We start from the raw sequence: 72089 nt of genomic DNA, 5'->3' as shown, positions 1-72089 counted from the left end.
CTCAGCACTCACGCTCAATAGGTACCTTATCATAACTGTTGCGGTGTGCAGCCCGATCCATATATCGCAGCGGCGTGTAGCCTGATCCATACATATAGTCGACTGCGCTTACTGGGGGTGTGCAGACTCCGGAGGGGCTCCTACAGCCCAAGTGCTATATCACTGCGGCGTGCAGCCCGATCCAATATATCGCTGTAACATGCAGCCCGATGCATATATCGTTGCGGCGTGCAGCCCGATCCACACACACACACACACATACACATATATATATATATATATATATATATATATAGCTACGGCGTGTAGCCCGATCCATAAATATATAATCCTCACAACCAGGCTCTCGGCCTCTCTCAGTCATTAACCTCACAATTAGACCCTCGGTCTATCTCAGTCATCAACCTCACAATCAGGCCTTCGGTCGCTCTCAGTCATCAACCTCACAAGCCACTCGGACTATCAATAAAACAGGGCGTTCAGCTCAAAATATCATCTACAGTATTAAAATTTAGTAAATAAGGCTGAGTTAAGAAATCAATAAAATACAGCATGACTGAGTACAATTAGTAAGTCAAACAGTAAGGAACATTAGTTAAAAAAAACCATAAGGGTCCAAAACAGTTGGCACGAAACCCAAATATGGCATTCCACCCAAAACATAGCAATACTTTTCGAACACAATGATATCAAATAGTTTTCAATCAAATACGTGACTTAACAGTCGTACGGGACGGACCAAGTCACAATCCACAATGGTGCACGACTCCACGCTCGTCATCTAGTGTGTGACTCACCTCAAAGTAGCACAACGATGTGAAATCTTGGGTTTCATACCCTCAGGACAGCATTTACAATCATTACTTACCTCTATCCGATCCAAATTCTAGTTCGCGATGCCTTTACTTATCGTATTGGCCTCTGGATGCTCCAAATCCAACCAAAATCAGTACATAACCATCAAAATATGCTAAGGGAACAAAGCCCACTCGAAAGAAATCAAATTACAACACCAATCCTGAAATTGGCCACACCCGGCCCCTGGTCCCACATCTCGGAATCCAATAAAAATTACATCAATAGAATCCTCATCCTCCCACGAGTATATACATACCAAGAACATCAAAATCGGACCTCAAATGACCCCTCAAATCCCCAATTCAACTCTCCAATTTTTCTTCCAATTTTCATTCCAAATTCCTAAATTAAATGATAAAAATTAAGACAAAATCATGGTATTTAACCAAATTTGGGTGAAGACACTTACCCCAATCAATCCTCTGAAAATCCCCTCCAAAATTGTCTTCTCTCGAGCTCCATAGCTCCAAAAATGCAAAAATGACCGAAATCCTCGAAATAGAGTACTTTATAAAGCTGCCCAGGCTTCCTTTTTCGCGAACGCGGGACGACTATCGCGTTCACAATATAGAAAAATATCGGCTCCAAAAATGCTCTATGTTTTCGCGGCACAAGCCTCGCGAACGAGATACCTACTAGAGACATAACTACGGGAACGCGACATCCAAAGCACGAACGCGAAGAACACAACATCAATACATCACGAACGCGACACCCAAAGCACGAACGTGAATAATTGAATTCACCGCCTCAGAGAACACCCTTCACAAATGCAATTCCCTGACCGCGAACGCGAAGAACAAATTGTCTGCAACAAAAACCAGCAAAACTGTCAAGTGCAAAGTCCAAAAATTGATCCATTTACCATCCGAAACTCACCCGAGGCCCTCGCTGTTACACCCCATATTTTCGTACATCAAAATACGCCATAAATAAATTAATGAGAGCCCGAAAGTGAGGTGTCACATCCCACAGTATTATATTACGGTGATATCACGTTTTGCAGTGTTAAGTTACGATGATGTTGCACCCTAAAATATTGTTCGTTAAAATTTTATTTTCAGTTAATCGATGTAAGACTCGGGGATGAGATCATCTTGATGTTAACGTACTTGCGCTATTTATAGCAAGCAATAAATAAGTGTTATGAAGAATAAGGGGGTACACAGATTAAAGAAAATAAGTTTCGTTGAAAGTGGTCAATTTGGAATAGAATATGGGTCGAGCAATAATACACGATAATTATGAAATACTACCATGTAAGGTACCACATGACCATGATAGTAAAGTATATAAAGTGTATTAAAAGTGAGTAGTATTTTAACTAATTTGAGATAATTGGTTAATTATTCATTTAAGTGGGTAAGTGTAGGAATTGTCTTGTCCACGTGGGAAAATGACAACTAAACTAAACTATGACTAATATGTGTGCTACGTTGGTGTCATACTTTGGGAGCAAGAAGTCTTGCTAAACATTAATTATAAATGGGGCCTACCAACCAAGACACTTAAAGAATGCATTTTGAAACTAGAGAAATCATTTTTGAAACTCAAGCCTTTGGATTTAGGCTTGCTAAGAATGGTGGAACTCACCATTTTTCAAAGACCTCTTTATCTTAGAACTTTTTCATGCGAGATATCATATGACCACGGTAGTGTAATATATAAAGTATATATGAAGTATTTTAAAACAATAAATAGAATTTTAATTAATTTGTGATAATTTTTAAATTATACGGGTAATGGATTAATTACCGGGTAACAAAATATTACCCGGTTAACTAATAAGTGGATAAGATTAAATTCCTTCCCCTAAGAAAACGTGGCAGAAGGCCACTACTTAAGAAAATGACTCATATTGATTATGAGTAGGTGGCTGCCATACATCAATTAATTGTTAACAAGGCAAGACTTGGTAAATGTCTTGGTTCCATGTTCTTTTGGAGGAGTCAGAACGTTCTTTAAGTTCCAAATATACATCATATGTCAAAGTCTCCATTTTTCATTTTGAAAAAGGATTAACGTACTCATTCCTCAAAGAAAGGCAAGAAAATCAAGAAGCTTGAAGCTTGAAATTGGAGTTGCATTCTTTCGTTTAGTGCTTCAAGAATCCAGAAGCTTAGAAATTTTGTTCAAAAATATTCAAAGAGGCAGAAGCAGTTTCGTTCAAGAATTTTAAAAGCAGAAGCTTAATTAGATTTTTGGGTTCTAAATTCAATCCACGAAGGTTTCCAATGGGATAATTATACGGAGTTGTTCCTACTCCAGGTATGTTAAGGCTATCCCTTCTTTCTTTTGGCATGATCAATACGATATGAATGAAACGTGCAAATGCACAAATTCCATAAGTGAATCTACTCATAGAAGTAATAGAAATATCTATGTTCTTTAATTCCCATGTGTCATAATATTTTATCATCTGTTCATGGGTCTTAGAAAAATATGAAAGTTGAAAAGAGTTTACTTTATGATATTACTCAGAGGCAAAATGGTCTTATGACATTCCGAATAATTTTATTGACGTACTTTTTATGCACTGCATTCATGTGCACTAACTCATGACCAGATGGCGTTATATACGCATATATATGTAAATATATGTATATGGGATATGGGAAAAGGTTATGGCGTTATATACGCACCACCACCTGGTCAGCTGGTATATGATGATGTTGTTGCCCACAGTGGCTGAAATATGATTCAAACAGCGTTATATACGCATATATGGGTATGTATTCAAACAGCGTTATATACGCATATATGGGTATGTATTCAAATGGCGTTATATACGCATATATATGTATGTATTCAAATGGCGTTATATACGCGTATATATGTAGATATATATATATATATATATATATATATATATATATGGGATATGGGAAAGGTTATGGCGTTATATACGCACCACCACCTGATCAGCTGGTATACGATGATGATTTTGCCCACAGTGGCTGATATGATATGATGGGATGCCCTCAGAGGCTGATGATGTTATGAAACATATACTTATGCACGACATGACATTCATACGCATATGCATGACGCTGAAAGTAATTTATGATTTACAAAGTTATTCAGACGTACGGGTTGAGTCATGTACTCCATGTGTCTTACATGTCTCCTAGTATTTATTTATGTGTCTTACATACTCGGTACATTATTCGTACTGACGTCCCTTTTGCCTGGGGACACTGCGTTTCATGCCCGCAGGTCCTGATAGACAGATCGAAAGACTTCCAAGTAGGCTATCAGCTCAGCGGAAGATGTTGGTGCGCTCCATTTGCTTCGGAGCTGTGTATTTGGTTAGTATGATTTAGACGTCTATTGTTAGGTATGGCGGGACTCTGTTCCGATCTTTGTGACACTTATGTATTCTCAGAGGCTTGTAGACATATGTCTTATATGGAAAGGATTTTACGGCCTTGTCGGCCTATATTTTGAGTTTATAAATGATTATGTTGGCCTATTAGGACCGTATGTTACGTGTATATGATGATGTAATAAGAAAGATACGTTACATTGGTACTCGGTTGAGTAAGGTACCGGGTGCCCGTCGTGGCCCATCGGTTTGGGTTGTGACACTCGCGACCTCAACCAAACATGCTAACATATCCCATATAATCATTCAAACTTGGTCCAGCCTTCGGAACGCTCAAAAAAACATCAAAACATCAAATCATCATCTAATTCAAGCCTAAGAATTCCAAAAACTTCCAAATTTTGCTTTCGATCAAAAGTCTATCAAATCTCGTTCGAATGACCTGAAATTTTGCGCACACATCACAAATGACACAATGGACCTACTCCAACTTCCAGAATTCCATTCTGACCCCTATATCAAAATCTCATTTATCAACCGGAAAACGTCAAAATTCCAATTTCGCCAATTCAAGCCTAAACCTTCCATGGACATCCAAAATACTTTCCGAGCATGCTCCTAAGTCTCAAATCACCTAACGGAGCTAACCAAATCATAAAAATTCCAATCCGAGATCATATACTAACAAGTCAAAACTTGGTCAAACCTTTTAAATTTTAAGCTTCAAATTGAGAACTGTTCTTCCAAATTCGTTCCGATTACCTTGAAAACCAAAACCGACGATTTACATAAGTCATAATACATCACACGGGGATAGTTATGTCCGAGAACTAGCGAGCAAAGTGCAAAAGATCAAAACGATCGGTCGGATCGTTACATCCCCCACTTAAACATACGTTCGTCCTCGAACGTGCCCTGAGTTGTTCCGAAAGCCATCAATCACTGAGTAACCTTACCATGCACATACTTAGGGGTGATCCCACGTCACCCTATCTCATATAGGTCTGATAACACAATGTAACTGAAATTTCTCAATCCAACCTAGCCCATAAACCTTAGAACCACATTTCCACTTCTGAAATCATCTACAAGATTAGAACCTCACATCTATACTTTGAATAAGCCCGAACAAGCTATAACAAACCATACCTATAGTCTCAGATGCAATTACATGATATACCATATAGATCAAACTCCCATAGCGATAACTTCTGATCACAGCAGTTGCTAAGCACAACCGAATACTGATAATAAACCTCTTATCAAATAAAGCCCCATTACAACACTTTCGTATAATTCCAATTATAAATGAAACACGTAGAAAGTCATAACCATTCCTCAGATCAACCATTCGTAAAGTCACTTCTGCTTTGGCAAGGACCATAGCAAATTTCTAAGCCGAACCTCGACATTATCCTTCCAACATGTTGAAATTGAATCTGTTTGCATTCATTATAGATCCCAATAATCTCATCTAATCCAACACAACTACTCTGGTGACATGACACATCAATACAAGCTAAAGCCATAACTCATGCAATTCGCGCACCAATAAGCAACAATCCAAACATACTTGAATCATGAAAATGACTCAAATGAGAGAAATGTACCGCAAGCTCACCAGTACCACCAAAACACAATGCTGAGAACCCATCACACATCGTAGAACCAGAACACATGAATCTAACCTAAAGGATCATACCTCGACATAACTTCGCCGCAATGCGCGATCCTATCCAAAAATTGGTTCGCATTAGACGCCTCAAATCACCATGCTCAAAATCATCTACCAAATGTAATTTGATGCCTAGCACCCAAAAGTGAATCACTATAACCATGGAGAAGCAAATGACGTAATGTCATATCAGTCCGAAAGAACATACCCAATGCGCAACAAATCATGAAATGCCCAATTACCCGTCTCGCATTCTACTATAAAGCTCAAATGGAATTGCAACATATGCAAATATAACCAACAAATCACAACTCCACGTAACACAGAAGCATAACTCATAGATCACTCCAGAACACGGATAAGTTCAACAACAATCAAATGGCACATCTCTCAACAATAATAGTTCGGGGCCCGGTGCAGAACACACATCCATGTTGGGCCTACCAATGAACCACACATCAACTCTGGTCACCCACAACAGATAAATAACCCTCAGAAGGTTCACAATGACTGAATCATAGCACATACTATCATCTGACTAGCTTGTCCACATCTTTATAGTCCACAATCGTGAAATAACCTATTTATGAGGACTCCCAGTCTCCAAATCCATAAAGCACACGAATCACCATATTTGATCCCAACTTTACCACCCAAATATTTAACACATCCCTACTACTCGATCATCCCACGAGAGGTACTCCTATAATTCTTCTGTGCCATCAAGAAAACTCGAATATCAACAGTCGATCCAACAAGAGAGTGCTGCAATACTAATGAAGTATCAACAACTCAATTACATTGCCTTTTTCTGAAATGTATACCCTCATCAAGCCACACCAATTAGTGATCTCATCTACCTAGTCACCTGAAGCTGCCCATGCTGCCTTAGAATTTGTGACCTTCCATTCAAAATTGAACTGTGACCTTACACATGTAAATCTCAACCCCACACAACATACCGCGTATACCACACCATCCTACGATAAATGTGAGAACTTCATAATCCACTCCGATCTTCAAGCAACTATGTACTCAGCCAGCCAAGAACTTTTCCATTTGGTCCCATCTAGGAGAAAGTCATTGAACATACCATGCTCTTCATGCCAGTAGAAAATATACATCTCAAACCGTGGTAGAAACCATCAAGAACTCTCTGAATTCCATTTGCACAAGACCAAACTATTAGAACTAAATTTCTCTAACTCAATCCAGCTACGCAGGCCATCAAAACCTAAGAGCATTGCCACAAAACACCTGTAGAAACCCAATGCATCATAGGCACCCAAGAACCGATCATATCTGTTACCATGCTGATCCAACCTACTACCAAATTGTTCTAATTCTCTGAGTTCTTTCTGAATTACCTTCAAATTGATATATTTCCTTGCTAGTACACCACTATCCTTAACAAAAACTTTCCCCACGAACTTTAGCTAAAAATCACATTGCCTTGAGGCTCATAAACCCTCGCATTCCTCTGAAGCACCCCTAAACGTACCACAGTCGAGATACCCGCTGTGAAAAGACCTTCTGGAAATCTAAAGTCATTACCTTCAACTTTCTGATACTCATGTGTAGGATCCATAAATGGTATAGAAATACCACAAGTCTTGACACCCTCCAATGCAAACCTCAATTTCTAGCCAAATATACAACCTGAAAATCTCCAATTATTACATGAAAAATCGTGAACCCATTAGGGCCATTTTCGAGAATCATCCACTCTGCTTAAAACTCACTTAGATTGAACAAACAGACCGAATGACCTGTGCTCCATTAGCACTCCAATATCGTAGAATATAACCTCACATTAATGCAACCAAGCAACTTCTTGTCCCATGCACTGTACATCCTTTACCAATAACAACTTAAGTCATTCCATGATTCTCATACACATATAAAGCATAACCTAACCTTTAGTGAAATTTCCTTTACTCGAGCCATCCTTGGTCTCAACCTCCGCGAGCCATAACTGATTCACCAGTACGCCTCAAACTGGAACCAACATAGCATATAATCGTGCAATCAACTAATCAATAGCAGACTCCACCACTTGGCTAAAATTCATAGATTCAAACACGCAATAACTCATAATGCATATACTACATTACTGCCATAATACCATAGCGAGGTTAAACTCAATCCTTCATAAGCTCATGCAACACAAACCATTTAGTATTTCCAATCATCCGCAAATCTCGCATTCGCCCTCGTAATAGTTAAGACAACTCTTCCACATGATCCAAACTCAAACTGCAGCACGTATAATCCATTGGTAAAAGAGGACTTATGACAAACATCATCGGGACCACATAACTTCAAAACATTCCGCAGGAGATAACCCACCTGCTTCGCCTCAAACTAACATCTCTTTATAACCTTCTACTATTATAAGCTTCACGCACTCACTAAATCTTACTGAGTCTGAACTCATATCATAACAGGAAATCTACCTCACTTCCCAACTAGACAACATGAAAAGATCCTTCAACACACCCACAACTTGGGCTATACATCAAATCACATTGGAAATCAAGCACCAGATAATTCTTACTACCCCCCAAGCAGACCCTTCTCGCCTCATCAAATCATATGAACACATCTCGCAGTCACATCATACTCATCACATGGCTATCCAGCCATCCATTCCCCTACTAGGGACACTTATCGATCATATAAATCCAAAAACATGCATTCACAAATCAATAGCTCAGGGCTCAAGCTATAGGCAAAACTCAGCCTCAAATCCTCCAGACTAGCCCAACATTAACATACAAAAATCATATCTAGCCCCTTTATCGGGGAATCACAAGCCATTGATGCACATCTGATACTGAGCGCCCATGCGTGCATATGAACGCGTGGAAGGAATTTCAAGAGTTACATTTTAAGCTGAATCAACGACGCATGACAAGAATTCAAGAATGTGAAGTTTTTCCTAAAGGTTCTGCAGCCTCTTGAGGATAAGTACGGACGTCTTCGTACCGATCCGCGAGACTCTACTAAACATGTTCATGACTCGTGAGACCTATTGTTACAACCCATATCCACATGTGTTAGTTCATGCCATATATTAGTTAACATAAATCCAAGAAGGAATTATCTTTGAGATGATAAGAAGTCAATCCTATTGGTCTTAAGTGATACAAGAGTGTATAAGGGTGATTAACCAGTATTAGAAGTTAAACGAATCAAGGATGTTGTAACTCGTATTTTTAGGTAATCTAGCGGTGCTTAATACACTCAAGAGGTTATTTATTAAGGTATTTTAATCATATAATATCCGTATCATAAGTATTGAAGTCAAACGAGTTATGAAACAAAAGTCGACAAAAGTTGTCGCAACTTAGGTTCATAATTTTACTTAAACATTAGTTCAAATATTTCTAATATTTTCTAATGATTTACAAGGAATTATGGGGTGATCTACCCACCAAATTAAAGATCTATGAGTCTAGTTTCCAACGCATTAAACCGTTCATCGATACGATCTCGGAGTAGAGAGATATTCGCGTTTTCGCGAGACTGCGCCAAGCACCTCTCTATGGGGCCCACTAAGTCGGTTTAAGATATTTGGACCTATATAGGATGACTACAACCCGTTTTTAGTCATTTCTTTTCACTATTTTCAGACCTTAGAACCCTAGGAACATCCTCTCAAGGTTCTCTCAAGATTCAAGACCCAAAAAAAGGGCAAACAACACAAATCAAGTGTCGGGAATTCCGTGGCGCTAGTAAGTTTCTTGTTCTTCTTGTTGTTGCTCATTTTTGTGTCGTTCCAGCCCGTGTGGGAGGTTGTTTTAAAGGGTTTATGTTCTTTAAATACTCCCTCATGTTCTTAATATCAATCCTAGGTGATTTCAAGCCTTCTAAAGTGATTCTAGTGCCGAAAAACACTAATTGATCGCTAGTTTCGCTCTTTTGTTGTTGTGGCAGCATTGGAGGGATATTTCATGGAAATTTAAGGTCAAATTGGAGTTGTTCTTTCTGTATAAAGGTAAGGAACCTCTTACTCTATATGTATTTAAGATTATCCAAGTTGCGGCTAAGCCATTGAAGCTAGAACTTGTGAGATATATATCGAAAGGTTTGGTAGTAGTGTTATTGTTTTGTGGACTGTTTTGCGTTGTTGTTGGGCTGCGTATTTTACTACTATCTTGTGGAGTTTTGGAGGAGGAAGGGTGTGGAGAAACACCATATATATGTAGGGTTATGGGCTGATAGTTATTCGTAACATTTCCAGGTTGTTTGACACGACTACGGTGGTCGTCGTATGTATGGAGTGATTAGGCTGTGTGTGGACTATTTTGGGAGGCTCAATATGTTTATTATTGATGTTGTTTGGGCTGTTTGGTGACTGTTTTGAATAGTGTGAGGTCATATATATAGGGGAGGTGCTGTCCGTTTCATCGTAAAATAGGTTGTGGTCGATACATAATAGTTATGACGCTTAAATGATAACGATAGTATCGTTTCTCTTATTGTAGACTAAGGAGTTTTGACAATTGCATAGCTTGAGATTGGGGCAGTATATACAAGGTATGTGAGGCTATCCCTTTCCTTCTTTTGCATGACTCCGATTGTACATAATGTAATGAACGAGCTTCCAAGATACTCTACTCTTAGAAGCTAGCAGTACTTACATTGTTTTCCCTCTTATGGAACGATTGATGTTAATGTTACTTCTCTTATTCTTATGTTATCAATGTTGTTCGTACTTCCTAAATCTTATAAGGTTCATAGTGAAGAGTTAGTCCTAATAACGTGTATAGAGGATACCGACCTTACGTCACTCCGAAAGGTTTAGAATGTGATTCCATGAGTCGAGCATGCATTATATATATGTATCTATTTTACTCTACCGAGCCACGCTATAGTTGGCCGGGTACGGCACCTATTGTGCAACCACTGATCAGTTGGGTTTTACCGAGCTCCACGTGGCCGGGTACGATTCTACCGAGCCTATTATGGCCGGGTACGATATGATGATGATGATGCCCACAGAGGCGAATGCTTTAAAGGTTTATGTATTTATACATATGTATCATGCATTTCATGTAAGTAGCCCTCAGAGGTACTAAGATGTTACAGGTGGTATATTCTTTATCCTTGCTTACATTACTGATCGTATTTATGGTTCCTTGCCTTACATACTCAGTACTTTATTCGTACTGACGTCCTTTTATTTGTGGACGCTGCATGTCGTGCTGCAGGTCCTGATAGACAGACAGGTGCAGCTCCCCCACCACAGTAGACTGTCCAGTTCAGCGGTGATTGGCGAGATCCCTTCTCCGGACTTGCCTTGGTCTTGGTATGCAATTTTTGTTATAGACATTATGGGTATGTCGGGGCCCTGTTCCGGCTATGTTGCAACACTTATGTTCTTTTAGAGGCTCATAGACAGGTGTCGGCTCATGTATAGTTTGGTATGCCTTGTCGGCTAGTTTTTGTTGTATAGTCTTTCATAGTAGCGTGGTAGCTCATACCTTATATGTAGTTTCTTGATTGTCTGGTCATCCCCTGCTATGTATATTCATGCCATCATATTTTATTGCTGGTTGTCCATGATCTAGGTCTACCATTTATATTGATCTCGTCAGCCTTAAAAGATAATAATGAAGGTTAGATGAAATGTACGTTGGTGCTCGGCAAGTGTGGTCGGGTGCTAGTCATGGCCCTTCAGTTTGGGTCGTGACAAACTTGGTATCAGAGCAAGTCTGTCCTAGGGGTTGTCTATGAGCCGTGTCTAGTAGAGTCTTGATTATGGATGTGTAGCGCGCCACATTTATAATCAGGAGGCTACATGACATCTAGGGTTGTTACCTTCTTCCTGAATCTAGATCGTGCGTAGAGTTGAGTCGTAAGTGTTCGTCTCTAATATTCACCTTGTTTTTTTCAGTGATGCCTTCGACTAGGAAGCAAACGATTAGTAGACGGCTTGATACAGCAGCGGGAGAGGGTACCAGTCAGGTGCCCCAAGTCAGAGCAGGACAAAGTGAGGCTCAAAGTGAGATGCCCTCTCATACCTCATCTACTCCATCTCCTCCAGAGGATATTAGAAGGCACCCAGCGCCTCCAGTTCCTCCGTCTGACACTCCAGACCAGGATATGCGGAGTGCTTTGCAGTTATTGACTAGCTTGGTAGCTGCTCAGGCTCAGAGGCAGAATACAGGTGCTGCTGAGAAACCAGTTAGTACAAGAGTTCGTGATTTTATTAATTTAGACCCTCCAGTGTTTACCGGATCAGACCCCAAGGAGGACCCACAGACTTTTATTGACCAGGTTCATCGTACACTTCGGGTTATGCATGTTAGTGATACAGAGGCAGTAGAGTTGGCTTCTTATCGGCTACGGGATTTAGCGGTTCTCTGGTATGATAGTTGGGAGAGATCCAGGGGTCCGAACCCTCCTCCAGCTGTGTGGAAGGAATTTTCTGAGGCCTTTCTTCGTCACTACTTGCCAGTTGAGATACGACGAGCTAGAGCTGATAAGTTCTTGAACCTTAGACAAGGTAATATGAGTGTGCGAGAGTACAGTATGCAGTTTGATTCTTTGGCAAGGTATGCTCCCCATATGGTGGCCGAGATGAGTGATAGGGTGCATATGTTCGTGAATGGGTTGGGACCACATCTGATAAATGAGTGTACGACAGCCTCCTTGGTGGAGGGCATGGATATTTCCCGTATTCAAGCTTATGCCCAGACCCTAGAGGATCGTAAGCGCCAGCAGAGGGCAGTTAGGGAGCAGGATAGAGGCCAGCATAAGAGGGCGAGATTTGCAGGGTATTCTGATGACTTCAGAGGCCGCATCAGGCCACAGTTTTCGAGGAGTTCGGCGCCACCTGTAGCTAGTGCTCCTCCACAGTTTCAGAGGCCTCGATATGATCGATCCTATTCTGGTCCAGGTCAGAGTTCGCGGGCATCTGGCTCGCAACATCCCAGGGATACTAGTCAGATGAGACCCCCAACACCACATTGTGATCAGTGCGGCAAGGCCCACTTTGGACTGTGTCGTCGAGGTTCTGATGCATGCTATTCGTGCGGGCAGCCTGGCCATATGATGCGGGATTGTCCTAATAGAGGAGGTGATGGTATGGCTCAGCCGACTGGATCTGTGTCTGGTTCTTCCTCATCAGTTCGACCTCCAGCACGGGGTTTTCAGCAGTCGACAGGTCGTGGTAGGGGTAGAGGTGCAGTGCCGAGTTCGAGTGGTGCTCAAAATCGAACCTATGCTCTAGTAGGTCGACAGGATCTCGAGTCGTCTCCAGATGTTGTTACAGGTATTATATCTGTGTTTTCTTATGATGTATATGCGCTGATTGATCCGGGATCTACATTATCATATGTTACACCCTTTGTGGCTAATAAGTTTGGCATTGAACCTGAATTGATAAGTAAACCCCTCGCGGTATCTACTCCGATAGGAGATTCTGTGATTGCTAGAAGGGTATATAGAGGTTGCACTGTGATGATTTGTAGTCGTCAAACCTCGGCAAATTTATTTGAGTTAGAAATGGTTGATTTTGATGTGATAATGGGAATGGACTGGTTGGCCTCATGCTATGCAAATGTTGACTGTCGTACGAAGATGGTTAGGTTCCAATTTCCGGGTGAACCCGTCATTGAATGGAAAGGGAACATTGCTACACCGAAAGGTAGGTTTATTTCCTATCTTAAGGCAAGGAAAATGATCTCAAAAGGTTACATTTATCATCTCGTTCGCGTTAGGGATGCGGAGGCGAAACCGCCTACTTTACAATCAATCCCTGTGGTCAACGAATTCCCAGATGTTTTCCCAGATGAACTCCCAGGCCTTCCTCCTGAAAGGGAGATTGAGTTTAGCATTGATGTGTTGCCTGACACTCAACCGATCTCTATTCCTCCATACAGAATGGCCCCGGCAGAGTTGCGAGAGTTGAAGGTGCAGTTGAAGGACTTGCTGGATAAGGGCTTTATTAGGCCTAGCACTTCACCTTGGGGTGCACCAGTCCTATTCGTGCGGAAGAAAGACGGGTCGTTACGGATGTGTATCGACTATCGACAGTTGAATAAGTCTACTATAAAGAACAAGTATCCACTTCCAAGAATTGATGACCTGTTTGACCAACTCCAGGGTGCCAAGTATTTCTCTAAGATTGATTTACGTTCAGGGTATCATCAAGTGAGGGTTAGGGAGAAGGATATTCCAAAGACGGCCTTCCGGACAAGATATGGGCACTTTGAGTTCTTGGTGATGTCGTTCGGGCTAACAAATGCCCCAGCAGCTTTTATGGATCTCATGAATACTATATTCAGGCCCTATCTTGATGTGTTCGTGATTGTATTCATTGATGACATTCTAGTGTATTCTCGTTCGGAGGTGGAACATGCGGGCCACTTGCGGATAGTATTACAGATGCTTCAGGATCGTAAGTTATATGCTAAGCTCTCCAAATGTGAATTCTGGCTGAACTCAGTAGCATTCCTTGGCCATGTGATATCTGATGAGGGTATTAGTGTCGACACTCAGAAGATCGATGCAGTAAAGAATTGGCCGAGACCTACAACACCATCAGAAGTCCGCAGCTTCCTAGGACTAGCAGGATATTATAGGCGGTTTGTAGAAGGATTTTCCTCTATATCATCACCATTGACTAAGTTAACACAAAAAGCTACCAAATTCCAGTGGTCTGACACTTGTGAACGTAGTTTTCAGGAGCTGAAGAATCGATTGACATCTGCACCAGTGCTCACTCTTCCTGAAGGAACAGAAGGTTATGTGGTATATTGTGATGCCTCAGGTATAGGTTTGGGGTGCGTATTGATGCAGCGTGGGAATGTGATTGCTTATGCATCAAGACAATTGAAGAAGCATGAAAAGAATTATCCAACCCATGATTTGGAATTGGCTGCAGTAATATATGCTTTGAAGATATGGCGGCACTACTTATACGGCGTCCATGTTGACATCTACACAGATCACAAGAGTTTACAATACATCTTCAAGCAGAAAGAGTTGAATTTGAGGCAGCGTAGGTGGCTTGAATTATTGAAAGACTACGACGTCGAGATATTGTATCATCCCGGTAAAGCCAATGTTGTGGCAGACGCTCTCAGCCGTAAATCAATGGGAAGCTTAGTACATATTGAGGCAGGTAGATGGGGGTTGATTAAAGAGCTTCATCAGCTAGCCAATATGAGAATCAGATTGTTAGACTCTGATGACGGAGGTGTTACTGTACAGAATACATCAGAATCATCTTTGGTAGCCGAGGTAAAAGCACGACAATATGAAGATCCTATCTTAGTACGATTAAGAGAAAGCATTCAACAGTGTAAAAGTATGGCTTTTAGGATCGGAAAAGATGGGGCACTGAGATACCAGAGCCGATTGTGTGTGCCTAATGTGGCAGGGTTGCGAGAGAAGATTATGAATGAGATTCATCAATCCCGATATTCCATCCATCCCGGCTCGACAAAGATGTATCATGATGTCAAGGAGCAATATTGGTGGGATAATATGAAGAAGTCTATTGCTGAATTTGTAGCCCAGTGTCCCAATTGTCAACAAGTAAAGATAGAACATCAGAAACCCGGTGGATTGCTTCAAAATATAGAGATTCCGACCTGGAAGTGGGAGGTGATTAATATGGACTTCATTATTGGATTACCTCGCTCTTATCATAAGTTTGACTCCATCTGGGTGATAATTGATCGACTTACAAAATGTGCCCATTTTCTGCCAGTGAAGACAACTTACGCGGCTGAAGATTATGCAAAGTTGTATATCAAGGAGATTGTTAGGCTTCATGGTGTGCCCATATCTATTATATCAGACCGAGGAGCTCAATTTACGGCTAACTTTTGGAGGTCTTTCCAGAAGGGTTTAGGCACACAGGTAAATCTCAGCACTGCATTTCATCCGCAGACTGACGGACAGGCTGAACGTACCATTCAGACACTGGAAGATATGCTACGAGCATGTGTTCTAGATTTTAAGGGGAATTGGGATGATCATCTTCCACTCATAGAATTCGCCTATAACAATAGCTACCATTCCAGTATTAAAATGGCCCCATACGAGGCACTATACGGGAGGAGATGTAGATCACCAGTTGGATGGTTCGAAGTCGGTGAAACAGAATTATATGGGCCAGATTTGATTCACCAAGCTATTGAGAAGGTGAAAGTGATACAGGAGCGATTGAGGACGGCACAAAGCAGGCAAAAATCTTATTCTGATGTCCGACGTCGTGATCTAGAGTTTGAGGTTGGTGATTGGGTTTTCCTGAGGATCTCACCAATAAAGGGTATTATGCGTTTTGGGAAGAAAGGTAAGCTGAGTCCAAGGTATATCGGGCCGTATAAAATTCTTCGACGGATTGGACAGGTTGCTTATGAGTTAGAATTGCCATCCGAATTGGAATTTGTCCACCCGGTATTCCATGTATCTATGTTGAGAAAATGTATTGGAGACCCTTCTCGAGTCGTCCCTATCAAAGATGTACAAGTTACAGAGGACCTATCATATGAAGAAGTGCCAGTGGCGATATTAGATCGGCAAGTCCGCAAGCTGAGAACAAAAGATGTAGCTTCCGTCAAAGTATTGTGGAGGAACAAAAATATGGAAGAAATGACATGGGAAGCAGAAAAGGAGATGAAGTCAAAATACCCTTACTTATTCCATAATGAAGATAACAAGGATGCTGGTGGAAGACAGGATACATTGGAAGAAGAAACGGCTCTATGAGGTAAGCAATAATTTGAGAATACTCCTCCTTAATACAAAATGGTGATATGTAGATAATGTAAATACGCATAATGCTTTGTGTAGACTTGTGAAACCATATGTTGGGCTTAATTACTTGCAAGTTTTGCTAGTGACCATTTTATAGGGGAAAATTTATCGGAAATTTCCATTGGAATCCACGATGATTTAAACTCCCCATAAACCCTTACATTCGAGGACGAATGTTCCTAGGGGGGAGGGTGTTACAACCCATATCCACATGTGTTAGTTCATGCCATATATTAGTTAACATAAATCCAAGAAGGAATTATCTTTGAGATGATAATAAGTCAATCCTATTGGTCTTAAGTGATACAAGAGTGTATAAGGGTGATTAACCAGTATTAGAAGTTAAACGAATCAAGGATGTTGTAACTCGTATTTTCAGGTAATCTAGCGGTGCTTAATACACTCAAGAGGTCATTTATTAAGTTATTTTAATCATATAATATCCGTATCATAAGTCTTGAAGTCAAACGAGTTATGAAACAAAAGTCGACAAAAGTTGTCGCAACTTAGGTTCATAATTTTACTTAAACATTAGGTCAAATATTTCTAATATTTTCTCATGATTTACAAGGAATTACGGGGTGATCTACCCACAAAATTAAATATCTATGAGTCTAGTTTCCAACTCATTAAACCGTTCATCGATACGATCTCGGAGTAGAGAGATATTCGCGTTTTCGCGAGACTGCGCCAAGCACCTCTCTATGGGGCCCACTAAGTCGGTTTAAGATATTTGGACCTATATAGGATGACTACAACCCGTTTTTAGTCATTTCTTTTCACTATTTTCAGACCTTAGAACCCTAGGAACATCCTCTCAAGGTTCTCTCAAGATTCAAGACCCAAAAAAGGGCAAACAACACAAATCAAGTGTCGGGAATTCCGTGGCGCTAGTAAGTTTCTTGTTCTTCTTGTTGTTGCTCATTTTTGTGTCGTTCCAGCCCGTGTGGGAGGTTGTTTTAAAGGGTTTATGTTCTATAAATACTCCCTCATGTTCTTAATATCAATCCTAGGTGATTTCAAGCCTTCTAAAGTGATTCTAGTGCCGAAAAACACTAATTGATCGCTAGTTTCGCTCTTTTGTTGTTGTGGCAGCATTGGAGGGATATTTCATGGAAATTTAAGGTCAAATTGGAGTTGTTCTTTCTGTATAAAGGTAAGGAACCTCTTACTCTATATGTATTTAAGATTATCCAAGTTGCGGCTAAGCCATTGAAGCTAGAACTTGTGAGATATATATCGAAAGGTTTGGTAGTAGTGTTATTGTTTTGTGGACTGTTTTGCGTTGTTGTTGGGCTGCGTATTTTACTACTATCTTGTGGAGTTTTGGAGGAGGAAGGGTGTGGATAAACACCATATATATGTAGGGTTATGGGCTGATAGTTATTCGTAACATTTCCAGGTTGTTTGACACGACTACGGTGGTCGTCGTATGTATGGAGTGATTAGGCTGTGTGTGGACTATTTTGGGAGGCTCAATATGTTTATTATTGATGTTGTTTGGGCTGTTTGGTGACTGTTTTGAATAGTGTGAGGTCATATATATAGGGGAGGTGCTGTCCGTTTCATCGTAAAATAGGTTGTGGTCGATACATAATAGTTATGACGCTTAAATGATAACGATAGTATCGTTTCTCTTATTGTAGACTAAGGAGTTTTGACAATTGCATAGCTTGAGATTGGGGCAGTATATACAAGGTATGTGAGGCTATCCCTTTCCTTCTTTTGCACGACTCCGATTGTACATAATGTAATGAACGAGCTTCCAAGATACTCTACTCTTAGAAGCTAGCAGTACTTACATTGTTTTCCCTCTTATGGAACGATTGATGTTAATGTTACTTCTCTTATTCTTATGTTATCAATGTTGTTCGTACTTCCTAAATCTTATAAGGTTCATAGTGAAGAGTTAGTCCTAATAACGTGTATAGAGGATACCGACCTTACGTCACTCCGAAAGGTTTAGAATGTGATTCCATGAGTCGAGCATGCATTATATATATGTATCTATTTTACTCTACCGAGCCACGCTATAGTTGGCCGGGTACGACACCTATTGTGCAACCACTGATCAGTTGGGTTTTACCGAGCTCCACGTGGCCGGGTACGATTCTACCGAGCCTATTATGGCCGGGTACGATATGATGATGATGATGCCCACAGAGGCGAATGCTTTAAAGGTTTATGTATTTATACATATGTATCATGCATTTCATGTAAGTAGCCCTCAGAGGTACTAAGATGTTACAGGTGGTATATTCTTTATCCTTGCTTACATTACTGATCGTATTTATGGTTCCTTGCCTTACATACTCAGTACTTTATTCGTACTGACGTCCTTTTATTTGTGGACGCTGCATGTCGTGCTGCAGGTCCTGATAGACAGACAGGTGCAGCTCCCCCACCACAGTAGACTGTCCAGTTCAGCGGTGATTGGCGAGATCCCTTCTCCGGACTTGCCTTGGTCTTGGTATGCAATTTTTGTTATAGACATTATGGGTATGTCGGGGCCCTGTTCCGGCTATGTTGCAACACTTATGTTCTTTTAGAGGCTCATAGACAGGTGTCGGCTCATGTATAGTTTGGTATGCCTTGTCGGCTAGTTTTTGTTGTATAGTCTTTCATAGTAGCGTGGTAGCTCATACCTTATATGTAGTTTCTTGATTGTCTGGTCATCCCCTGCTATGTATATTCATGCCATCATATTTTATTGCTGGTTGTCCATGATCTAGGTCTACCATTTATATTGATCTCGTCAGCCTTAAAAGATAATAATGAAGGTTAGATGAAATGTACGTTGGTGCTCGGCAAGTGTGGTCGGGTGCTAGTCATGGCCCTTCAGTTTGGGTCGTGACACCTATGTAACCTAGGCTCTAATACTAACTTGTCATGACCCAAAAACTAACCCGGTTGTGATGGCACCTATCCTGAAACTAGGCCAACTGACACAATTACCGAATCAACCATTATTCAATAAAAATCATTTTATACCATTTATTAATCAATAATCATATGTTGTAAGTCTAAATGAACAGCGCGAAATAAATGCACAAGCCCGATATCGGGGCGTTACTAATCATGAGCATCTACTACAACTGTCTAACAACATAAAGACCAACATGGCCAGGAAAATCACAAGAATACATTAAGGAAGAATAAGGAGGGAGAAAAGCAGGGCTATGATCGCCAGACACCTACCTTGCTAACTCCGATGAATCTGCCACCGAGCTCAAAAATACCTGAATTTATACACATGGTGCATGGAGTAATGTGAGTACGTCAACTCAGTAAGTAATAAAAGTAAATGAAGACTGAGCAGTAAAAAATCACGTAAACCACGTCATAGCACCACAGTGGTTACAATATGTTCCCAAAACAGGATACCATTCAAATCATTTCGTTAAATTTCCAACTTCGGTAAAATCCTTTAGAAAATATCTTTCTAGCCTTTTTCAATACAGGTTTAATGATATATATATATATATAGTGAAAGTGATAAAAATCATAATCGGCCCCTCGGGCAAAACATAGTTCGTATACAGCCCCTTGGCAAATAGAAATTCATAACCATTTCATAACTTAAAAATCTCGGAGGGAGTAACAAAGCCAAATCAGTGACTAAATTCCGAACACCTCGTAAAAACTTCAGTTTAAATGAAAGTTGTTTAAAGCATTTGTTTAACATTTTCAATAGAGGCTTAGTCTAAAGATGAGTGAAAGCGGTAATTTAATCAACATATTCAACAGAAACACACTTTAAGGAGGAATGAAAAATAGTAAGTTCATAAACAGGCCCCTCATGTAAAGCATCACTCGTATATGTGTATATATATATAGCCCCTCGGGCAAGCCACTCAGTTACTCATTACTCAAATTTCAGTAATCAGCACTCATACTCAGCACTCACGCTCAATAGGTACTTTATCATAACCGATGCGGTGTGCAGCCCGATCCATATATCATTGCGGCGTGCAGCCTGATCCATATATATAGTTGACTGCGCTCACTAGGGGTGTGCAAACTCCGGAGGGGCTCTTACAGCCCAAGCGCTATATCGTTGCGGCGTGCAGCCCAATCCATATACATACATACACACACACACACACACATACACACACACACACACACATATATATATATATATATATATATATATTGTTGTGGCGTGCAGTCCGATCCATAAATATATAATCCTCACAACCAGGCTCTAGGCCTCTCTCAGTCATTAACCTCACAATCAGACCCTCGGTCTATCTTAGTCATCAAACTCACAATCAGGCCTTCGACCGCTCTCAGCCATCAACCTCACAAGCCACTCAGATTATCAGTAAAACAGGGCATCAGCTCAAAATACCATCTATAGTATCAAAATTTAGTAAATAAGGCTGAGTTAAGAAATCAATAAAACATAGCATGACTGAGTACAATTATTATGTCAAACAGTGAGGAATAATAGTTAAAAAAGCCCCATAAGGGTCCAAAACAGTTGGCGAGAGGCCCAAATATGGCATTCCACCAAAACATAGCAATACTTTTCGAACACACTGATATCAAACCGTTTTCAATCAAATACATGACTTAACAGTCGTACGGGATGGACCAAGTCACAATCCCCAATGGTTCACAACTCCACGCTCGTCATCTAGTGTGTGACTCACCTCAAAGTAGCACAACGATGTGAAATTTGGGGTTTCATACCCTCAGGACAGCATTTACAATCATTACTTACCTCAATCTGGTCCAAACTCTAGTCTGCAATGCCTTTTCCTCTCGTATCGGCCTCCGGATGCTCCAAATCTAACCAAAATTAGTACATAACCATCAAAATATGCTAAGGGAACAAAGTCCACTCGAAAGAAATCAAATTACAACACCAATCCCGAAATTGACCACACTCGGCCCCCGGGCCCACATCTCGAATTCCGATAAAAATTATATCAATAGAATCCTCATCCTCCCACGATTCTATACATACCAAGAATATCAAAATCGGACCTCAAATGGCCCCTCAAATCCCCAGTTCAACTCTCCAATTTTTCTTCTAATTTTCATTCCAAATTCCCAAATTAAATGATAAAAATTAAGACAAAATCATGGTATTTAACCAAATTTGGGTGAAGAACACTTACCCCAATCAATCCTCTGAAAACTCCTCCAAAATCATCTCTTCCCGAGCTCCACAGCTCCAAAAATGCAGAAATGGCCGAAATCCTCAAAATAGAGTACTTTATAAAGCTGTCCAGGCTTCCTCTTTCGCGAACGCGAGATTACCATCACGTCCGCGATGAAGAAAAATATCGACTCCCAAAAATGCTCTACGCGTTTGCGGCACAAGCCTCGTAAACGCGATACCTACCAGAGACATAACTACGCGAACGCGACATCCAAAGCGCGAACGCGAAGAACACTGCATCAATACATCGCGAACGCGAAGAACTGAATTTACCGCCTCAAAGAACACCCTTCGCGAACATGATTCCCTGACCGTGAACGCAAAGAACAAATCGTCTACAACAAAAACCAGCAAAATTGTCAAGTCCAAAGTCCAAAAATTGATCCATTTACCATCCGAAACTCACCTGAGGCCCTCGGGACCTCAACAAAACATGCCAACATATCCCATATCATCATTCAAACTTGTTCCATCCTTTAGAACGTTCAAAACAACATCAAAACACCAAATCATCATCTAATTCAAGTCGAAGAATTCCAAAAAACTTTCTAATTTCACTTTCGATAAAAAAGTCTATCAAACCTCGTCTGAATGACCTGAAATTTCCCACACACGTCATAAATGACACAACGGACCTACTCCAATTCCTGGAATTCCATTCCGACCCCTATATCAAAATCTTACCTATCAGCTGGAAAACGCAAAAATTCCAATTTCGCCAATTCAAGCCTAAACCTTCCACGGACCTCCAAAATACATTCCGAGCATGCTCCTAAGTCCCAAATCACCTAACGGAGCTAACCAAATCATAAAAATTCCAATCCGAGATCATATACTAACAAGTCAAAACTTGGTCAAATTTTAAGCTTCAAATTGAGAACTGTTCTTCCAAATTCATTCTGATTACCCTAAAAACCAAAATCGATGATTTACATAAGTAATAATACATCACACGAGGCTAGTAATGCCCGAAAAATGGCGATCAAAGTACAAAAGCTCAAAACGATCGGTCGGATCATTACAGAACGTTATTGTCACGACCCAAACCAATTGGCCGTGACGGGCACCCGGTGCCTTACTCAACCGAGTACCAATGTGACGTATATTTCGTATCATACTATCATAGGTAAAAGGAAAGAAGGAATAGCCTTAATATATGTGAGCTAATTCTATTGACAATCCCTCTAACACACGCCAATCGTGACGTAACACGTAACGACGAGATCAAAATAGGAAAAATCCGTATGATATTCTGGAGAAAGATTACATCGTACTTCCTTAAAATTTCAAATCTCATGTTGCTATATTATTATGAAGTTTCATATGAATTACTTCGGAGGCTTCATCCGTTACTTAACAAACATGCACATCCCTCTTAAGTGATGTATGAAAATTTCTTATCTTTGAGGTTTGTGGGCCCCACTTTTGGGGATTATTTTGCCCAAAAATCTCTAAATATGCCACCTAATAATATACACCAAAGAGCCATTGATGCTTAAGTCCCCTTGCTGCCATGTTGAGGGTGATGTCCCTTTAAGCTTATCCACCAAAATCAATTACCTTGTTAACCTCCCACTAAAAATCAATATACTAATAATTTAAAATGAAATAGTATTCTTTTCTATGGAATTATCACTTTAATGTATATAGACCACAAATTTGATATTATATCTATTTTAAGATTCTTTACGCTATTATCCTAATGATTTCTAATTATTTATCTTCTTTGATAGTTTTTACTATGTCGAATTTGACTTGACATTTCTGGAAAGAATTACCTATCGTGAGTTCTCAATGCTGAGATTTACTTAGCTGCTGAAGGCCTCGGTAATACTATTACTCAGGGTAATGAGGCATCAATCCAGGACAAAATGAAGGCCATGATTTTCCTTCGTCATCATTTGGATAAAGGTTTGAAGGTTCAATATTTGATAGTGAAAGTTCCACTTAAATTGTGGACTGGCATGAAAAAAAGGTATGATCACCTTAAGGTGACGGTATTGCCAAGGGCTCGATATGAGTGGATGCACTTACGATTGCAAGATTTTAAGACAGTAAGTGAGTATAACTCTACTATATTTAGAATAACTTCCCAATTGAATGTATGTGAGGATATTATGAATGATGAGGATTTATTGGAAAAAACACTTACAACTTTCGCGCCTCAAATATGGTATTGCAGCAGCAATACCATAAAAGGTGCTTTAAAAAGTATTCTGAATTGATCTCATGCCTTTTGGTGGCTGAGAAACATAATACCCTTTTGCTGAAAAATCATGAAGTCCATTCCACAGGGTCAGCTCCGCTTCCTAAAGCGAATATAATAGCAAGACGTGATAAGTCTGGAAAAAAAATAGAATAATTATCATGGCCATATGAATGTACGTGGGCATGGAAATGGAAAGAGACGATATAATAATCGTCATCGTGGTAATCATGGCACGAGAGAACAATATGGGTTCTCAAAACAATCCTTCAAGAGACAAAAGCGGTAACTGCCCCATTGTGAATTGAAAGATCATTGGAAAATTGATTGTCGTTCACTTGAGCATTTTGTCAGGCTTTATCAAAACTCCAACAAAAGAAAGGAAAATAATATTGGAGCATCTTCTGCTAATGCCCCAATGGAGTTTCACTTGACCTTTAAAAATGATTTTGAGGCAGGGGCTTCAAACAAAGAGATGATAATGCCGAGGCAAATCTTTCTTTGAATGATGATGATTTTGAAAGCTTCGATGATCATACTTATTTGAAAGTTGAAGACTTCTTTGGAGATCAAAACTAAAGTTTGATCATTTTACTGGGGAATGCAATTATGTTATTTTTATTTTCAAGTGGTACTTAAGTTGTCTTATGTTGTTGTAGGTGTTGTTAGTTTTTTCGTATTTCCATGGTGTACTTATATTTTATTTTTTATGAAGAAAATAAAATTTTCCAGTCTTCAATTGGATCTAAGATGAGTAATGAAGATTTATGTCTTTTGGATAGTGCTACAACTCACACAATATTAAGAGAAAAGAAATTTTTTTCTTATTTGGTTATGAAAAAGGCCTATGTTAATACAATATCTGGAAGTACAAAGTTAATTGAAGGCTCTGGAAGAGCGGCCTTATTACTACCTGGAGGAACGATATTAACTATTAGTAATGCATTGTATTGTAGTAAGTTTCAAATAAACTTGTTGAGTTTCAAAGTTGTTCGCCAAAATGGCTACCATGTTGAGATCTCTAATGAAGAAATGTTGGATACCTTTATATTACTACAATAAAAGCGGAAAAAAATGTGTGCACGAAAAATTACCCGCATTTGTTTCTAGGTTGTACCACACAAACATTGGTGTGGTTGAATCACATGCCATAGTAAACAAAAGGTTTACTATTTCTAATGATTTTATCATTTGGCATGACCGATTGGGCCATCTCTGTTTTAACATGATGCGCAGAATCATAGAGAATTCAAATGGGCACACATTGAAGAACAAGAAGATTCTTTAATTTAAGGATTTCTCTTGTGATGCTTGTTCTCAAGGAAAAGTTGTAATTAAACCATCATCAGCTAAAGTTGGGATTGAATCTCCGGCATTTTGCAACATATACATGATGATATATGTAGGCCTATACACCCTTCATGAACCATTCAAGTATTTTATGGTCTTGATAGACGCATCTACAAGATGGTCACATGTGTGCTTATTGTCAACTCGTAATATGACATTTGCGAGATTGTTGGCCCAAACAATAAGGTTAAAAGCACAATTTCTAGATTATACAATTAAGACAATTCGTCTTGATAATGCGGGTGAAATTTACATCTCAAGCCTTTACTGATTATTGTATGGCCACTGGAATGAAAGTTGAACATCCGGTTGCTCATGTTCATACTCAAAATGGTCTAGCAAAATCATTGATTAAACGACTCCAACTAATAGCTAGAACATTGCTAATGAGGACAAAACGTCCCCTTTCAGTGTGGGGACATGCTATTTTGCATGCAGCGGCACTTGTGCGCATAAGGCCAACCAGTTACCATGAGTCTCTCCATTACAATTGGCTTTTGGCTAGGAGTTAAATATTTTCCATCTATGAATTTTTAGATGTGCGGTATATGTTCCAATTGCTCCACCACAACGCACAAATATAGGTCCCTAAAGAAGGTTGGGAATATATGTAACGACCCGACCGATTGTTTTGAGCTTTTGCACTTTGCTCGCCAGTTCTCAGGCATAGCTAGACCCGTGTGGTGTATTATGACTTATGTAAATCATTTGTTTTGGTTTTTAGGGTAATCGGAATGAATTTGAAAGAACAGTTCTCAGTTTGAAGCTTAAAATTTGAAAGGTTTGACCAAGTTTTGACTTGTTAGTATTTGATCTCGGATTGAAATTTTTATGATTTGGTTAGCTCCGTTAGGTGATTTGGGACTTAGGAGTGTGATCAGAATGTATTTTGGAGGTCAGTGGAAGGTTTAGACTGGAATTTTGGCATTTTTCGGTTGATAAGTGAGATTTTTATATAGGGGCGGAATGAAATTCCGGAAGTTGGAGTAGGTCTATTGTGTCATTTATGATGTGTGTGCAAAATTTTAGGTCATTCAGACGAGGTTTGATAGACTTTTTGATCGAAAGCGGAATTTGGAAGTTTTTGAAATTCTTAGGCTTGAATCCAATGCAAATTTGGTGTTTTAACGTTGTTTTAAGCATTCCGAAGGTTGGAAAAAGTTTGAATGATGTTATGGGATATGTTGGCATATTTGGTTGAGGTCCCGAGGGCCTCGGGTGTGTTTCAGGTGGTTAACGGATCAATTTTTGGACTTTGGACTTGGCAGATTTTCTGGTATTTTGTTGCAGAGAAATCCTTCTTCGCGTTTGCGAAGGGTTAATGAGAGGGGAATTCAAGTTGTTCTTTGCGTTCGCGATGTAGGTCCCGTGTTCACGAGTGTGTATGAGTTTAAGGCTACACGTTCGCGATTGGTGTTTCGCATTCGCGTAGGGTCGAGACGTGTGGTCATCGCGTTCGCGTGTGGGCCCTTGCATTCGCGAAGGAGTGAATTTGGTCAGTGAAGCTTTGAGCTTCAAAAATGCGAGGGTGATGTTGTGTTCACAATGAAGAATACTTGGGCAGTCAGTTTATATTTTTAAAATCGAGGGTTTGGTCCATAATTTCGAAATTTCATTAGAGAGCTCGGGAGAAGGTGAACTTTGAGGATGTTTTTAGTGGAGCTATTAGGGTAAGTATTCTTCACTCATATTTGGTTTAATTTCATGATTTAGTCTTGAATTTCATTATTTAATTTGAGAAATTAGAGTGGAAACTAGGGGGAAATGGAAGAAAATATTGAGAATTCTTTTGGCGATTTGAATGACCATTTGATGTCGGATTTTGGTGTATTTGATATGTACAAACTCGTGAGAGTGTAATGATTCTATTGATGTGATTTTTATCGGATTTCGAGACGTGGTCCCGATGGCTGGGTTTGGCCAATTTCGAGATTTTTGGGATATATTGGTTATTTTCGAGTGGGTTTTGTTCCCTTAACATATTTTGATGGTATGAATCTGATTTTGGTTAGATTTGGAGCATCCAGAGGTCGGTACGAGAGGCAAAGGCATCGCGGTATAGAGTTTGGACCGGATTGAGGTAAGTAATAATTGTAAATATTTGTCCTGAGGGTATCAAACCCCGAATTTCACATCATTGTGCTACTTTGAGGTGACACAAATGCTAGATGACGAGCGTGAGGTCGTGCACCGTTGGGGATTGTGACTTAGTCTGTCCCGTATGATTGTTAAACCGCGTATTTGATTGAAAACTGTTTGATATCATTGTGTTTTGGAAAGTATTATCATGTTTTGGGCTGAATGCCATATTTGGGCCTCGTGCCAACTATTTTGGATCCTTAGGGGATTTTTACCATTATTCCTCTCTGTTTTGACTTTATATTTGTACTCAGTCATGCCTTTTTCTACTATTCTCATAACTCAGCCATATTTACTCCGTTTTGATGTTTTAAATGATATTTTTGGGTTGAGTATCATGTTTTACTGTTGCTCGAGTGACATGAGAGATTTCTGACTGAGTGACGCCGAAGGCCCGTGGTGTGAGGATATTATGGGATTGGGTTGCGCGCCGCATCGGTGTGGTACTGATTTATAATTATGAGGCCGAAGTCCTGATTGGTTATGCCACGAGGTGGCTTGATATGAGGCCGAGAGCCTATTTGATTATGCCATGAGATGGCTTGACATTGCGCTTGGGCTATAAAGGGCCCCTCCCATAGTCTGTACACCCCTAGTGAGCGCGGGTACCCTGAGTGAGTGATATATTGATTATGCCACGAGATGGCTTGTTATTGTGCTTGGGTCGTAAGGGGCCCCTCCCGAAGTCTGTACACCCTTAGTGAGCGCGGGTACCTAGTGTGAGATGTGATATAGCCCGAGGGGCTGATGTTGTTCCATTTTATTGCCCGAGGGGCGATTCTTGATCTATGTTATGCCCGAGGGGCTGATTTCGAGTGATTGTGAGGTAGCTCGAGGGGCTGGTTCTGTTGATATTATGCTCGAGGGCGGTTTATGGTACATATTTTGCCCGAGGGGCTGTTTACATTTCTATCATGTTTACTCACTGTTTTATCACTTGTTTGAAACTATTGAAAATTGTTTAAAATGTTTTACTGAAACTGAGTTTGACTTACGAAGTAAATGATTTATGTACTATTTTGGAAGTGTACTATATTTGCTGTAGCGTCATGACGTGGCTTACGTGTTTTCTTACTGCTCAACTTTCATTTACTTTTATTACTTACTAAGTTGGCGTACTCACATTACTCCATACACTTTTTGTGCAGATTCAGGTTTTTCTGAACCCGGTAGCGGGTGTTAATTGCTTAGTGGTAGAGTCATCGGAGTTGGCAAGGTAGTTGCCCGGCGTTCGCAGCCCTGCTCTCCTCCCTCTTGTCTTCCTTAGATTGTTTTAGTATATTTTAGACTCTTCTTTATATCCATACCTTAGTAGATGCTCATGACTTGTGACACCCCGATGTCGGGCTTGTATATTTATTCTGCACTGTTCGTTTAGATTTATATTATGAGATATTGAATAATTAAAGGCTTAAAAATGATTCTTATTGATTAATGGTTAATTCGGGAGTGTGTTGGCTGGCCTAGTTTCACGATAGGCGCCATCACGACCGTCGGTTTTAGGGTCGTGACAAGTTGGTATCAAAGCCTAGGTTACATAGGTCTCATGAGTCATGAGCAGGTTGAGTAGAGTCTCACGGATCGGTATGGAGACGTCTGTGCTTATCCTCGGGAGGTGTCAGAACCTTTAGGAAAACTTCACATTCTTGAACTCTTATCGTGCGTCCTTGGTTCAGCGTGAAATATAACTCTTTGAATTCCTTCCACGCATTCGTATGCGTGCATGAGCACTCAGTATCAGATATGCGTCGATGGCTTATGGTTCCCTGATCGAGGGGCGAGATGTGATCTTTGTGTGTTGATGTTGGGACAGTCTGGAGGACTTGAGGCCAGGTTTTGCCTATAGATTGAGCACTGAAGCATTGATTGTGTGAGCACGTGCTTTTAGATTTGTATGTTCGATAGTGTCCCGATTAGTGGGAGTGATGATTGGATAGTTACATGATGAGTGTGATGTGACTGCAAGATATGTTCATATGAATTGAATGAGACGAGAAGGGTCTGCTTTGGGGTAGCAAGAACTATCTGGTGCTTGATTTCTATCGTGAGTTGATGTATAGCCTCGAGTTGTGGGTGTGTTGAAGGATCTTTACATGTTGCCTAGTTGGGAAGTGAAGTAGATTTCACGTTGTGATATGAGTTCAGACTCAGGAAGATTAAGTTACTGCGTAATGTTTATGACACTGGAAGGGTATAAAGAAATGTTAGTTTGAGGTGAAGCAGGTGGGTTATCTCTTGCGGAGTGTTCTGAAGTTTGTGTGATCCTTATGTTGCTTGTTGGAAGATCTCTTTTATCAGTGAAATATATGTGTTGTAATTTGAATTTGGGTCGCTTAAGAGAGTGGGCTTGACTATTACGAGGGTGAATGCGGGATTTGTAGAAGATTTGAAGTACTAGATGGTCTATGTTGCACGAGCTTATGAAGGATTGAGTTTAATCTCACTATGGTATTATGGCAGTAATAGAGTATATACATTATGAGTTATTGTGTGTTTTGATTTATGGCTTTGCGCCAAGTGGGGGAGTCTGCTATTGATTAGTTGATTGCACAGTTATGTGCTATGCTGGTTCTAGTTGGAGGCGTGCTGGTGAATCAGTTATGGCTTACAGAGGTTGAGACCAAGGATGCTCGAGTAAAGGAAATTTCAATAAAGGTTATGTTATGCTTTATGGGTATATAAGAATCACAGAATGACTTGAGTTGTTATGAGTAAAGGGTGTATTGTGCATAGAACAGGACGTTGCTTGGTTGCATTAAGTTGAGGTTACGTTCTGCGGTTGTATTGAGTACCCCAATAGTTGTGAGATCGCTTGACATAAATAAATATCTATTTCGGCCTCAAGAAAATGACGAAGAACTCACTGGTGATCAAACTCCATATCTTAGTGCAATTGGGGCACTGATGTGTTTTGCTAACAATAGCCGACTAGATATTGCTTTTGCAGTAAGCTTATTAACAAGACTCAGTTCCTCCCCAACAAGAAGACATTGGAATGGTTTAAGCATATATTTAGATATCTTCGGGGAACTCCAAATATGAGATTGTTTTATTCTAATGAATTCAAGTCAGAAATGATTGGCTATGCTGATGCAAGTTATTTGTCTGATCCACATAAAGCCCGATCTCAAATAGGCTATTTGTTTACATATGGAGGTACAACTATATCATGGCGCTCAATGAAATAAACAATAGCTGCCACATTTTCAAATCATGCTGAGATAATAGCCATTCATGAAGCTAGTCGGGAATATGTTTGGTTGAGATCAATGACTCAACATATTCAGGAAATGTGTGGTTTTCTTATGAAAAAAGATAATCGAATTACACTATATGAAAACAATGCTGCTTGCATTGCTCAACTGAAAGGAGGATACATCAAAAGAGACAGAACAAATCACATTTCACCAAAGTTCTTTTTAATGCATGATCTTCAACAAAATGGTAAAATTAATGTTCAACATATTCGTTCATGTGAAAATTTGGCTGGTCTGTTCACTAAGGCATTACCAACTTCAACATTTGAGAAGTTGAGATAGAAGATTGGAATGCACCGTCTTCGAGAAATAAAGTGATGTTTTCATGAGGGGGAGTAGATACGCGCTGTACTCTTTTTCCGTTAGCCTAGGTTTTGTCCCATTGGGTTTTTCTGGTAAGGTTTTTAACGAGGCAACAAGTAAAGCATATTACAGATATGTGTACTCTTTTTCCTTGACTAAGTAGGCGTTTGGACATGAATTCCAAAACTTTTTTTTCCAATTTGGAATTTCACTAAAATTTGAATTGAAGATGAAGTCGTGTTTGATTATAATTTTTGCAACAAATTTGAATGTTTTTTTTATAAAATCATGAAACATGATTTATACCCCACAACTTGTAAAGAATATCAAAATCACCCCAATTTGATTATCCTACTTGAAATAAACAATCAAAATGCTATTGTTTAACTGTTATCATATTCTTCTTTACTGCAATACGCAGAAGATGCAAAATCAATATTACATTTTCTAATTCTGCTAACACACAGAAAAGGTGCAAAAGCAGGCATAGCTACATATTTTTCATAAGTCATAACCATATAATCAAACTTCCAGTTGGTGGAGTTCAAGTATCAACTAGGACTGATGTTCCACCATCAGTCGCCAAAGATGTATTTGCCAAAGATGAAAAACTGGTTGGGTCATTTTATAAATTTTAAAAATATAGGGTAAATTTATAAAATTAAAAACTAGCAAATTCTCATTTTCAAGTGAAAAAGGAAAAATTGGTAAGAATGGGATAACCAAACATTGTTTTCAAAAAAAAATTTGAAAAAAAGGAAAAAATTTGTATGTCCAAATGGGCTCTAAGATTTTTTTTTCCAGTAGGGTTTTTTCTTAGTAAAGTTATAACGAGGCATATTATCTATTTTGGACATCCAAGGGGGAGTGTTGTAAAATCTATAGTAATTATGGATGTCCACTACTCTCTTTACTTTCACACATGATGTAAATAACCTTCCACTACTCATCATTATTATGATTGTAACTCCCACACCTCCATAACCCCTCCCCAGGATCTCAATTTTTAATGTCATGTTTAAGACATTCCTTTTGTAACTTTCTATGTAATAGTATAAATGGAGACATAAAATGTGATATGGGACACACTTAAACAAATTATGAAATAAGAAATTTATCTCTTTTCTCTTATTCTACTTATCTTCTTATTTTATATTGTTACTTTAAGCTGCATTTCTTCATAATCTCTTTTTATATGGAATTTGTAACCCAATCTCACATGTAATTTTTCCAAATATATATCATATAGAAATATCTTTGATTTTGTAAAAAAGAAAAAGGATTAGGGAGTAGATTTCTAGAAAGAAAAAAGAACAAACATAAAAAAGGAAGGAATTAAAAAAAAACAGGTAGCGGGTGGGACAGGTGCAAAATCCAAAGAAGTAGCCAAACTCCACTGTGAAAGAATGTCCATTCAGGCCATAGAAGAGAAGAGAAGAAATGTGAAAGAATAAAGAGGCCGATGGCAAACCCTAGAAGGATTTCATTTTCCCCTTCCGGTAACCACCACCAACTTCCAATATCCGCCGCCGCAGGATTTCAGAATCAGACATCAACCCAAATGTCAAGTTTGATATCCTTCCTGAAGAAACCCCATGCTTTTCCTTTCCTCCTTTCCCTCTTCCTTTTCCTCACTTGGGTTTCCCTCAGATTCCAACGTCCCTCAGATTCAAGTCATCAGCGGGAAGAGTGGCATCCTGCCAAGTTTTATTCTTCTGGTTCAGATCAAATGGCTAATCTTTTGAGGTTCCCAGCTTCCTCTTCTTCCATTGCTAAAGATAAACGTGGCTGGTTGCTCAACCCCATTTCCCTTGCCCTTGATTCTGCCCTTTCAGGTCTCCTCTTTCTCCTTTTTTTTTGTTTAAGAAAAAATATACTACCATATGTTAATGTATTAACTATAATAATATTTACCTTAAAAGACAGAATATGCGTGCTCCTGAAGATAAGATTGTTTTTTGATGACCGAGAAATCGGTCTGGAGCCGATCCTTTGGACCAACCGCAGCCTTCAAACTCGGTAGATAATGGACCCGCCCCTCTACCCTTCTCCGCTTAAATACCAGGCTTAGCCTTGCATGGTGTGAGGGCTTGAACCTGTGACCTAAGACACAAATCCACCACCCTTTGCCACTTGAGCTAGGCCCTGGGGGCCTGAAGATAGGATTTAAAAACGAGCTATATATGTATGTTCATACTCCAATGCATTTAAACGGGTCTGTATGTTTTTGGTGGATTAGCATCTCGAGGTCCTTTGATGGGCATAAAGATATTGTCTTGGTTGCAACCACCAAGTAAATGGAGCATGGGTTAGCAGTTAGCTCATTACTGCCTACACTGGTCTTGAAACTGCTTTCTCATTAGCCCCATTAAGGTTCCTAGTAGTATTCTGTTCGAATAAAGAGTGTTAAGCCAAGAAGGAAAATCGTTAGCATTAAGCAAGCAACTTGAATACAAGGACCTAGAGGACCAAGGAAAGTTTAGTTTTTTACTAGTAATATATGTAGCTTCTTTTGTGAGCGAATGGATATTTAGGATTTACATGACCTGGCCTGACTAGTTTGGCCTTAACGCTTAGTTCATTGAATGATATGTATAAATAATAGAGAATGGTAGAAAATTAAGAAAATGTGCAAGCCTAGAATTGACGTTATTGCCAAAGATCAGAAGGCTAATCTTGTGAGGTTCCGACCTTCCTCTTCTGTTATTTCCAAACATAAGTCTGGGTCGTTCTCAACCCCATTTCTCTTGGCCTCGATTTTGGCATCTCTCTTTTTCCTGGTAATGCATAAAAGCTCTACTTAATAGAAGCAAAGGATGTATGCAAATGATACCACCTTGTTGGTTTAAGCTCTACTTGTTTTTGGTAAATATTTATATTAGGTTTGATGTTTGCCAGGATCTTTTTGGTATGGTTAGAAGTTTGTATTTCGTCGTATGGGTATGCATTAGATTTAGAGGATTTTTAGTTTTATAGAAACCCCTAATTTGTCTCAAAAGAGAAATTATTGAGTATATGTATGAAAGGATCCAAATATTGGAATAGAATTCCAACTGGTTTGGGATTAACGCATAGCAGTTGTTGGATTGTTTTTTCTTTCTTGAAAATATGCAAGTTTAGAATTAGAGTACATGGAAAAATAGATGGTATTTCTTCTCCCATTTCCCTGATATAGCGTATTTCTTAACCACAAGATAAATTTAAATCATTCTATATTGTCATCTTTTATTTGAAGTTTGCCTAGAATGATTTTGTCATTGACAAGGGGAAGTCATTCTTGCTGCAGGTGGGGCAGCAGACTGTGCTTCAGTTCATTTGGGCGAGATCAGACCCGGTGGTGTTAGGGGCAACCACAGGCACCACACATGTAATGAGACATTTGTTATTTGGGGAGCTAAGACAGTATTCCGGGTATGTTTCTTCATCCCTGTAGTACCAGAGCTGAAAGCTTTACATCTCTGCCTATCTTAATCATTAGTAAGTTACTCTAGATTCACCTTTAACTATGTTTATCTGTAGGGATACATTTTCTTCTTTGAACATAATCAAGATGATTTTTTTTGAAATATTGGTTTATCCTTGTGACATGTGATGTATTTTGTTGGGGTGGAATAGATAAGCAATCTTGCTTAGAGTTGCTTTTAGATATTACAGTGTATTTAATTAGGAAGTGAATTTAGTAGAAATATGTCAATACAAGATGTCTGCTCCACTACCCGGCTCTTTAGGAATCTTATATTTTAGTTGCTGTCACTCGTCAAGGGTATTATGTAGTTGTGTCATACTTCCCAGAAAAGCTAAGTCCTTGAACCGTATTTTGTGTGCTAAAGTTACATTTGTAAAAGTGTCATCCTGATTGGGTATTCTCGAAGTCTTTCCCTTAGCCTTAATCATGCTTTCTCTCCTGGTTCTTCAAAATCTTTGAAGCATCTATCAGAACTCTTCCCAAATTTACTTGTTCCAAAGTAGTTATATGTTCCCACATATATCATTCCCACTTTCTAATTTTTTTCAGTACAGAAGATATGTGTTGCAGACCATGAGGTGTGCGTGATTGGTTTTATCGCCTCTACTCCTGCCATTTTTCTATTTCCTTTGTCCATCTTCTTCATTGTGCAGTTCCTTACATTTCTTATCATTGCAATATAGTCTCTCTTTACTTGTCATTGAAGCAGGCATTCTGCTTGTCCTTTGAAAGGGTTCTGTATGATTGAATTTCTGCAGTTAGCTTCTTTAAAACTCCCAAATCATGATATGCTGATTATTCATTATTTCTAAATTGCATGAAAGGGAAATGAAGATGAAATAACCAAATAAAGCTATTAAATTATCTCTTTAAGTACATTTCCCATAGCTTATCTTTGTGAATGAGTAATCATATTTTTCTTTTCTTTCTTTTGGGTCAGGATTGCAAGTTTGTTATATATACTAAGTCCTTGCTCTTGATTCACTGACTTTTTACAGCTGGAAAATGATGCGGTCAAAAAAGGCTATGCTGAAGTAATAATTGATGCAGATGAAGTTGCTGTTGCAGTCAGCCCCCACGGAACTGCTCATGCTCTAGTAAATGTTGATCCTGTGAAGAGTACATACTTCATGGGGTGCCAGGATAGTATAATCAACTACAATGGCTCAACGACTGACTTTAATGTGTGGAAAGATCTATAGGTTTTCAATGTTATATTTTCATGGTCGTTCCAATAAGGTAGCTGAAGTTTAGTGTGGCAATTGAGTAGGTTCTTTTCTTGCCAGGTTTTCAAGTTTTGGGTTTTAAAGGGTGTGACTTAGTTTAGCTAGTGTAGATCTGGGAACTATGTACATAAGGCATAGCTGCTATTCATTGGCTTTCTTCCTTTCTTTCTTTTTTCCTTAACAAGGTTTGTGCATACACAGTTTATGATAAAAAGTACAAGGCCCTCCTTGGAAATCAGCGTCTCTATCTTCGAAATAGTAAGGGAAGTAGTGACGAAACCAACCCGTCCACCTGCTGGAAGCTATACTCAGTATCTGAGTTTTTGGATGTCATCCACCAGCTTGAATGTTCAGAGATCGAGTTATTATTACTTTAGGTGTGTTAAAGGCCTCGAGATGAACTAGTTTAACAGACGGCTTGATCTCTGAACATTTGAATCATCTTGATCGCTGAGAAGACCTTGTACTTTTCATCATAAACTGAGTACTGCACAGATCTTGTTAAGGAAAGTACTTTTTAAAGAGGTTAAGCTCAAATATATCTCTACAGGATGCAGCTTGCCAGTCAAACTGCCATACATATGGAAGCACTTTTTAAACTCTTGGAATTTATACTTTGAGCATCATTCCTCTTAAAGGAAAGAAGGTGGCTAATTTCCAGCAATTCAAAGCAAAGGAAGCAACTGCAAGTCAATGATAGTGGATTGTAATATTTGAAGAACATAAATCCTGCAAACCGCTGGTCATTTATCGAGTCAAGCAAGGTGCACTAGTAGGGAAATTCCATTTACAAAAAACAAAAAAAGAAGGGAAAAGAAAATCTCCATATACATACAAAAGCATCGCATGCAGAGACACGAACACTAGATAATTTCTTTTTCGCCGAAGTCTTGATGGACATAGTTACTTGTGCAAGCGAGAGGTAACAGACACATAACGATATGGTACCAGATCCTCAATGGAATAGTCAAGGTGCATACAAACTAACTCGACCACCATTTTTTATCAACCAAAAAGAAACGGAAAAAGCAAAGGCAGTCAGCATCTTTCAGCTTACAAAATATTCAAAAATCCTAAGAGGTCCGCCCTTTTTTTTCTTTTCGCCCATTAAAAAGTACAGAAACTTCAAGATCTCAAGTTTAAAAAGACTATTTCTCTAAAGAAGAATTCTGCGACATGTCCTATCTATGTGCCAAAATGCTCTTCTTATAGATGTCAGATATGCTATACCAGAGCACTCGAAGCAAAAGGAGTCTAAAGCACAAAAGGAAACAGAGGAAAATGAGTCACTTGATCCTTCAACAGAGACAAAACCCAAGCTGTTTTGTGGACGTTGTATCTAGAAAATGATGACCCTAAACTATATCCTCAAATTCTAGCTAACTGTAAAAACACATAATTTTACTTTGAAACTGGGAAGAAACTAAGAAAATCATGTTCTCTATGTCCAAACTATTAAAATTTATATAAAGGGAGACATTACATGGCAAGGGGAATACACACAGCCAAGGGAATCACATCAACTAGGAATCACTAGAAGAGGTTTCCATTGACCAAGAACAAAGGAGAGGTGAAAGAGTGCGACTAGCTGGAGAAATTTTCAATGACATTAAAATCATCTACATGAAGTTATATATCTCAGATAGGGCCCGAACTTGTTCTGCGAAGCTGATACTTAGGCTCTGGAGGTGGCACACTTGGTAAAATCTTCTCCATCTCCTGCAGATAAAAAGATCAGGTAAATTCTGAAAATAATAGCTGACATTGTGGGAACCAAAGGGAGGCAAGTTTCTACTGAAAATAGTCAAGAGACAACAAGTCAACTACAAAGCAAGAACTACTTTGCTATTTGAAATAATGACAATTACAGTTTGCAATGTCAGCACTTATGATTTCTCCAAAAGCATTTGACGGGGGCTAAACGCAATCCTAATTAACACAGATAATAGAAGTTCGGTTGGACAAGCGTAAGTCTTAACTACACTTCCGACAAGTTGATTGTAACTAAGTAATGAGTTTTTTAATGACCAAGCATTCCATGCAAATATCTAAAGCATTTCTTTTTGACATTATATGCATCTGGAAGCCACCTACCAAACTTTCCACAAGTTACCAACAACAACAACCCAATATAATCCCACTAGTGGGGTCTGGGGAGGGTAGATTGTACGCAGACCTTACCCCTACTTCCAAAAAGGCTGTTTCCGGTAGACCCTCGGCTCGAAAAAAGATAAAAGAAGGACAACAACAAGCATATCAATCGGAAAACCAGAGCAAAAGTACAAAACTAACAGTAAGTACTGTAATCAGAAAGCCGAAACGAAAGCAACAACAAGTAATAACAGAAACCACCAGTTACTAAGAATTTGAAAATCACGTCATTGTATGTGATTGGTTCAATTTGCTTAGGAATTCCTATAGTCAAACCAAAAGCATGAATACATTGAGAGACTGAAGGTAAGTCTTTTCTCTTTTTTATGTGGTTGTTTAGTTTTTCTTTTGCGAATCCGTAACACAACAATATACAATGAAGCAATGCAGCCAAAAATGAGCTTCGCAAGAGTTATTTGTTCGGATGTTCCTCATAAATTTTTTAAAGAAGAAAGTGTTTTCAAGATAAATTTGAAGTGCAGCAAGCTGCAAGAGATGGATAGCTAAGTCAAGAAGGGTTCTTAAATCTATCAATTTCATGTATCATTTTTGTCTAGATGAAATTTAAAGTTCACTTCAGTTGGAAGATGAGGTCAAGCCTAGAACGTCTTCCCTGAAGGACTAGACACGAGAAGAAGTTAAGTGCGTCTGAAGTCTTCAGTCCTTCCAACTATGGCTAGGAGTCACCAATCTCATGAGCTCTTCTCTAAATCAATGGTTTAACATTGAACTACAAATGGAAAAATTTAACATATCCTTCTACTTATGAGGCAAACTGAACGCTGATGCCCTCAACGGCCAAGCGCTAAAACGAATTAGGTCCCTGCTAGCCCTCCCTCCTACAAAATGTCCCCTTGATTTCTCATTAGTCATGTTTTTTCATTGAAACATATATGGAATCAACTTCTAGACTATGCAATAAATAAAGAAACTATAAAAAAGGGCACTGAAGCAAGAATATATGCAGTTGGATTGTTAGTAAAGTAATGCAATCTAGAACCATATCCTTACAGTGTAGCTGGATATGTAAAGCAGAATTACTAGATCTTTTAGCAGCCAGTAGAGCTTTCCTAGTCAATACTTTCACATAGAAACATGCATCTTGTGTGCATCTATGGGTGTTTTTACTTTTTGATTCTCCCGACACATTAAATGTATTGTTAAACAGAGAAGTAGCTTAAAGCCTCACAGCGACCAACAAAATAAAACAAATTAAAAACAGAAAAGGGGAATGAGAAACACATTTTTATTACAGAAAAGAAAAGGATAGTAAAGAAAGTTGAGGGCCTTCTAAAGTCTACTCCTGTTTTCAATGGCCTTTCTCTCATTTCAAATAGCTAATGGGCAATTCAATAAAGTGATTATGAAATTTAATAAGAGCAATTACATTTACTATAAGTTTGACGAAGATCCTTTTCCACACCTATAAATACTTAACCTTGACGTACTTTTATCACAAGATGACAATTACTTGTTAATATAGGCTATGCTAAATTTAAATAGCTAATGGGGCAATTCAATAAATGATTCTAGATTATGAATTTTAATAAGAACAGTTACATTTATTATAAGTTTGACAAAGATCTATTTCACACCTAAAAATACTTAACTTTGACATACTTTTATCACAAGACGACAAGTCACTTGTTAATAGAAAAGCTAAGTCTATTGATTAACCTATAGGTCACAGGTTCAAGCCGTGGAAGCAGCCACTAATTCTTGCATTAGGTTAGACTGTCTACATGACACCACTTAGGGTGCGGCCCTTACTCGGACCCTATGTGAATGCACAATGCCTTGTGCACCGGTGAAGGAAAACATCAGGTCGAATTAAAGATATAGCCAATGAACTTCGAGAAGTAAGAACTTCACAACATTCAACGAACACTAGACCATATTCAGTGAAAGATTCTTCCACAGAAAATATTGATTATCACAAATAAAAGTGAAATAAAGAGAATCTGTAACTGTGTGAACACAATGATATTGCACCGACAAATTTTCCTCATGTGTTTAGTCTCATTTATTGCACATAGCCATTGCAAAATGATGCTAATGACGTGAAGGATGTGATTAAGACATACCTCAAAGATCACTAGAAGAAATGCGAATGCAAATGAATACCGAGTTCATGCATGAATTATTTTGATTTGCCAATCCTACCTTCTGTCTTTTAAGTCTTTCATTCTCCTCTTCAAGCCGTGAAACCTTGTTCTCTAGTTCATGGGTGTAAGCCTATTAATCAGAAGAGTAAATTTCACGGGAAAATAGATGAATTATATCCCAAAAAACTGCAAAATAAGTCAAAAGCACCTGCTTCCTTGCTCGTGACCGAGCTGCAGATTCCCTATTTTTGATCATCCTCTTCTGCCTCCTTTCGACACTCTTTTCGATCACATCCTCTGGAGCAACCCGCTTTCTTCCAGATGTTTGTGTGTCCGATAATGTTCCCATTAGATGTGATGGAGACATTATCATCTGAGTTTCGGGATCCACAATTGGGTTAGCAACAACAGGTAAAGGCTGTTGAACCGGATGGCCTGGCATAAAAACTGGTATGATATTCTGTTGTTGTTGAAGCTGCTGTTCCGGTGCCTGATGCATTGTGGGAATTTGATAATGTGGCCACTGAGCTTGCTGTGCCAATGACATTGAATCAACCCCTAAAACTAAACCCGAAATTCTCCTGCCTTGGGTCGACTCTGCAATCACTCCAGCCTTGACCAAGAAATCCTCCAGAGTTATCTCACCAAAAGTAAGTTGTCTCTCCTGACTTCTCTTATCAATACTACTATCCCTCTGTTGCCCCTGTTGAATATCCTGCCACACCTCATCAACAGTCTTCTTGCTGAGATCTCTGGACAATGTAATGCCCGATGATTGTCGATGCAGGGAATTAGTCCAGTGCTGCGCTGCCCCATAATCATTTCCCCCCAATTCTTGACTAGCCTCAATAGTCCATACAGTTTTAACAAGCTCATCAAGATTCATGCTATTTAGTGGTTTCCCAAAATTCCCCAATTGATTCTGAACCTCATCAAGAGTGAGGCTGTAGAGTGATCCTTGCCTAGCCAAAACATTCGGCTTTGCTTCTTTTCCACCACCAACTCCCCCCTGAGATCCCATCCCATGAGTTACCATTCACCAGTATATCTATCTATCTATCTACCCACTCTCACCTGATCAATGAACCAATCCAGAAATCAGTTCCAAACCCCTCTATTCACCACACCAAAAACTAAAGTCCTAATCTTTGAAATGCACAAAGCCCAATGATTCACAACTAGGAATCAACCAATCCAGGAATCAATTTCAAACCCCTATATTCAACACACGAAAAACTAAAGTCCTAATCTTTGAAATGTGCATAAGCCCAACGATTCACAACTAGCAATCAACCAATCCAGAAATCAATTTCAAACCCCTATATTCAACACAGAAAGAAGTAAAGTTCTAACCTTTGAAATGTACAAAGCCCAATGATTCACAACGAAGGACATTTATTCCACAGAAGAACCCTACGAAGAAAAGATAAAAAGAAAAAATGACTCAAAACCATTTTCATATAAAAGCCATGCAACAGAGATTCAGAGGGAGAGATTTGGAAATGGCCACACACAAAAGAAGGGGAAAAAACAGATCAAGTCCAAGAAAATGCTAGAAACAGAAGTAGAAAATGGTGGAGAACATCATACCAGAAAACCGAGAAGGGGAAGAATCACTCAGAATCCATTAGCCTGCATGCAGCAACAAGAGAACAAAAACCCAAACAGATACAGTGAAGAAGTAGACCAAAAGCAATTTATATCCAAGACCATTAGCAGAGAGGAAATCAAAGAATTAAATAAACATTGGTTTTATCAACAGAGTAGTGTTTATTATTGACTCTTTTCTGGCTTTATTTATGAACAGTTTTAGAGGTTCTGTTACACCTGAGAGCTGAGCATGCACCTTTTTTGTCCTCTTTTTGGTCAGACAGAAGAAGAAGAAAAAAGCTTGTAAACCAATAAGTGATTACTAGGTTCTGAATCTAGTTGTTAAAAAGTTAATGACATCCTTGTCCTTTCATAAATGCATAAAACTAAGATTAATTACAAAAAAAGAGAATTAAATTAGCTGAGTGCAGCATTAAATAATCAAGTAGTGGGTTCCAATTAATTATATAAAAGATTCATATAATCACAGCTTTATTAGTTTAAAATTGAAATTGTTGATTGATTAATGCACATAGAACTACAAAACATAAAATATAATTCAGTACTATATTTTATCTCAAAAAGAAAAGAAAAGGGAGGAATATATTAGAGCACGATTCCCTTATTTAGAAGATTTAAAAAATTTGTCCCATCTGAACATCTTACTAAATACTAAAGCAATAATTGGAGCCTAGACCTATTTAAAGAAAATTGCTACATTGATTTGACATGAGATGCTTAATAGTATATACTTTTGTTTGAATTTTTTTTCTGAGGACAACTTGCCATATTTTAAAGTACATTACCTCATTTCGAAATATATGGAGTACTCACATTGAGTAATAATAAATAAATAAATAACCACACAATTTCATAAACCTACAAACTTTTTGAAAAACTCAATCATGCCTAGAAATTATTCTTTGTCTTGGTATGTGTTCTAGATATTCCACAAAAATATTTGCTTTAAATTGGTGCATAAGAAAAATTCAAATAAATAGTGCAAATTACAGATATAATATTGATATTTCGTTTTATGTATCAGAGAAATCATGAATTAATTCAACCGAAAAGAATTAAAATCAAAGAAGCAACATTAATGTGAAAAATAGGTATGACTTGTTTTTTTATTATCAGGTAAGATAGCAAAAATAGGTATGATTTGTTAAACGAAAGAGATTAAAAAAACATCATATTGACTTATTTATCATTTTATCGAAAAAACCAACCGGGACTATCACAAGGAAAAGAAAGTTAATAATTTATTCCTTTTCTAAAACCTACAAACCTAGGGCTATGTTACTTTATTCATCTTTTTTTGGGCAATATAATATTAAATTCATAGATATATATTCTGAAAAGAATGTGCTTTTTACGGATATTTATTTGGTCAAATCATAAATAGAAAAAAAAAACATCTTACATTAGTTGCCCAAGTAACGCATGCCTTAGTTTTTCTTTAATTTATTTTTTATTATTATCCCAGATGAATAAGGTGATCCCGTGTACACAATTAGACGTAGGGCACACCTAGTCAAACACAGTACTATAATGTCATATGTCTAGTTACAATGCCCAATCAATTCATTTCAAGTGTTCAAATAATGTTGTTTGACTAATGACTTAAGCATATTGGACCTTCTAACTACAACATGTTTGTCTCTATTGTCATCACCCGTCACGTCATCATGTCACGTAGATGTCACTTGACATATATTTTTGCCATATGAAATAGTTACATAAGTTAGGGACAAGATCTTGGTGGAATATTCTAGAACTATGGAGAATTTCCTTAGAAAAGTTCTAGATATTTATGCATTTGTAGGAAGGTTCTAGAGAAATATAGAGGTTTCCTTAGAAAGACCCTAGAACCCTATAAAATTGTTAGGAAAGTCCTTAGAAGAATCTAGCTGTATAGAATATTCTAGAGAAGAGACTTAGTTGTAAATATGAAAAGGACTTGTAGAACAATTATAATTTACATACTAGCCCCTAGATGATTAGTATAAATAGGGGCATTCATTTGTAATTCATCAACCAAGCAAAACAATCAAGTTCTCTCTAATACAAAAGCTTCCTTTGGCAATTCTCATGTGTTCTAACATTTCTTAGCGATCATGAGTGTAGTAGGGCTGACTTGGCATAGCAAGAACGTGAGCAAGTTGTGCAAGATCGTGAGTGAGTTGCCAAGTGCCGCACGTGCACTTTGTTTAAAACTAAGGACATGACAATATGGTATCACAGCAAAGGTTATGACTAAGGAATGTTAGAAAGAATACAAGAGATTACTAGAAGGAAGTTTTGTAGGGAACCATGGCCGGAATTACCAAGGGCTTGGTACTTGCAGAAGGGATCAACGCGAAGGTCCCTAAGCGAAAACAGTATGGTGGTGCACGGGCTGCACGCGAGGTGGCAGACTGGTGGAAGCTAAGGGAGCTCTGACGGAGGCCACAATTCGGGAGTATGTACGCGAGTTCACTACCGACTGGCGGAAGCTAAGGGAGCTCCGACGGAGGCCACAATTCGAGAGTATGTACGCGAGTTCACTATCTTAATGCTGCAGATCTCGTCATTGTCCGAGGAAGATTCCCTCTTCTACTTCATGGACGGGTTGCAAAATTGGACAAAGTAGGAGTTAAGAAGATATCAAATAGCCAATGTGAACGGGGCCATCGGAGTAGCCTAGTCACTTGTTGACTTCAAGATGGAGCCTGCCAAGTCCAAAGAAGGCAACGCCGAGAGGGATGTGGGAGATAATGATGAGGACAACGGGAAATGCATAGCCGAGGTATACAAGGGTAATGGCAAGGGACCATCCCATAACGGTCAGGGATCTAAGAGAAACGGCAAGGGGCCGGAAAAATGGTATGGAGTACGTGCCTAAAGGAGGGTGCTACTTCTGTGAAAGATCACATCGGGTAAGTGAATGCTCAAGTTGGGGAAGCTTGCAGCAATGATCGGAAACTTTGCTCAAGCACATAAGGGTGACATAGGAGAAACTACAAGGATGGCGAGCTACAAAGTGATGGTATGCTATCGGACTCAGATGATGCACCAAGCAGAGGGTTCAAGTTTGCTAGTAAGGTTGGACCACGGAGGGCAGCCAAATAGGGAGTGGAAACATGTACTCGATGCTTGAGAAGCTGCTAGACATGGTTGAGTCATGGGAAGATTCAGGCCAAGAGCAAGGAGGGGCATCCGATGGGCGGAGGATGGAGGCCATCATTGCTAGCCGTCCAAAGTACAAACAGCGAAAGAAGAAAGGTAGCTAGTACCTTGTGAAATGGGAAGGAGAACTGCTTCATAGGGCATCATGGCTAATGGACAAAGATTTCCGACGATGCCAAGGCGATGTGCGCGCGTACGTGTCGATGCTTTGTGCCTAGGGCGACACAAAATTGGGCGGGGAAGAGTGTCATGACCCGCCACATCATCATGCCACGTAGGTGCCACTTGGCATATATTTTTGCCATATGGAATGGTTACATAAGTTAGGGACAAGATCTTGGTGGAATATTCTTGAACTATGGAGAATTTCCTTAGAAAAGTTCTAGATATTTATTCATTTGTAGGAAGGTTCTAGCGAAATATAGAGGTTTCCTTAGGAAGACCCTAGAACCCTATAGAATTGTTAGGAAAGTCCTTAGAAGAAACTAGCTGTATAGAATATTCTAGAGAAGGGACTTAGTTGTAAATATGAAAGGACTTGTAGAACAATTATAATTTACATACTAGCCCCTAGGTGATTAGTATAAATAGGGGCATTCATTTGTAGTTCATCAACCAAGCAAAAAAATCAAGTTCTCTCTAATACAAAAGCTTCCTTTGGCAATTCTCATGTGTTCTAACATTTCCTAGCGATCATGAGTGTAGTAGGGCTGACTTGGCATAGCAAAAACGTAAACAAGTTGTGCAAGATCGTGATTGAATTGCCAAATACCGCACGTGCACTTAGTTTAAAACTAAGGACGTGACACTATTCTACAATTATAAATAGCAGTTTCTTTAGGTTGGATGGTCTTCAATTTCCTCAAAAAGTAAAAATTGTTTGTCGTAAAAGAAGACACATCATTTCATCAATTATACATTCAAGATTCTAGTTTATGATTTTGTTCAGAATATTTTATACATCAAGATCAAGCTCTTAAATATTGAGAAGTAGTAGATTCTTAAATATTGAACGTAATTTATGTCTGAAATCAATATTTTGAGAGAATACTTTTATAAATTAATATTGCTCCTCCCATTCCATTTTATACGCTGATTTTTATTTAAACGACATGGAATAATATGTGTTATATTGGTTAAAGTTAGAAATTATTAAATAACGATTGAAAAGTTAGCACATAAGGCATTACACTATGAATAGTTTAAATTTTTTGAATTTTTATGAGTTAATAAGTTAAAGTTGTATAGAAATGGAATGATGTCAAACATTTTGAAATTCATAAAAAGAAATGTCACAGCAATTGAAATTGATAAATTAGTATTTTGCTTATGAATTTCTAGCATGTTTGGTAGGACCATGTTAACATCTTATCTCTATTTCAATTTCTCGATAAAAGAACCATGCACGGATTCAAAACTAGAGTTCAGAACCAAAATATTGCTTTTTTGGACTCAAAGCACAAAAATAGGTGAAAAACAACGGATGACTAAAGTTTATATATATATATATATATATATATATATATATATATTTAACGTATTTATTCAATGCGTTATACTTTAACGGCACGTTTGTCCATTAAGGTATAGCGCATTTATTACATGCGTTATATGTAAACTTTACTGACCCACCAATAATTCATCTGAACTTTACTGACCCATCAATAATTGAGGGTATAGCGCATGCATAATTGGTGCTACATATATAGCGCATCCTATATATGCGATATACCCTCAATTATTGTACCCCCAGACTGATTTTTTTCTTATTTAAGGAGTTTTAGAATTTCGGTAAAAATCCATTCAGGATCCTTCAGGTCTTCCGAAATATTTGCTTGCTTCACTTATTTTGCATTTTGTCATCATTTCCGAAGAGCAAAAAATTAGGGTTGCATTATATGGGGGGGGGGGGGGAGGGTGATGTTGTGGTGGAGAATAACTCTGTACGCTATAGTTGTTCTCCACAGTGTCATGTTAACACTTACAATGGAGTACGATAGATTGGAATCGTTGTTATATAAAAAAATGAGTATGAGAAAATGATAGGTTAATATTAAAGTAACCGAAATATATCCATATTCTGTTACTCCGTAAGGGGTTGATTGTTATGCTGAGTTTAACATCGAAGATTATGAAACTCTGACAGTTTTTTTGAGGACTCCAGATGAACACCGGGAACTTCTTGTGATAAAAATGTTGGAAATGTACGTCAAGGTTGAAGAGGGTCGCAATATTGAGGTTCCACAAAATATGGATAACCCTCAATCACCGAGTGTTTTTTGGAGCAGTTTTATTCGAACAAGTTCCGTTTGAAAGAGTTTGGCCATATCTAAACTTATCTCCACGGGTGAATGAGGAGCGAGAATATAATGTCTCCCCAAGTTTACGTAATTCACAAGCCGAGTGGTAAATTTTAATTTTTCTTTGTATTACGATATTTTTTTTATGTATTGTATTTGTATTAACACTCATATATTCCAAATGGGGTACCAGCCAGATATGAATTTTACAAGTTACTATTGGAATATGCCTAGTTTTGGTGTGTTGGATCATGGTGATCCATCGGGAGTCATCAACAACAGGATAATATACATCATGGGATATCAACAGAATATGATTTGTAAATTAAGTGATAAAGTTTATATGTAATATTTGGATGAATTTGAGAAACTCATTATTTTATTGATTATGGAGTGAAAACCAGCAACTTTAAGGTCCTGTCCCTACTCAATTGTCCGAAGACGATATATTTAATCGGGATCTAGCAGATGCGCAGAGTCAGGAAGATAGTAGTGATTATGACAATAATGCTGATGAGTCTGGAGATGACACACCCTTCGCTGATGATGATGAGGATGAGAATGATGAACCTGATTGACGAGGGAGTGTGATGCCACCAATGAGCATGCTCCACATATGCAGACTCTACCTCCCGTTAGACCGAGAGTATATGAATCCTATGTGCCGTTTCATTCAAGAGAGATTCCCTACCTTGATCAGTTGCCTAGTATGTCGGATGTGGATGCCCTCATAAGGGATTTTGACGACATTCGGACAGCAATGTGGGATGAATTTAGACCAACAATGCAGTCAAAGAATATGCTTTTTGCTGATAAAGCGCGCCTAGGCAGGGCCACGCGGATGTACAACATAAAAGAGTATCGTGAGATCGTGGTTCATGAGTCATCTCCGGAAATATACAAGGTTATTTGTCGTAGATGGTTTCAAGGTTTTACATGGATACTGCGTGCGAGAAAGTTGAAAACAAATATGTGAATTGTAGGGAAATACATTGGCACCCACACTTGTGAAATGGAAACATTCAATGGGAATCATTTTAACTTGAATGCTGACTTGATTTCTCTTGTCTTGATTCCACAGATTGATTCGTCCATAAGGTACAAAATTAAAGAGTGTATAACATCTGTCCACCAGGTATATGGATGTACTATTACCAAAAGAAAGGCATTTCTCGGGCGTAAACATGCGTTTGAGATTATTTATTGCAACTGGGAGGTACATAGTTGCATTGCAATACTTTAATCCGGGGACTATTATTGAATAAAAGCTTGAGCGGAGTCCGAAAATACAAGAATCCATATTCAGATATGTGTTCTGGGCATTTAAACCAGTCATTGATGGTTTTGTGCATTGTCGGTCAGTAATATCTATACACGACACTCATGTCTATGGAAAGTATGATATTAAGTTATTGATCGCCGTTGCAATAGATGCTAATAGAAGCATATTTTCCCTCGCATTTGCTATTTGTGCCAATGAAAGCCAAGAGGCGTGGACATTATTTTTGAATCACTTGAAAGATCATGTTATCAGACAACATTTAGATATTTGTCTAATATCTTATCGTCATGGCGGTATTTTAAGTTTTGATATAGAATTTGCGTGCATGGCAGGAATTGTATTCCTACCACTGTTATTGTGTTAAGCACTTGAAGGCCGACTTTCAGAGGTCTCATTCGAACAAGGACTTACATGGTTTAATGTGGATGGCTGCAACATATCACCAAAAGTGTAAATTCAGGAGGCGAATGGAATTGATTAGGCAGGAAGACCCAGAAACCTATCCTTGGTTGATGCGACATGAGCTTGACAAGTGGACCTTGCATAAGGATGGTGGTAGGAAATGGGGAATTTTGACTACAAATTTGTTAGAGTCTTTCAACAGGCTATTGAAGTCAGCACGTGAATTGTTTGTCGCTGCCATGGTGCGGATGCCATTCAAGCAGATGGCGAGAGGTTTGTTGAAAGATCTGGCGGTGCATCGTCATTGATAGAAATGGGTGTTGAATTTATACCACATTCAATGAAACGATTTGAGAAATATAGGAAGTAAGCACAATAGCATAGATTTTTGCAGTATTGCAGCGAGGGGAATATTTTTTAAATTTGCACTGGTCTGCATCAAAACCGCGAGAATAATACACACATCCTTAATGAATCTAGAAGATTATGCTTGGGTGGAAAATGGTCAATCTATCACTTGCCATGCTCACATGCCATGAAGTGCTTTCAACATACATGTTTCGCGGCAACGAGGTACGTTGATAAAGAATATAGTGTTGCTGCATACGTAAACACCTACAGTAAACAGTTGCAGCCAGTAGGTTCTGAGCATTATTGACCGCCGGAACCATTTAAATGGGTGTGTAACAAGGATTTTGTGCGTCAACTGCAAGTACAAAAAAGAACGCGGATACAGAACTGATAAGTTATGCGTCTTTTGTTTTGATGATTTGACAAACTTCATGAGAGAACCAGATAGGGAACCTTATACAATTAGTTCTCTTGCGTTCAGAGTAACTAGTCAGATGTCCGGTTCAATTCTCAACGAAATCAGATAAGGGAACAGTAGAGGGAACAAATATGAATCAGTTCCCCTAGTCGTCGTATAGTCAACTCTACAGCTTTAAACATTCTCAAGACCTTAAGATCACAAGATTCCAGGTTGGGATTTAGTGTGAAAATATGATTCAACTCTTTAGAGTGGAAGGAACAGCTGAGGGACCAAGTACCTACCAGTTCCCGAGGAGTCTGTACGAAGTCAACTTTCCAGCTGGAATGTTGTTGCTTGCACACGCTACAGTTCAGGAACAATGTTGCAGTCAACTTTCCAGGGAAAACTTTTTACCTACCTTGCTTACATCATCCAAGTGATGTCACAAATGAGATATTAATATCAAGCAAAGGTAAAACAAATCACTTGCACATTCAAGAACTTATCAAGCATTCTCTCAAGTGTGTGTCCATCATGCAAGTGATTCTCAAGGGCATCAAGAACAAAGAACAACATAGCAACGGACAGTTCCCTATATTGAGTTATTGTATGTCCTTAGTTGTGTTGTATCTTTGTTGAAGTTCTTACTTGTAATTCCTACTTAGCTTACTTAGAAGCATTATGTGGGAAACCCTTTGTAAATCATAAACCCTTGTGTTTGTGTCTTGACTAGAGTTAGTCGAGTTATGAAGTCTTTGTAATAGAGTTATTACAAAGTGGCTTGTAATAGTGTTGTTACAAGTTAGTGAGTGATTAAGTCTTTGTAATAGAGTTATTACAAAGTGGCTTGTAATAGTGTAGTTACAAGTTAGTGAGGGATTAAGAGGTTAATTCCTAGGTTACAATAGGTTGTAATCTAAAGATTGCTCAGTTGTGAAGTTGAAATCCTACAAGAGTAGGTTGTGATTTTTAATCCCGTTGAGCTGGAAATTTTCCACGTAAAATTCCTCGGTGTCATTTACTTACTGTAGTGTGCACGTGTTCTTTATTTGTTGCCAATTTACTGTGGGAACGGATAAAGAACCTGGTTCCCTATACTATTTGATTTTATAGTCTGTTGCTTACTGTGGGAACTGATAGAGAACCTGGTTCTCTATACAATTTGGTGGATACTTAGTTTCTATCAATTGGTATCAGAGCAGGTTCTTTCTAAAAGGTTAACACCTAGAAAGGATCTTCATGGCTGCTCCACCAAACATCGAGGAAGGACAATCAACATACAGACCACCAAGATTCAACGACCAATATTATGGTTGGTGGAAAACAAGAATGCATGACTTCATTATGGCTGAGGACTCAAAGCTGTGGGATGTAATCTGTGATGGACCTTTTGTACCCATGAAAACTGTTGGTGAGGGAATAGTTACAGTCCCAAAAACAAGAAAAGTGTATAATGATGCTGATAGAAAGGCTATTGAGAAAAATTTCAGGGCAAAGAAGATTCTTGTTTGTGGCATCGGACCAAATGAGTACAACCGCATCTCAGCTTGTCAGTCTGCTAAGGAGATTTGGGAAGCTCTTCAAACTGCCCATGAGGGAACTACTCAGGTTAAGCAGTCCATAATTGATATGCTTACTACTGAGTATGAGCTTTTCAAGATGAAGGAGGATGAGTCTATTCATGATATGCACACACGTTTCACCTTCATTATTAATGAGCTTCACTCCCTTGGTGAAGTCATCCCAAGAAACAAGCTGGTCCGAAAAATACTCAGTGTTTTACCAGGTTCTTGGGAAAGTAAAGTGAATGCTATCACTGAAGCCAAGGAATTGAAGAAGCTGGCCATTGATGAACTCATTGGAAATCTCAAAACTGGTACATGGATAGTGGCTGAAGTGAGAGGTAGAAGTAAAAAAAATGGTACATAGATAGTGGCTGCTCTAAGCATAAAATTAGAAGAATGAATGATATCCTCTCACTCTACGCCTTCCAAGGTGGGAGTGTATCCATTGAAAATAACAAGAAGGTTATATTCTTAGTGCTAGAAAAATTGACAAAACGCTATCCCATGCAATTGAAAATGTGTACTATGTGAATGGCTTGAAATGTAGCTTGTTGAGTGTTGTGTCTCAAATTTGTGATAAGGAAAAATAAAGTGAAGTTCTTGTCCAAATCTTGCACTTTCACCAATCTTAAAACTGGTGAAATGGTATTGATAGCCAAGAGATTCAATAATATCTATGTTGCAGACCTTGATTCACTGAATGGTGGTGATATAGCATGCTTAAGTGTCATTGATGATGATGTAGAGTTATGGCACAATCGACTGGGGCATGCGAGTTTTTATTTGCTGAACAAGTCGGTTATGGAGGACCTGGTTCGTGGGCGAAGCATTCAACACTGCTTGCTACTTGATTAGCAAATGCATGATCAGGTCCCTTCTCGAGAAGTCTCTCTATGAACTACTCAATGGGAGAAAACCAACGCTGACTTACTCGGGAGCCTTTGGATGCAAAACGTTTTGTTCTCAACAACGATGGCAAATGGTCACATAACAAAGAAGATGAAGATTGAGAATTTACAAATGTTCCTGATGAAGCTATACATATTGCAAATGGAAAGACTGATTTGATAAGTCAAGTCAAGCAAAGTGATTAAGGAGATGCAGCAGAATCTCCAAAAGGCACAGAGGAACCTGGTCCCTCTATCATCTCTATTGAAGCTGAACATAGGGTTGTTGATGCTGCATTAGGTACTCCTGGTGCAGAACAAAAGAGTGGAAGTTATTATTCTGTTGATGTCAATGATGATTCACATATGGAGGAACCTGGTCCTTCAAATTCTGAAGTTCAAGTATCCAACTAGAAGCAAAAGAGTTCACATCCCTTCAAAATGTAATCACACCCTTAGACTTTGGTATTCAACCTAGCTCTAAGGCAAGGAACATGTTTACCCTCTCAGCATTCTTGTCTCAGACTTTGGTATTCAACCTAGCTCTAAGGCAAGGAACATGTTTACCCTCTCAGCATTCTTGTCTCAAATTGAGCCTAAGAACATCAAAGAAGTATTGAAAAATGCTAACTGGATAGTTGCTATGCAAGAAGAACTCCATCAATTGAGAGGAACCAAGTGTGGCACCTGGTCTCTAGGCCTTCAAACATAACAGTGATTGGAACCTGGCCCAAAAGACTCTCACTTGAAGGCTGCTAAAGAATTTTGAGGTATCCTAAGGGAACATAGGACGTGGTCCTCATCTATTTTTCAGGAGAAACTTTTGACTTGGTTGGATATGCTGATGTTGATTATGTTAAATATCTGGTGGATAGAAAGAGCACATCTGGAACGACATATTTTTTGGGATCATGCTTGATCTCATAGGGTACAAAAAAACAAACTGTGTGGCTCTCTCTACTGCTGAAGCTGAATACGTGGTTGCTACTTCTTGTTGTGCTCAACTACTATAGATCAAGCAACATCTTAAAGACTTTGGTGTATTTACAGCTTGAACCCGGTACAACACAAAAGGACGAAGCACATTGATGTGCGACATCACTTTTTGAGGGATAATGTTGAAAAGTTTCTGATTTGTATGAAGTTTTGGAAGACGGAGGACCAGGTAACAGACATCTTCACCAAGGCGCTGAGCAGTGAACATTTAGAAAGAAATCATCTGGAGTTGGGGTTGATCAAGCTTAACTGAGGACCTGGTCCCTCGATGATTGGCTATGTTAAGAAGGAAAGGTACAATGCTAAAAAGTATTTTTTGGCGACATCTAACTCAAATCTATACTGTTACTGGTATATATACATGGCAGTTTCAGGATAAAACAAGTAAGAGTGGCATTGCCCTTCTAGGATTTTTTGCTCAAGTTTTCAAAAACCGTCAAGGAACCTGGTTCCTGTGACTCAGGTTAGTAGTCTCTTCAATACTTATATGCCTTTTTAAACTGCTAAAGTGTAATGTCATTAATTTATTTCCATCTCTCTCCAAATTTTTGAAGTCCAAAATATTAAACCTTTTCTGAACCGAACTGTTGCCCCGAAAAACCATTTCCTTCTCTCACACCCAACCAAAACCGATTCTTTTCTTCAAAACTAAATCAACCTTATCTAAAAAAGAATCCTTCTCTCCAAATATGCTAGAAGTAAACCCAACTCTGTCACCTCCCAAAATCCTAACTCCATCTGAATCGAAATCCAAGAAGTCTTTGGTAGATTTTGATGGGACTTTAACTGAAAAAGAACGGGGTAGGTCTAACATTCTAGAGAGTGAGGCTGAAATTGTTGGTGGGTTTGTAGAAGCCTTGAAGGATGGAGGAATCGGTAAATATGCTAAAAAAAGGGAACTGAATGACGGACCTGGTCCCTCAAATTCTTCTTAGGATATTAATTCTAATGATGATCTTTTTCTTTTTGAGTTCTGTGTTTAAACAAACTTCTGATCTAGTAAAAAGGATTGATAAATGTAGGCTGATTGATGATGAAGTGGTGTGACTGACTGATGTGGTGATTGTGGAAGAGAGAATGAAAAAAAAATCCTCATTTGTGAGAAAGAATTCAATAAAATAGAGAAAAGAAAGTTGGCTGAGAAAGATACGGCAGATGATAGGGGTGAACAGATTGAGAAGAAGAAGAGGGAGACATGGCCGCTCTGGAAAGAAAGGGTAGTGTGAGTGAGGAACCTGGTTCCTTACAGAAGCAAGAGGTTGAGTTATCGGGTTTGGAGAGGTAGAAGACTCTGATTTCTCAAAAAGTGTTGTTAGGCAGAATATTGACTATGATACTACTGAAAACTGAAGGAACTTCTTGACATTGTTGAGTTCCAAAAATAGAATCACCTCTTTTCCCTCCAAGTCCCAATGTTTATGAAGAAGAAGTAAAAACTTCTATGTTGTATGTGTTACTCTGATGCTATGTGTGCATGAGACTGAGTTTGTTCTTGATGAGGAGAAGCTTGGAGAGATTCTTGGTGATTTGATTGATGGTTCAGCCTACTCAGATAGATAGAGAACCAGGTCCCCGTAGACCCTTGGCAGAATAGAATGCTAAGTTGAAGGGTGAGAATGAAAGATTAAGGAAACATGTGGAGGAACTGAGAGAGCAAATGATCATTGATCAAATGATTGTGAATGAATGAATTTACAAGCTTATCAATGCCTTATCCCCTTACTTTTCTTCCTGCCCAATGATCCATGTCTTTCACTCCTTCCAAATTCCCTCGAATTCCTATCTTCTTTTGATCCCTATATTTGATGACATTGGTACTTTAGTTGTTTAAATTGTTATATTCTGTATTGTTGAAACTACTGTGCTTTTGTTATAGTCACTCTACTATGGGCAATCACTCTATTTTGTGCAATGATATTCACTTGTTGTTCTTGTTATTGTTTATGTTGTGTTGCCCAAGTGACATAAGTTAATGTTGCTGAACTTCTTTTTGGCTATGCTTCTTCTGTTATTCTTTTCAATGATGCTAAAAGGGGGAAGTTATATAGGTGTCAACCTGGGGGAGGAACAAAATCGAATTGATATGTTGTGTTGTGCATGGAAGATAGCTTTGCTTTGCATGGAGAACGTTGCTGATAACATGTTGATTCTAGGTCTGGTCAATGGGGGAAACATGTGAGGAATCTAGTTTTCAAGGAGAACATTAATTTTGGGTTTGTCATCATCAAAAAGGGGGAAATTGATAAGTTATGTTATTTTGTGTTTTGATGATTTGCCAAACAATCATGAAGAAACAATTGTGATAAGTTCCTTTGGTCTGGTTCTCATGGGGAATATGGCTGATTCATAAGGGGAACAATGTGAAAATCTGGTTCTCATAGGGAATATCAATTTTAAGTTTGTCATCATCCAAAAGGGGGAAATCCATAAGTTATGCGTCTTTTATTTTGATGATTTGACAAACTTCATGAGAGAACCAGATAAGGAACCTGATACAATTAGTTCTCTTGCGTCCAGAGTAACTAGTCAGATGTCTAGTTCAATTCTCAACAAAATCAGATAAGGGAACAACAAAGGGAACAGATATGGATCAGTTCTCCTAGTCATCGTATAGTCAACTCTACAGCTTTAAACATTCTCAAGACCTTAAGATCACAAGATTCCAGGTTGGGATTCAGCGTGAAAATAAGATTCAACTTTTCATAGTGGAAGAAACAGCTGACGGACCAAGTCCCTACCAGTTCTCGAGGAGTCTGTACGAAGTCACCTTTCCAGCTGGAAAGTTGCTGCCTGCACACGCTACCGTGCAGGAACAGTGCTGCAGTCAACTTTTCAGGGAAGACTTTTTACCTACCTTGCTTACATCATCCAAGTGATGTTACAAATGAGATATTAACATCAAGCAAAGGTAAAACAAATCACTTGCACATTCAAGAACTTATCAAGCATTCTCTCAAGTGTGTGTCCATCTTGCAAGTGATTCTCAAGGGCATCAAGAACAAAGAACAACATAACAATGGACCAGTTCCCCATATTGAGTTATTATATGTCCTTAATTATGTTGTATCTTTGTTAAAGTTCTTACTTGTAATTCCTACTTAGCTTACTTAGAAGCATTGTGTAGGAAACCCTTTGTAAATCATAAACCCTTGTGTTTGTGTCTTGACTAGAGTTAGTCGAGTTGTGGAGTCTTTGTAATAGAGTTATTACAGAGTGGCTTGTAATAGTGTTGTTACAAGTTAGTGAGAGATTAAATCTTTGTAATAGAGTTATTACAAAGTGGCTTTTAATAGTATAGTTACAAGTTAGTGAGGGATTAAGATGTTAATTCCTAGGTTACAATAGGTTGTAATCTAAAGATTGCTCAGTAGTGAAGCTGGAATCCTATAAGGGTAGGTAGCGGTTTTTAATCTCGTCGAGCTGGAAATTTTTCACGTAAAATTCCTCTGTGTCATTTACTTACTGTAGTGTGCGCGTGTTCTTTATTTGTTGCCAATTTACTGTGGGAACAGATAGAGAACCTGGTTCCCTATACTATTTGGTTTTATAGTCTGTTGCTTACTGTGGGAACTGTATAGAGAACCTGGGTAGACTCTTAGTTTATATCAAAAACCAAATAGATGTTGGTGATACCGCTTATGCGCGTAAATGTGGCATATGTTCCCAAACAGGACACGATCGTTGTAAATGTCCTTCAGTTGGTTTAGGAAGCGGTTGTAATTCAACTGCAGGTGGCAGTTCATCCATTGTGGCGAATTACCAAGGATAAATGTAGTGTTTTGTTGTAGTATTTTTGTTGTTCTAAATGTTTGTAAAGGTTCAGTTTGCAAAATTTATGAAATAAAATTATGTTTCTAGTAGGGTTTTATCTAATTTATATCTAGCATTAAATATTCAATACAACAATCTAAAATATTCCCCAAGAAATAAATAACAACTTTCATTCGCCATTACTGTAACTGTCTGACAGTATTTCATTGTCATTGTCTTCATGTTCTTCGTCAACATCTTGTACGCACCCTTCCGGACCGAAGGCATCGTAATCTAGGCCCCAATTGTCCACATTTATCATATTTCATCGCTATCATCAATAAAACCCCTTGCTTGATTTCTACAACAATACGGAACTCCTACGTCCAACGTCTGTGGTAAAAACTTAGGTAGTCCCTCCCACTCGACAACTGTTGGGAAAACAGGATGATCAATGTCTCTATGCAATTTTTCATTTTTCAATAAATCCCAAGACTGATCCTCCATTTCTTGCAGGTAGTTAAGATCATCCAGTGCATGATGAACGGCTGGTGCCGTTTCCATCTCTAAAATCTCCTTCATCAAATGCCGAATCACTTCTGGTTCATCTTTGTGTGTGTTTGTTTGGAAGTTTACAGACAGTGCTTGCGGTACAACTAGCCCATGCCAGTAGCATAGTACTTCATAATCACATCGTTTTGAGTAAAGGGGAACTCATTGTAGTTTTTCGCCCCAAATTCGCATACCTTCAGGCTTTGTAGAATGCGCTTTGTCCTCAATAATGTGCCCTGCAACTTTGAGATCAGTGTGTATATTGATAGGCTTATTTTTCAAGGGACGTAGAACACCATACCACTTGTCATCAACCAAATCAGTATAGCAAACTAGCATATTTTTTTCAAGGTAGGGATCGATTGTGTTATGATGTGTTCCATGTGGATCTATTGAACTACCTTCACCTTTTTGCCTCTTCTTAAACCACTTATTTAATGTTAGTGGTATTTCTGAAACGAATATTGTAATGGTTCTTGAAATGGTCTTTGAATACTGATCTCTTGGTGCAACATAAGAAGAACTAAACTACACGAACTTGTATATTAAACGTAGCGCAACACCAATATGTGTTATGTGTATTGTCATGTGGACGGGGACGGATGCAGCATACATCTACCGGGTTCAACTGAACCCAGTACTTTCGACGCGAAGCATAAATTTATATGTAAAAATTAATAAATTTATAATAAACAGTAAATATGAACCCATAACTTTAAAATATAATGGGTTCAATGCTAAAAACTTTAAATGCTGAACCCATAGAATTAAAATCCTAGATTCGCCTCTGCATGTCGACCTGAAAAAGTTGTCGATCTGAAAAGTTGCACCCATTTGTACCCTAAAGAATCATTAGGGTATAGCGCATATATAAGATGCGCTATATATGTAGCTTCAATTATGCATGCGCTATACCCTCAATTATTGGTGGCCCAGTAAATTTCATATAGGGTTAGTAAAGTTTACATATAGCGCATGTAACAAATGCGCTATACCTTAACGGACAAATGTGCCGTTAAGGTATAGCGCATTGCATAAATGCGTAATATATACTTTGGTCATCCGTTGTTTTTTCCACCTATTTTTGTGCTTTGTGTGCAAAAAAGCAATGTTTTGGTTCCGGACTCTTCAAAACTAACGTATGTTCAAAGCTCGATATATATATATATATAATGTCACCCACATGCACGTCGAGTCCTATTTTTGGCTGTGCGCTTCACCAAAGAAGCTAAGTTTTTATCCGAAATGGTACTTTGAGAGCGGATTTAGAAGGCAGCTTAATTACAGGTTCTCCTGATCAACCCTGTATTGACTTACTAGTTGCATAGGTGTGTCACCACGTAGTACAAACGTACTTCGTCTCCTGAATACAGGATAATCATCCAACTATGATAACCAACATTAACGGTCATCATTTTCCCATGTTTTATTTTCCAAACAGGAGGTATCCAAATACCCCTCCCCCACCCTCTTTCTCTCCCTCTGCCTTGTTTGATTTTCCTTCTCAATTAGGAATCTCTCTCCTTCTGTAATGGTCTTTTTCCTGGATTAAATATCGTAGAGGTGTAGAACATCTTTTTCTGCCCAAAGATAATTAAGTGCAACATTCCATTTTCCCTGGAAAATTTCCCCTCCATTTCTGAGCATCAACTCAGTTTCCGGTGTCCTATTTCCAGGTACCCGAATGATCATCTTCTTTCCTTCTCTTTATATGCATGTATGAGGATGCACGTGTACGTATTAGCTAGTGTCTGTTCATGCATGCATGTTATGGATATATAAAAATTATTAAAAAATAACATTAGACTTATTTATAAATATGAATTGATGACATGCTTTCAATACTGGATTCGCCTCTATGTCCATGGTTCAAATATATAATTTTATGTGTATTTTGTGGTTTTGTGTTTGTGCTGGATATTTTCAATATTTATTGGGGGCTCTGAATTTATAGATGAATTCTGGTGTTTTGCAGGAGTATGTTTACCCTACTGTGAATGAGGAAAGGGCAAATCCAATCATGTGTAAGTCGAGGGATACGTGAATATATGGCCACATCCATTGGAAGAGGGAGGAATTCGGGACACAGGCGAATCCAAGATTAGAGTCCAAGTAAATATTCCAGGATTAGAGTCAGTGGATGTGATCTATTATATATGTGTATACATTTTTAAAACTCCTTGTTTTTACCTATGTACACATTGTCTGAACAGAAAGCAAAGGTTCAATTGAATCCACTGCGAAGGGTTAGATTTGCCTCTGGTTTGGGAGGTTTTTGAAGAGGATTTAATCCCCTCTTTGGTGTTTTCTTTTCTAAAAAGGTTTGTTAAGTAAGGGAATCCGGGTAAGGGAAGGGGAAAGAGAGACTGGGAACCGAATCACACCTATTGTGTGGGAAACCCCCCTATGATACCATATAGACTATAAGCTTGGTCTCTTCTTTTGTTCTCATTTGTTTTACTAGAACTGATTTCCAATTTGGGGCTGAAGGATTTACTGGTTTTTGGTAGGATAATGGATTCTGAAAATTTGCCCTTGTCAACCAGCCAGGCCAAATGTTGTGACCGCGAGTGCAGTTGTTGTATGATGAAAAGATCCTTTTCAGGGACCTGGTTTCGGTCTGTGAAGCGAAAGTATGATGAATATGCTGAAAGTGATGATGAGAAAAAGCTTTTCATTCCAGGGTTCATCTTACCTCAAACAGCTCGTGTTGAATTCGAAAACGAATGTGCAGCACTTCGGGAAATGGTGAACAGCCAACAACAGACGATTAAGGATTTAAGCAGTGAGTTAGAGGAAGAAAGAAATGCATCCTCCTCAGCAACCAAGGAGGCAATGTCAATGATATTGAGAGTGCAAAGAGAAAAGGCAGAAGCTCAAATGGAATTAAAACAATTCAAGAGGTTGACTGAAGAGGAAAAGGCACATGGCCAGCAAGAGATAATGGCATTGGAGGATTTGTTGTACAAGAGGGAGCAAACAATTCAGTCCTTGACTTGTGAGGTACAAATGTATAAACACAGAATGAAGAGTTATGGGCTCACTGAATCTGAGGTGGAGGGTCATGAGAGTGAGAAAGAGAATGGGGGCGGCCGTTTTAGCCGAAACAATAGTACTATGGCTGATGAGACTATTATTGATGAGCAATTTGATCAAATTCCTACATATGATTACCCTCCCTTGAAATGCTATATAATTGAGAATCAAATATACTCAGAGGTTGACAACGAGGTGGTGGATATCGAGAAATATGCATTTGGAGAGACCCCACGTTCGCATGATCAATTGCGTGATTTGGAGGATAGGATCAATCAGCTGGAGAAGACACCAAGAAGCACTACCGATGGAGAGATATTTAAGAACAATGTCCTTGAAAAGGTTATAGTTGGTCACTCCCCTAGGAGGCTGAGACATTTAAGGAAATACTCAACTGATAGTTTAGCTTCTCCCTTTGCAAAAATTAAAGAAATAAGCTCAGATTTCACTAGGAAAGAACAGTCACAAACAGAGGAGTATCCAAAGGTGGATAATTCATCACAAGTTGGAGATGACATGAGTGACAGAGTGTACACTATTGATTCTATACACCAGGAGGCTAGATATAACGTCGAGCCCAAGGCAACGGTTGGAGTAGGTGATGATTATACAGTTACCCCAAGGGGTTCATTAAATCATACAGATTTTGGAGATCCTGAGGTCACTAAACTGTACCTTAGGCTTCAGGCACTTGAGGCTGATCGCGAGTCAATGAGGCAGGCTATTATTTCTATGCGGACTGATAACGCACAGATGGTATTGCTCAAGGAGATTGCTCAGCAGTTGTGCAAAGAGATGTCACCTGCAACGAAGACACGAGTTAGGAAGCCATCTGTAATTAGGGGCTTTTCACTCATGTCAGCTTTCAAGGTACGATAACTAGAATAACGATGATCAATATGTCCTGTTTCCGAGTAAACTGTCATTTCAGTTCACAATATATGATACATAAGGTCTTTGTCCAAGATATTGCTCAATCTTGGCTTTGTGACTCAATTTTGTCAATTTCACTTGATTTTTTCCTTAATCGATGACTACATTAGTCTAAAATAATGTACTTTGTACAGGACATTTGATGTATTTTTTTTTTAAGAATTAGCAAAAGCTACTTCTTGCCTTCTGATATGAAAACTTGCCACCCTTGCTCCACCTCATCTGATCCCCCCCCCCCTGCTGGTTTCCTTTTTGGTCCTTGTCATGTTTTCTGGTTTACTACAGCTGACATATTTGTCTATTTATTTCTATTCAGTGGATTATATCCCTTGTTCTATGGAGAAGAAAAGCACGGCGATGCAAGTGAGTTGATTTTTGCCCAAGCTAGTTTCTAGTATTAGCTAGTTGATCAAACTGGCAGTACTCAAATACTCCTAACTTATTATGAAACTTGTATAGGTACATGTTTGGAATGTCAGCCAAGAATACAGGGTTGAGAATGCTCTTAGACAAAGGACCGCGTGTGGGGCGTTGGAGATGTATCTCCAGTACACAGGTGAGAAAAACCAGTTCTCAAAACAGCAATGTATTCTTACTCTAGAGAAGAGTTACTATCTGTTTACTCTTGCATTTTGACAAGTCCAAAACCCAAATCTATATGATGGATATTATTGCATCTTAGATGATCAAGAGAGCCTGTTGTGATACTAGGGATGTCATTATAATTGTCTATTTTAGATAAGTATAAGTATTCAGATTCATCTTTCATGATACTTTTAAATTTTAATTGTGGCAGGTGCCATCTCCCATGTACAAGGACCGATGGATTGGAATAGAGAACTTGAAGGACTTGTAGTATGAAGTCACATCTAATGGATAACATTGAACTTTTACAATTGTTTAGGGGCTTTCTGGGCCTTGCAATATTTGTTCCCTACCAAGGAATGTAATTTTGTTTCGGCCCCTTAGAAATCAGAAACTCCTTTGTGTTGTTACCCGTATTCTTTTTATTCTAAAGTTTCATTTACCCCTAATTTTTATGGATTTAAGTTGTATATACTTTTTACATTGTCAATGCGTAGAACTTACTATGTTCTCATTACCCCTATTGATCTCATCAAACTCAATTTGACTCATATAACTACTGATAACCTCAAATTAAGAATGATCTTACTGAATTATGAAGCATAGCATGCACAAAGACATACTCTTAGAGGAAACTTTCATGATTTCATTTTGGACTTCTAGGAGGAAAAATATCAATTGTGCAACTCCATCTACAACTAAAAGGTGGACATCCTTACCAGACTCAGTTAACCATGGACGCAAAGCAAACATATGGTGGTTATACGAAGTATAAGCAAAGAAGGCAAAATACATACTTTATCTATCGACCTAGTCCCCAAATTCCTCTTACACACCTGTTAAAGAAGGGAATAATATTACATACCAAAACTTTTAAAGGTGTGTCAATTACACACCATTTTGGTGTTTGACCACATCTACTTAAAGATTACTATTACACGCGCCAATCAGCATCTGACACGTGTCATAAATCGAAAAAGAAAAGAAAAACTGGAAAAAAACTCTGCCCCCTCCCCCCCCAACTCCACTCCTTATCTTCCCAAAGAAAAAAATACATAAAAGAAAAAATCCCACCCCCTCCTCAACTCCATCATCTTCTCCACCACCATCATATTACCACCAACCCTTCCACTACAAGCACCTTCTTCCCTAACTATAGATTCAACTCTTTGCCTGATTTTTAACAAGTTTTAATAACATCCATCACAAATCTTTATACAAATTTCAAATTCAAGCTCAAACCCAAAGCTTCAAACTTGTTAATGGTATTTTTTGAATTTTATCAAAATTAATCACCTAAGTAAATTTTTATTCAACAATAATCACAAATTCAACTAATTTTCTAGGTCATGGAACACTAAAATCAACAAGACCCGATTAAATTTAATTTCAAACTTTTCAAAAGATCAATAATGGTAATTTTTACAAAACCCAATAGCTCTTCTTTTCTTTTTCTTTTTCTTTTTCTTCTTAGTCATGAGGGTTGGAGAGACGAAATATGAGGAATAGACAAAACTAGGATGGAGGTTGGGGAAGAAGACGAAGGGTGTGGGGGTAGAGAACGCTGGAGTGTTGGTTGGGGAAGAAGACATGAGTTATTTTTTTTCTTTAATTTGGAAAGAAAATAGTTAAAAAAAAGGAAAAATTAAAAAAAATTAATTTCAGATGAATTTTGTAGTTTTTACGCGCCCCTTTTATGTGTTGACACATGGCAAAATAGGTGTATAATTGACACATTTTTAAAAGTTTTGGTGTGTAATATTATTCTCGTGTTTAACATGTGTGTAAGAGGAATTTGAGTACAAGGTCAGTGAGTAAACTATACATTTTGCCAGCAAAGAATCACTGTAACCGGCAACACTAAGCTGTCATGTTTAGTAGCTATAGACACCAGCTCAAAAAACGCACAACAGAGTCACAAGAGCATATTCCAATTATTGTCAATGTTTTATACATGCAGAAAAAATTATGTGGTGACGATGGAGTAGCGCGTGAGCAAAAGAAGCATGAAGAGAGAGAGAAAGAGAGCTCCCAGATATGATATATAGTTAATGAAATTCCAAGAAACTAATTTATCAATTACAGAGTCAAACTTGATAGTTTGATCAGTGGAAGACATTTCAAATGAGTGACTCACGCCATGACTCATGGAGCAACTAACTGAGAATGTGAACCTTACCAAGTCATTCCTGGTGCCACAACTCATCAGCCTATGAAACCTAAAGAATCACACAAGTCAAAATTAACATTTAAAACAGAATGAACAAAAACACAATTACAAAGCTGATATACCTATACTTTCTTGGGACACATTTCTGAAACTGATGAGGAAAAATAGATGTACATCTCTCATTTGTTATAATGCTATTTGTCACGACCCAAAATCTCACCTGTCGTGATGGCGGCTATCTTGGTATTAGGCAAGCCTCAACTCAACATCTCAAACACAGTAGAAATTTTAAATAAAGGCAAAAGCAGTTAATATTAAATAAAACCTTTAAGAATAAAATATAACTCCAAAAGTATTAAACAATCCATCCCCAAAACCCGGTGTCACTGAATGCATGAGCATCTAAATGATAACAACATCCGACTGATAAAACACTATCTGAAAATATAGAACAGTAGAATATGAAAGGAAAGGAGAGTCAAGGTCAGCAAACGCCATGCAACTACCTCAATAGTCTCCTGAGTCTAACTCCTCAATCAGCAACCGCCATGACCAGAAGTGTCTGGATCTGTACACGAGGTACAGGGGTAACGTGAGTACACCAACTCAGTAAGTAACAGAAATAAATAAGGAACTGAGAAGTAGTGACGAGCTATGCAAATACAGTTATCTCAATAACTTTCAAATAAAAGTAGTCATACTTTCAATTTAACAGTTTAAGTCTCATCAGTGCGTACTCAAATAAATCAGATATCAAATATTCCAGAAATATGTACGACAGGGACAAATAACAACTAAGTGTAGCAAATAACTGAAAACAAATATGGCCTCTCAAGGCAACAGTCACTCAGCCCATCTCAACAGCTCAATCACTCGGCTCTCAGCCCTCAATAATCATACTCAATAGGTACCTGCGCTCACTGGGGTGTCATACTACGGAGGGGCTCCTTCAGCCCAAGCGCTATAAACTGCACGGACAACTTACATACTACACGGACAACTCACATGCTATAGTATCAATATCTAGATCCGCACGGACAACTCATGTGTTGCACGGACAACTCATGTGCTATAGTATCAATATCTGGATCCGCACGGGCAACTCACGTGCTGCACGGACAACTCACGTGCTGCACGGACAACTCACGTGCTGCACGGACAACTCACGTGCTATAGTATCAATATCTCACAACTAGGCCCTCGGCCTTACTCAGTCATCAATCTCTCCAGTCTCTCGAACTCTCAGAAATCATATAAATAGCCCAAACAGAAGTAATATCATGTATCATCAATAAACAGTAAGAGACAAAGGCATAATAAACAAGAAAAGCTATGACTGAGTACAAACAGTAATTTAGCAGCTAATTCAGCAAGTACACGACCTCTCAGGTCTCAACAGTGATCACATAAGGTCTAAACATGATTTCTAACATGAAGTACAATCAATTTCTATGAAAACAGAGGGAACATATATTAAACATTAGGTCAATTGATTCCACAGTCTAGCAGGACGGACCAAGTCACAATCCCTACGGTGCACGCCCACATGCACGTCACCTAGCATGTGCGTCACCTCCAAAATATTCATACGACACAATGTCCGGGGTTTCATACCCTCAGGACCAGATTTATAAACGTTACTTACCTCAATCCGAGCAAAATCCTACTCCGCAATGCCTTTTCTTCTCAAATCGACCTCCGAATGCCTCGAATCTAACCACAATAATTTGATTCAGTCAATAAAAATTTTTGGAATTAATTCTATATGAAATTCTACATTTTCCATTAAAAATCCGAAATTGCACAAAAAATTTGTCTGTCGGGCCCACGTCTCGAAACCCGACAAAAATTACGGAATATGAACCCCCATCCAACCACGAGTCCAACCATACAAATTTTACCAAAATCCGACAACAATTCAGCCTCCAAATCATCAAATCTTATTTTCAAATCCCTAGGCCCAAATTCCCGATTTACACCTCAAAAATACGTAATCTAGCCGGGATATTCAATGTAATTCAATAATATTGACTAATAATGATCACAAGGGACTTACCTTAAGAATTCCCATGATTCCTCGCTCAAAATTGCCCAAAATCCGAGCTCGAAAGTAAAAAAAAAACCTGAACTATTCACTGCTGGACTTAAATCTGTCCAGAATTTTTACGGTACTGTTCACGCATGTTACTCTTCACGCATGTTACTCTTCACACTACTGTACACGTCTACTGTTCAAGGTTACTGTGCACAGACTATTCACGGCTACTATTCATGTTGCTGTGAAAAAAATGCAGCAGATGCCCAAAGAGAATTTCAGCAGCTTTTCTATCCGTTAACCTTCCGAAATCCACCCGAGGCCCTCGGGACCTCAACAAAATACATCAACCAGTCCTAAAACATCATACGAACTTAGTCGAAACCTCAAATTACATCAAATAACGCTAAAACCGTGAATCATACCCCAATTCAAGCCTAATGAAACTAGGAACGTCCAACTTCTATATTCGATGCAAAAATCTATCAAATCAAATCCGATTGACTTCAAATTTTGCACACTAAGTCATAAATGACATAAAGAAGCTATAAAAAATTTCAAAACTGGATTCCGACCCCGATATCAAAAGTCAACCCTCGGTCAAACTTTCCAAAAATCTTTTATTTTCCAACTTTCGCCAAAATGCGCCGAATTATCCTACAAACTTCCAAATCCAAATCCAAACATGCGCCTAAGTCCGAAATCACCATACGAAGCTATTGGAATCATCAAAATTCCAATTCGAGGTCGTTTGCTTAAAAGTCAAATCTCCGATTAAACTTAAGAAATCTTTGTCTTAGATTTCTAGATTCCGTTAAATGGCAATAATTTGATCTAGGGAACTCTGAATTTGATTTCGGGCATATGACCAAGTCCCAAATCACAATACGGAACTACCGGAATGGTCAAAACTCGAATCCGGGTTCGTTTGCTAAAAATGTTGACCGAAGTCAACTCAATTGAGTTTTAAAGCTCTAATTCATAATTTAATCCATTTTTCATATAAAAACCTTCCGGAAAATTATACGGACTGCACACGCAAGTCGAAAATTTATTAATAGCGCTTTTCAAGGTCTTAAAACACCGAAATGATTATTTAATTTAAATATGACATTTTGGATCATCACACTATTCCACATGACATCTTTAAGATTAAAGTAACAGCCAGATATTCCTTCAAGTTCTGCGGTTACAATAATTATGAACTCCCATGAAAAGTAAGTATAGACGCCAGTTACTACATTACGCTCCGACAAACACTTCTAGCTAGGATATTGTGTATCAGCACCACATCGAGATAATAACAGGGTTTCAAAATATCTGGCCTTTTTAATGGTAAATAAAGTTCCTGATTGCAAGAGATCAACATGTTATTCTGCTTTAAAACTAAGAGAAAACATATTCCTTATATGTCATCACACCCTTGGGTAAGAATATTCAGTCTTTTGACAAATAAATGCACATGCACCAATACATAATCACGCATAAAATGATTTTTACCAATTGACTGAAGATGAGGACACGACTCATATATGTTAGTCAAATCCACATGTGTCATCTTGCATGGGACATGGAACGCTGAGCAGAAACCTTTGGATTTTGAACTACCAATTCTTTCAGATGATTCAGCAATTTTAGCTAAAACAACTAGATGCATGGGAAGCCAGACCTCTTAAAGCTTCATCCTAAAAAAAATTGTAAAAGTTAAGTCCTTTGGTTTTGACAGAGTCAAAAGAGCAGTTCAAGAGGATAAACACTGGCAAGAATAAGTACCATATCAACAGTTGACAAGCCATGTGACTTATCACTAGCCACTGAGAGATCTGTGGCACTGCGGAAGGTATTTGCATTGCAGTTTTCACTTGGGCCACAAGGTTGAGCTGTGTGATTTTCCCCTCAACTGTTGGCATAAGAGAATCTTCTGGGCTTTTAATGGCAATAAGAAGAAAAAAATTCAATTAACAGCAGAAAGATGCATCAGATAGCACATACCTTCAAAGAAACTACAATTCTACATATTTACCATAACTTATGATGTTGACTAAATGCTGAGGACTTTGTAATACTAGCACTATTCTCTGCCAGGAAATTTTGCTGCGAGCAATACAAAACAACAATTTTGAAATTCACTATTAGATAGACGATTACATGAAATACTTGGAGAGAGAGAAGGTATTGACCAAAGTATTTGCTGAATGCAATCAGACTCCAAATGACAAAGACTTGTATGTTTAAGAGGAAGTACGCCAAACCTTGACATTATCTTTTCTCGGAAGCAACTTTAACCTAATGCTGTTTTTTTCTGACAGGATATAGCTTGTCCGCCTGACTATCGATGTATCTTGGGTTCTTTAATAGATCAGAATTCTTTGTCTCCGGGAAGACCCCGCTGTAATTCCAACATGTGACTAGCCTCACTAAGTTGCACTACCATCAAAATATACATTAAAGGGACAAATTTACCTCATAGAACCACTGCTGGGGCTGGCGATTCATCCACAAGTTCCACAATCTTTTTTCTTCTGTTGTTCTACCTGCAAATTTACATAGTACACCACTAATAAGATATCCTCTACATCAGCTTGCTCTCATCAATTATTTGGTTAATTTCCTATTCCTGTATCACTGGTTCCACTCAGTTTAATGTATCAGATGCAAACGACATCCTATTTCACAAACCAGATCACTCACACCCTATGTTACAACCCATGTAACGCAACTACAAAGTACAGATTTTGCATACTGGTTTCACTCCAATTACAAAATACATTCTTTCCTTTTAAAATATGCATATTCCTAAAACTTATACACCCAAAAAAGAATGAACTTTGTTATATGTATTGGGAAAATCAAATTAATGTATCGAATTAATTATGTGGTGACATGTCATGACACATGGATTGATAAAGGAATTGTTGTTCCTCCTGTATTTGTAAAATAATGATTATGGAAATTAAAACGTTAGCTTATTAACGTAAATATAAATGATATAAATGAAACACAAATTAATTCGAGCCCACTGAATTCACAGTGTTTCCTTAAGGAATTTAATCCCCTCCTAGTACCCAAGGTTATGGATTATTTCCTCCCAGGAGAGAACGAATTACACACTGGTGTAGCGGTACTTCAAACCCCAATGTTTCATCGAACACAAAGTTCGGCAGCAAATCACACTTACTGTTGCTTTCTTGGTAGTTTAAAACAATGCAGAACAAGGGAGGAGAAGTCAGAAATTCGTATGGAAAATCTGAGAGGAAGGAGTGCAAAGTATAGCTAACGTTGAGTTTTCGGTGAAGAGAAGATCAATTGCTCTCAAGTTTTCAGTATTTCTTCAACAGGCTGCTTGCACCCTCTATTTATAGTGCAATTAGCTGCTAAAAATGGACCCGCTGCCACTCATGAAGTGGAGCACTCGGCCATGGTGGACAGAGCACCAGGCTGTTTACTAATGGAACAATCAATATGGCAATGGTGGCTGGAGCACTACTAATGGTGGAATGAGCACTTGCTCATCAATATTCACGGATTGGAAAACATCCATTACAAACACGGATAATATTACGTTAATATTCACTATTAACAAATAAATTTGGTCCAAAAAATTAATCAATCAATCGATCATTTGACCAAATCCAAATCCGAAGCCGAAGCCGTAGCCGTAGCCGAAGCCGAGCCGAGCGAGCGAGCGACAACGACGGCGCAAGACTTGCCTTCTTCCTAACTCTTTAAGAGCTACATGAAGTGAATTTGTATATAAACCCACCAAACTCCTTTTCCTCTACCAATGAGGGACAATGTCTCATTAAAAAGAGAGGGAAACTTAAAATTTTACTCAAAATTTTCATTTCCCTCCATTTCTCATTCACCCTCTTTTTAATATCTTTCTATATTAAAAAGAAACTCAACAATCCCCCACATGAATGGGGAATGGCTATATCACGGAAGTATGCATGAAAAACTTGTGTGATTTGCAAGCAAGGATTAATTGCATCTGGATAAGTAGGTTTCCCTTTGAACTTTCCGTAGTGAACTTATGTCGGATATACTCGGTCAATCGGTAGATTTGATATCTTTGAACCGTCGAACTTTAGTGTATACCTAGACAACCATAAGTCACACAATCAATCCCTTAACCGTCTTTGGTTCTCATTGTTGTGTTCGTTTCAGCCATGAACACTGCCTGGTTTCATAAGTGCGTAGAGAATTGGCCTTGCAAAATTCTCCTTGAAGCGGCTAACACTTCACACATACATAGGTGATTCCTAAACGTGTCATCTCATAGATACACTATTTGATATACCCTGTATCAAATTTAGAAATCATTAAAAAGCCTTAATGCTTTATCCTTGGTACTGAACATTGTCTCATCACGAGAATGGACTAAAACAAATTTTGTTGACAATGTTGAACCGTCATTAATGACTTTGTTTGATCTCCTTGAACCTAGATCTTGGGATCTCCAGTCTTCTAGGTAGAGTTACCGCCACAATGACTTGTTCTCGGCCATAGTCCCATTCCCCTCGATGATTTCTCAACTACCTCTCTAGTTAGGCCTTTTGTAAGTGGATCTGACACATTATCACTTGACTTTACATAGTCAATCGTGATAATTCCTCTAGAGAGAAGTTGCCTAACGGTTTTATGTCTTCGTCGTATATGACGAGATTTACCGTTATACATAACGCTCCCAGCCCTTCCAATTGCCGCTTGGCTATCACAGTGTATGCATATTGGTGCCAACGGTTTGGGCCAAAATGGAATATCTTCCAAGAAATTCCGGAGCCATTCAGCTTCTTCACCGGCTTTATCTAAGGCTATGAACTCAGCCTCCATTGTAGAGCGGGCAATACATGTTTGTTTGGACGACTTCCAAGATACCGCTCCTCCACCAATAGTGAATACATATCCACTTGTGGACTTCGAATCAGTTGAACCGGTGATCCAATTTGCATCACAATATCCTTCAATCACCGCAGGATATTTACTGTAGTGCAAATCAAAGTTTTGGGTATGTTCTAAGTATCCCAAAACTCGTTTCATTGCCATCCAGTGAGATTGGCCTGGATTGCTCGTGTATCGACTTAGTTTACTTATAGCACAAGCTATATCTGGTCGTGTACAATTCATGATGTACATTAAGCATCCCAATACACGAGCATAATCCAATTGTGATATGCTTTGGCCTTTGTTCTTTGCTAATGCAAGATTCACGTCAATTGGAGTCTTTTGTAACTTTAAAGCCTAAGTGCTTGAATTTTTCAAGTACTGTCTTAATATAATGAGATTGTGACAATGCCAGACCTTGAGGAGTCTTTTGGATCTTAATCCCCAGAATTAAATCTGCAACTCCCAAGTCCTTCATATCAAACTTGCTAGTTAGCATACGCTTAGTCGCATTTATGTTGGCAATGTCATTACTCATTATCAGCATATCATCCACATATAGGCAAACAATGACTATGTGATTTGGAACATTTTTAATGTACACACATTTATCACATTCATTTATCTTAAAACTATTTGACAACATTGTTTGGTCAAATTTCGCATGCCTTTGTTTGGGTGCTTGTTTTAGTCTGTAGAAGGACTTAACAAGTCTACATACCTTTTTTTCTTTACTTGGAACTACAAACCCTTCAGGTTGTTCCATGTAAATTTCTTCCTCCAAATCTCCATTTAAGAAGGCTGTCTTTACGTCCATTTGATGAATTTCAAGACCATAAACTGCAGCTAAAGCTACTAGCATTCGTATGGATGTAATTCTCGTCACTGGAGAATATGTATCAAAGTAGTCAAGACCTTCTCGTTGTCTATACCCTTTGACAACAAGTCTTGCTTTAAATTTATCAATAGTGCCATCATCTTTCATTTTTCTCTTAAAAATCCATTTAGAACCCAAAGGTTTATTTCCAGGAGGAAGATCAACCAATTCTCATGTATGGTTGTTCAATATGGATTCTATTTCACTATTGACTGCCTCTTTCCAGAACAATGATTCCGAAGAAGACATAGCTTCTTTAAATGTTCGAGGCTCATTTTCCAATAAGAAAGTCACAAAATCTGGTCCAAACGAA

At 38.6% G+C, this 72089-nt stretch overlaps 3 protein-coding genes across 5 annotated transcripts; 2 read left to right on the top strand and 1 right to left on the bottom strand.

The window, feature by feature from the left end:
• Positions 1-32419: 32419 nt before the first annotated feature.
• On the top strand, positions 32420-35917 carry LOC104237307 (uncharacterized). The gene is made up of 3 exons (XM_009791426.2): positions 32420-32900; positions 34352-34476; positions 35530-35917. The coding sequence occupies exons 1-3, from the start codon at positions 32528-32530 to the stop codon at positions 35731-35733; spliced, it is 702 nt and encodes a 233-aa protein (XP_009789728.1). The 5' UTR covers positions 32420-32527; the 3' UTR covers positions 35734-35917.
• A 978-nt stretch (positions 35918-36895) lies between these two features.
• On the bottom strand, positions 36896-41890 carry LOC104237308 (ABSCISIC ACID-INSENSITIVE 5-like protein 2). 2 transcript variants are annotated; one of them, XM_070165573.1, is made up of 5 exons: positions 41604-41890; positions 41367-41426; positions 40222-41295; positions 40072-40143; positions 36896-37476 (listed from the first exon to the last, which is right to left on the bottom strand). In XM_070165573.1, the coding sequence occupies exons 3-5, from the start codon at positions 41047-41049 to the stop codon at positions 37396-37398; spliced, it is 981 nt and encodes a 326-aa protein (XP_070021674.1). In that variant the 5' UTR covers positions 41050-41295; positions 41367-41426; positions 41604-41890; the 3' UTR covers positions 36896-37395. The 2 variants fall into 2 exon arrangements, with proteins under 2 accessions (XP_070021674.1, XP_009789731.1); XM_009791429.2 differs by having other exon boundaries at positions 40222-41087.
• A 16675-nt stretch (positions 41891-58565) lies between these two features.
• Positions 58566-62248, top strand: LOC104237309 (myosin-binding protein 7-like). 2 transcript variants are annotated; one of them, XM_070165334.1, is made up of 6 exons: positions 58566-58932; positions 59232-59368; positions 59767-61162; positions 61542-61588; positions 61685-61781; positions 62022-62248. In XM_070165334.1, the coding sequence occupies exons 3-6, from the start codon at positions 59771-59773 to the stop codon at positions 62079-62081; spliced, it is 1596 nt and encodes a 531-aa protein (XP_070021435.1). In that variant the 5' UTR covers positions 58566-58932; positions 59232-59368; positions 59767-59770; the 3' UTR covers positions 62082-62248. The 2 variants fall into 2 exon arrangements, with proteins under 2 accessions (XP_070021435.1, XP_009789732.1); XM_009791430.2 differs by having other exon boundaries at positions 59232-61162.
• Positions 62249-72089: the final 9841 nt, after the last annotated feature.

This window comes from Nicotiana sylvestris, chromosome 12, assembly GCF_000393655.2.
Source record: "Nicotiana sylvestris chromosome 12, ASM39365v2, whole genome shotgun sequence".
Taxonomy (NCBI): Eukaryota; Viridiplantae; Streptophyta; class Magnoliopsida; order Solanales; family Solanaceae; genus Nicotiana; species Nicotiana sylvestris.
Note: the sequence above shows the minus strand (reverse complement) of the source record. Positions and strands in the feature narration are given on the sequence as shown.

Excerpts from the sequence above, each read along its gene's own strand:
- LOC104237307 (XM_009791426.2), top strand. The coding sequence starts at position 32,528 with ATGGCAAACCCTAGAAGGATTTCATTTTCCCCTTCCGGTAACCACCAC. Across the intron at positions 32,901-34,351 it reads CCTTGATTCTGCCCTTTCAG|GTGGGGCAGCAGACTGTGCT; the intron begins GTCTCCTCTTTC and ends TTCTTGCTGCAG. Across the intron at positions 34,477-35,529 it reads GAGCTAAGACAGTATTCCGG|CTGGAAAATGATGCGGTCAA; the intron begins GTATGTTTCTTC and ends GACTTTTTACAG.
- LOC104237308 (XM_070165573.1), bottom strand. The coding sequence starts at position 41,049 with ATGGTAACTCATGGGATGGGATCTCAGGGGGGAGTTGGTGGTGGAAAA. Across the intron at positions 40,144-40,221 it reads GGTCACGAGCAAGGAAGCAG|GCTTACACCCATGAACTAGA; the intron begins GTGCTTTTGACT and ends TCTGATTAATAG. Across the intron at positions 37,477-40,071 it reads AAAGACTTAAAAGACAGAAG|GAGATGGAGAAGATTTTACC; the intron begins GTAGGATTGGCA and ends TTTTATCTGCAG.
- LOC104237309 (XM_070165334.1), top strand. The coding sequence starts at position 59,771 with ATGGATTCTGAAAATTTGCCCTTGTCAACCAGCCAGGCCAAATGTTGT. Across the intron at positions 61,163-61,541 it reads CACTCATGTCAGCTTTCAAG|TGGATTATATCCCTTGTTCT; the intron begins GTACGATAACTA and ends ATTTCTATTCAG. Across the intron at positions 61,782-62,021 it reads GATGTATCTCCAGTACACAG|GTGCCATCTCCCATGTACAA; the intron begins GTGAGAAAAACC and ends TAATTGTGGCAG.